Genomic DNA, 70,828 nt, shown 5'->3' with positions numbered 1-70,828 from the left:
GGGAAACTTCAGACCGTCTCTTACAGCATCTGAAAAGCCAGATGGTTCTTTCCCATAGCAAGGAGAGCCTGGAGCCCCAGTGCTCCAGGAGCTGATGAGAGGCAGCCCTTGACATCAGCCAGACCTCTTAGGTGGCCCCTGGGAGGCCAAGCCAGCCAGACCGGTTCCATGTTCCCTCAGTTCCATGGGGCCCCACAGTGTCCCAATGGTCCCTTGCTTCCCTGAGGCCCTGAGGTGTCATAACGCCCCCTTGGTGACACCAGGCCCTGAAGGGTCCCAATGGTCTCCATGGTTCCATCAGGCCCCACAGAGCCATAATGGTCTCTGGGTTCCATGAAGCCCCGCTGTGTCACCATGGCTCCTTGGTTCCATGGGCTCCAGTGGTGCCACAAGGATCCCCTTGGTTCCATGAGGTCCCCACAGTGTCCCAGTGTTCTCCATGGGAAGGGAAGAACCCAGCCCCAGTGTTGCAGGGGCAGTCACAGGAGGCCAAGGACAGCCAGACTTGATTGGACAGGCAGATTGTGCCTGGGAGCAACCCTTGGATGTACAGAATTTTAGAGGTGGAATCCAAATTCAGACATGGACACCTGGAGGATGAGGATGGCTGTTTTCCATTGAAAAGAAAGCATGGAACACTGATTCAGCAGTGACATTTGGGGATCTGTGGGGGCTATTTGGGATCGTTTCTGCACCCTGTGACCCAACAGGAGCTTTTCTAATAAAACTTTGCCTGAAGCTCCCACTGTGCCCATGACAGGAACACCTGTGAGTGTCTGGGACATCCCGGCTCTTTGGCAGCCTGGGGACTCCTGGGATGTCACCGTGGAGCCCCCATGAGTGCCTGTAACAGATGGGTGCCTTTGCAGCCCAAGGTGCCCTGGGATGTCACCATGGAATGGCTGTGACTGCCTCTGACCACAGGGCTCTTTACCATCCCAGAAACCCCTGGGAGGTCTCCATGGAGCCCCTGTCTGTGCCTGTGACATTCCAGCTCTGGAACAGCCTGGAGATTCTTGGAAAGTCCCCATGGAACCCCTCTGAGGGCCTGTGACAAATCTGATCCTTAGCAGGCAACCATCACCAGGCCCCCTGTTGCTATGGTCAGTTTCCATGGCAACCATCACCAGCCCCCTGTTGCTGTGGTCAGTTTCCATGGCAACCATCACCAGCCCCCTGTTGCTATGGTCAATTTCCATGGAAATCATCACCAGCCCCCTGTTGCTATGCTCAGTCCCTTGGCAGCTCCATGGAGACCCCATGCCAGGGGTGGTTGCCATGGACACCAGCTCAGGCCTGCAGCCAGAGCCCGTTGCCATGGCAACCATTGGCAGCCCCATCCCCAGGCTGATGGGATCCCAGAAGCACAGAATTGGCTGAGCTGGGAGGGACCCATCAGGATCCTCCAGTCCAACTGCTGGCCCTGCACAGGACACCCCAACAATGCCAGCCTGGGCCTGGCAGCGCTGGCCAAACGCTGCTGCAGCTCAGAGAGCCCTGGAGCTGGGACCCTGCCCTGGGGAGCCTGGCCAGGGCCCCAGCAGCCTCTGGGCAAAAACCTTTTCCTGACATCCAAGCTGAGCCTGCCCCGACTCAGCTGCAGCCGCTCCCTCCACTCCTGTCCCTGGGCACCAGAGGGAAGAGGTTCCCACAGCCCCAGCCAGGGACCCACTCCCAAGGCTGCTGCCACGGCCACCAGGGCTGCCACCAGCTGGGATGCTCGCTTTCCACAGGCCGGGCTTCAGCAATGGGATTCCCCAATTTCCTGCTCCCGCTAAAACCACGCTGCCCTTGCTGCCCTCCCGCCTCCCATGGAAAGCACAAAAGGCAAAGATCCCGGGCTGGGATAAGAACAATTTATTGGGAACAGCAACGAGATAAGGAACAAACAGGATTAAAAACAATATTGTCAACAGAAAGGATAAATAAAACTATTTACAGGGAAAAATACAACATCAACAACTGTCTCTGCCTGGCCATGTATTTCATCCTGTCTGGAAAGGACACCCTTCTCCTCAGGGGGAGAGAGAGAGAGTCCCTTTCCTGCCCCTGGCAATGAACTGAGGTAGGAGTGAATGGAATGACAGGGCCATGGCCAGACCCTCACGTTCTTCCATCCCACATCATGTCATTGGCAGGGGCAGGAAAAGGGACAGGAGTCTTCCCAGCATGGATCACAGGGAACATGGATCCCCAGGGCTCTTCCCAATGTGGCTTCTCCCATGAGGGATGAAGCTGGAGTGGTGCATGAAGCTGTTCCTGCAATCGAGGCATTTGCAGGGCTTCCCTTACTGGTGGCTCCGTTGGTGTTTTGTCAAATGAGAGCTGCTTGTGAAGCTCTTCCCACTCTGGGGACACTCGTAGGGCCTCTCCCCAGTGTGGATGCGCCGGTGGGTGATGAGGGTGGAGTTGTGCTTGAAGCCCTTCCCACAGTCTGGGCAGTGGAAGGGCCTCTCCTCTGAGTGAATCTGCTGGTGTTGGAGGAGCTGGAAGCTGGTGGAAGCTGGTGGGAAACCTCTTCTGACACTGGGGACACTCGTAGGGCCTCTCCCCAGCGTGGATGCGCTAGGGCCTGATGAGGTGGGATTTCCGCTTGAAGCCCTTCCCACAGTCAGGGCAGAGGAAGGGCCTCTTCTCTGAGTGAATTCGCTCATGCAGGTGGAGACTGGAGCTGGTCTGAAACCTCTTCTGACACTGGGGACACTCGTAGGGCCTCTCCCCAGTGTGGATGCGTTCGTGCCTGATGAGGGCAGAGCTGCAGCTGAAGCCCTTCCCACACTCCCCACACTTGTAGGGCCATTCCCCAGTGTGGATCATCTGGTGGCGGATCAGGTGGTTACTCTTCCTGAAGCTCTTCCCACACTCCAAGCACTTGTGGGGCTTCTCCCCTTTGTGAAGCTGCCCATGGACCAGCAGCTATGAGCTCTGGCTTAAGCTCTGTCCACCTTCCTGGCTCAGGGTGGGTCTTTCCTCCTCACAGCCCCCTGGGCTGGCTCTGGAGACCCTCCTCCTGTGGGATCTCTGGGGATTTTCCTCCACGTTGGAATTCTGCACCATGGAGCCACTCAAAATGGCCTCTTCCACATGGTTCTGCTGTGGGGATTTGTCCTCCCTGGTCTCCATCCTCAGCTCCTTCTCTGGGGGAGGAAGGACAAGGAGAGGATGGGATTTGCCTCTGAACCAGAGGGAAGGGGAAGGAGATCCCCCCAGTGCATCCCCGGCAGGACGGGGTTGGCAGCAGGGTTGTCCTGCAGCTGGGGGCTGTGCTGGGCTGGGAGATGGAGCAGGAGAGAGGGGGAAAGGGGCTCTGACTTCCTCCTCACCTGCCTGGGTATCCCAGGGCTCCTTCCTGTTTCTCACAGCCTCCTCCTCTTTTGAGTCAGGGTTTGGGAATGGGAAATCCTGTTTTGGGAACCAAAGAAAGGGTGCACACATTGTCTTTTTACAGGATTTAGAGGAAACCTGGGGGAGAGTCTAAGCCAGAATTACAATTTGTGGAGAGCTAGGGATCTGTGTGCGGAAGATCTCGGGCTGTACGGGTAGATAAGAAGGCCCCCCTCACCCTGCAGTCTGACCATTGCTCCTTACCCGGCCACACCCGGCCGGACGTGAGCAGAGGGAAGTGACACAGACTGCCCAAGCCATAAATACCCCTGAGACCCCTCAATAAACGCCATTTGCTGTCCACCACATTGGTGTATGTAGCATTGGACCGAGTGACCCTGGGCCTTGGGTCACCGTGCCGGACCTCCCGAACCAGGTCGCCACGCCGTAATGGCAACATCTGGTGCTGAAACCTGGGAAAGTTGCAGCGCCCGGAGTTCGGGATTTTGCCTGGACAGGGGACCGGCGGCTGCACAGCAGGCCTAGTGCAGCGGGGGGGACGCCCCCGGACCAGCGTGGACCATGGAAGTCATAGCAAAGGTCGTAACTCAGATGCCTGCTCAATGGGGGATTGATTGTAAGCTAAAAGATTTATGTCTTGCTATACCGAGACTTATTAAGCTGGGGGCGATAGACAGCCCGGGGGATATTCTCCATTCAGAGATATGGGATACTTGTACAAAGGTTTTAGCTGAGGAAACTACGTCCTCAGGCTCAGGGAAAGCTCTAAAGTCATGGGGCAGAGTCGTGCAGGCTCTGCAGAAAGCTAGAGAAGAGCAGGAGACCTGGAAAGCCGCGCAGGCTTGGTTATTAGCCACGCCACAGTTGGGGGTGGGCGCGGCAACGCAGACCGTGGAGGGCTTCGATCAGATTGGCACCGCGGAACCGCGAACGCTGGATTCCCCCGAGCAGACCGCTTCACCATCAGAGGTGGGGGAACCCGCGCGGGCGTTTTGGCGGGGGTTAACGGAGGAAGCGCGGGAGGTGGCGAAATTGCCGGACCCCGAAGGAGTGGATAAAAGCGCACTCCCTCCATATGCGTTTGAAAATGGCACTGAACCGCGTGTTCAGGGCGGAAAGGGAAACATGGGGGGCGGAAATGCAGTCAGCCTGCTTAACAACGCATGCGTGGGCGAGCGGGGGGACGGGGCGGCCCCCGCGGAGGAGCGTAAGGCCAATCAGAGCGCTCAGTTCACTTTAGGTCCTTATAGGGCAAGGACCTCCCCCAGTAGGAGGCGGGGGGACCCCAGGGGGAGGGAACGGCCCAACCCCCGCAAGAAGGGGCGGGGTCGGAGCCCGAGAAAAAGGCAGAGCAGCCCGGAAACGTCCGGGCAGTCGACTTCCGGCTCAGACTCAGACTCGAGCTCCGAGCTCGAGAGGGGATCGGGGAGTTCCGACTCGGATTCGGGTTTTAACAGAAGGAGAGCAGCGGCATACAAGGTCACTAGCCACAGCGCTCCTGCATGGGTGAAGGGGATATCGGAGAAAGATCGAACTCTGCTTACAGACTGGCGGAAAATAAAAATAGCGTGTGCTGAATGGACTCCGTCGGCGAAACTGGTGCTCCCCGTTCGGGTGGGGGGAGCCGGCGGGAATCAAAGGACCTATTTCCCGGTAAACCTGAAAGATGTGCAGGCAATTATTAAAGCAATTGCAGATAGGGGAATTAATTCTGCCATGGTTTCCACACTCATTGACAGCGTTTTTGGAGGGGATGACATGTTACCTTTTGATATTAAGCAGACTTGCAGAATGATTTTTGATGGGGCAGGGATGATCGTTTTTAAGCAGGAATGGGAGGATAACTGTATTAAGCAGCTGGCCCTGCTAACAGGGGCAGACCATCCACTGCACGGCTCCAGCATACAGAGGCTAATGGGCACAGACCCTACAATGATCACCCCTCAGGCACAGGCTGAGGGCTTGCGGGCACATGAGGTTATGACAACAACCCGTGCTGCCTGAGAAGCCATCCGTGTTGCTTCCAAAGTAATAGCCAAACCGTCGCCTTGGTCCACAATAAAGCAGAGTGAGAGTGAAAGCTTCACTCAGTTTGTGGATCGTTTACAGGCTGCCTTGGACTCCTCAACATTACCCTCAGAGGCAAAGGGTCCTGTGCTGGCAGAGTGCCTACGCCAGCAATGCAACTCAGCCACCAAGGACATTTTAAGATCACTGCCGCAAGGGTCTAATCTAGCTGCCATGATCAGACACGTTGCAAAGGAAGAACACCTAGCTCCCATTCAAGCAGCAGTTCACACTGCAATAACAAGTGTCATGGCATGCTTTAAGTGTGGCCAAGCTGGGCACGTGGCAACAAACTGCCCCCAGTCAGGGCGCCCACCAGCAGCTGCTCCACCACACCAGGGGAGACCTAGGGGACCATGCTGGGCATGTGGAAAGAAAGGGCATTTAGCTAAGGAATGCAGATCCAGGCATCAGGGAAACGGGAGAGGGAGGGGGCAGCCGGGCCGTATCCAGCCTCCTCCCACCTGGAACATGCAGCGGCCCAGCTACAGCAACCCCCAATGGGGCACACGGCTTTCATACCCACCACCTCCACCCTCTCAGGGAATGAGCAACTTTGTCGCCCAGCCAATGGCTCAACCGAACCCATCTGCACCTCAGGAATACCAAGAACCGCTCCCTGGGGCCGAGGCCCCTGGGTGGCTTTGGCCATGAAAGCATGGGAACGGGACCCATGGGTGGCCTTCGCCGTGAAGGTGGGGAAACACCCACTGATCGTGTGGGCAGTGTGTCGTCTCCACAACCGCTCCGACGACTTGGCCATCTGCCTTCCCTTTTGGGTGGACACAGGGTCAGATGTCATCGTCATCCCAGACATACATTGGCCTCGACCATGGAAGCTAGAAGTAGCCCCCATGGTGGGCAGAGTTGGAGGGCTGTCCCGAGCCCACAAGAGCACCCAACCAGTGGCAATAACCCTCTGCACCGAGAGAGGACCGGGAAGAACTATCACCCTCACTGCATATGTGATGTCGGACTGCCCACCCTTGCTAGGGAGGGATGCCCTAGCCCTGCTGGATGTTAGGGTGACAAATTTATTCTAAGGGCCACTGTCGCGTACCCGCCATTGCCCATCAAGCTGACTTGGAAATCAGCCGCCCCAGTGTGGGTCGAACAGTGGCCCTTGTCAACACCTCAAATGACTGCCCTCATTGAGTTAGTTAGCCGTGAATTACACAAGAATCATATAGAACCCTCCACAAGTCCATGGAACACTCCGATCTTCGTAATACCTAAGCGGTCTGGTGAAGGCTTTCGACTCCTGCACGACTTGCGAGAAGTGAACAAGAGAATCCAGCCTATGGGCCCTGTGCAAACTTCGCTGCCCATGAACTCTGTGATACCGAAAGGACAACCCTGTGCAGTGCTCGACATCAAAGACTGCTTCTTTTCTATTCCCCTGCACGAAGACGACAAGGAGCATTTTGCCTTCTCCATCGTCTTCCCAAACAGCCAGCGGCCCAACCTACGCTTCCAATAGAAGATGCTTCCACAAGGAATGCTCAACTCCCTGACTATCTGCCAGATCACCGTGGACTGAGCGCTAGCACCAGTCCGGCAGAGCAATCCGACTGTAACCATCGTGCAGTACACGGACGACATCCTGATCGCCGCACCATCCACGAGACAAGTGGACCAGCTGGTGTCTACCATCTCCGAGACCTTAAGGACAAATGGCTTTGAGGTAGCAAGTGCAAAAATAAAAAAGGGACCGTGCATGACCTTCCTAGGAGTGGGAATCACAAGCTCCTACATAACTCCTCCCCAGATGAAAATCCGCCGAGACATCAAGACGCTCCACGACATGCAACAGCTGGTAGGGTCCTTACAGTGGCTCCACAACATCATCCTGATTCCTCCCAAGGTCATGGACCCTCTGAATGACCTCTTGAAAGGGAAGAACCCATGGGAGCAAAAAACCCTGACACCGGAAGCGGTAAGCTCGCTCAACTTCATCGAATGTCAGATGTCAGAGAGCATGCTCACCAGATGGGACTCAAGTGCTCCAGTCGATCTGTATGTCCACTTTACAAAAAAGGGGGGAGTGGGAGCCTTAGCCCAAGGACCCCCCGACAAGGCCCAACCAATACTATGGGTGGTCTTGGGGAAACCGTCACATGCCTTTTCCCCGGGAGTCGAGTGCCTCTGCAGCCTCATCATGAAAGGCAGGAAACTCGCCCTAAGACATCTGGGCATCGAACCTTCCAGGATAAGCTTGCCTCTCCGCAAACAGCTCTCTGCGCAGTCAACAACAATATCGGAATATCTAGCCATGGCCCTTACAGGCTTTGGAGGAGAGATTCGCTACGTGGAAAAACCCCCTTGGACTTGGCTGCTCACGGTCATCGATATCGACCTCCCACCAAAAGTACTTGACCGACCGCGGGCGGGACCAACCATCTTCACGGACGCATCATCACAGACCTCCACCGCGGCGGCAGTATGGCAGTCAGGAGAACAGTGGCAATGTGTCAAGGCAACAGACCCCACGCTTTCGGTCCAACAGCTGGAAGCAGCAGCTGTAGTGCTAGCGTGCGGACTGTTCCCAGAAGAACACCTTAACATTGTGACTGATTCCATATTTGTGGCCAAGCTCTGCCTAGCCATGTCCGGACCAGGTGTGTCAGTGTCCACAGTGGCAACGATGCTGGAGGAAGCACTCTATTCACGGAAAGGCACCATATCAGTCATCCACGTCAACAGCCACGACCCGGTCAAAGGATTCTACCAAATAGGCAACGACAAGGCTGACGCCGCCGCAAAGGGCGTATGGACACTGAAAGAAGCTCGTCAGTTGCATGAATCCCTTCACATCGGAGCTAAAGCGCTTGCGAAAAGGTGCGGGATTTCTACTGTGGACGCAAAGCACGTCGTCGCTACGTGCCCCCACTGCCAGAAGTCGCCACTGTGGTCGAGTGGCGTCAACCCCAGAGGCCTCAAAGCCTCAGAAATATGGCAAACAGACTTTACACAATGCCAGCTGTTGAAACCCCGAGCGTGGCTCGCGGTTACCGTAGATACGTACAGCGGCATGATTGTGGCCACACAGCATCTCAAGACCGATTCCAAAGCGACCATCCAACATTGGCTAACAGCCATGGCATGGCTTGGAGTTCCAAAACAGATCAAAACAGATAACGGCCCAAACTTCATCTCAAAGGTAGTCCAAGCATTCGCCTCAAAATGGAACATCGCCTTGGTGCATGGCATCCCATACAACAGCACCAGGCAAGCCATCGTCGAAAGAGCAAACCAGACTCTGAAAACTAAGCTGGAAGTGCTAGCAAAGGCAGAAGGCTTCACCAATGCCATTCCCCCGGGTGACCAGGCGCGCATGCTGGCAACTGCGCTGCTAGCGTTAAATCAATTCCCTAGGGGGGACGAAACAAACAGTCCTGCTCAGAGACACTGGGCCACTCGGGCGCTAGAGGAAGGCCCACGGGTGGAGATCAAAAATGAACCAGGGGAGTGGGAACAGGGTTGGAGATTAGTGCTCACGGGGCGAGGGTACGCAGCTGTCAAAAAGGACGGCAAAATTAGGTGGTGTCCACTTAGGTCAATCAAGTCCGACCTTCACAGTGGGCAGGACGGGGCTGATGAGAATTGTGAGTTTCTATTTACAGGACATGCTTATGGGTCGTCCCTGGGATGCGTACATTCTCCTTCCAGAGGAAAGTGACAGTCCACCAAGCCGCCGGACAGCGCCCGAGAGACCCACACGGGCGAGACCCAAGCAACAACGGTGTTTCGGTGTGATTATGCTGTTGCGGCTTGTCGCCAGAGGGCAAGCCAGCCCAGACTACTACCCTCATCAGCCCTTCAGATGGGTCATGCAACATCTTACTGGTGACAAGATGATCAGAGACATCACCACGCCGAACGCCCCGTCCTTCGTGCTTCGCATCACCGACCTGTTTCCGGGACAACCAAAAGTAGACCCCTATTCTTCACACGCCACACACATGTACCTATCCTACTGGTGCCCAGCCTCAAACCCAGGAAAAAGTTATTGCAATCGCCCAGGGTGGGGATACTGTGGGCACTGGGGCTGTGAAACAATAGTTACAGACGCCAGGCCGTCAGGACCTGGGTGGGACCCACAAGAGCCCGACAGATTCCTACAGTTCACCTGGGCACCCGCAGGCTGCAAAACACCCGTCTTCCTTCAGGGAAGTTTCTATCGAAACCACCATAAAGTCCCCGAATCCCGGAAATACACTCACTATAACATGACAGTTTTGCAGCTTAATCACCCTAGCTGGGCCGTGGGCAAAGCATGGACTATAGTCCTTCAAGGGTCAGAAAAGTGGGTGAATGTGCGAATTACCAGACTCCAACTGTCAGCACCCAGAGCAATTGGGCCCAACAAAGTGATCGAAAGCACACAGAAAGGGAGAAACATGACCTACCCCAAAGCCTTGCCCACAAGGGTCACCGACGTCCCAACTGGCAATGAGGAAGCCTTCCAGATAGGCCGCTCAGCCAGGTCGGACCCGGACCCAATCCTTCGCATGTTAGAAGCTACCTTTTTATCCCTGAATGAATCTAACCCTAACCTAACCGACTCCTGCTGGCTTTGTTACGATGTTAAACCCCCCTTTTCTGAAGGAGTTGCTTTAGATACCCCCTTCAGCTATTCCACAGCCGATGCCCCTCGCCAGTGCAGAAGGGACACACCCCGCAAAGGAATTACCCTGAGTCAAGTCACAGGTCAGGGCAGATGCTTTGGCAATGCAACCCTAGCTAAGCGGAAAGGCGACGTCTGCACCGAAGTAGTTGAGCCTGACAGGAAGAATAATAAGTGGGTAGTCCCATCCGCATCTGGGATGTGGGTTTGCCAGAGAGCTGGAGTGAGTCCCTGCGTGTTTCTTGCCAAATTCGATAACTCTAACGACTTTTGTGTTCAAGTTCTGATCGTCCCTAGGGTCCTGTACCACTCAGACGAAGAGGTGTACCACCTTTTTGAAGAAAACAGCCAGCTCCACAAGAGAGAAATACTAACAGGTATAACTATCGCAATGCTGCTCGGCCTAGGGGCGGCTGGAACAGCAACAGGTGTCTCAGCCCTAGCAACTCAACACCAAGGACTGTCCCAGCTGCAGATGACCATCGATGAGGACCTGCAGAGGATCGAGAAATCCATTTCCTTTCTAGAAAAGTCAGTCTCCTCGCTCTCAGAAGTGGTCCTGCAGAACAGGCGAGGACTGGACCTCTTGTTCATGCAGCAAGGAGGCCTGTGTGCCGCCTTGAAAGAGGAATGTTGTTTCTACGCTGACCACACAGGAGTCGTTAGAGACTCCATGGCAGAACTCCGAAACAGACTGGCTCAGAGACAGAAAGACAGGGAAGCCCAACAGGGCTGGTTCAAGTCGTGGTTCAATTGATCTCCATGGCTCACCACCCTGATTTCTACCCTAATAGGCCCAGTCACTTTAATCTTACTAACCCTAATCTTCAGGCCTTGCATACTAAACAAACTGGTGCAATTCGTTAAAAGGCGTTTGGAAACGGCTAACATTTTGTTTCTCGAGTGCCGACAATTACTTTAAGGCGCGCCACTTACTAACACACTTACGATTTTACGTTAATTCTACTAACCCATGAAATTTTGTAACCTTTACATTTTATAAGATTTTTACTAATCATGAGGGGGGGGAAATGTGGAGAGCTAGGGATCTGCGTGTGGAAGATCTCGGGCTGTACGGGTAGATAAGAAAGCCCCCCTCACCCTGCAGTCTGACCATTGCTCCATACCCGGCCACACCCGGCCGGACGTGAGCAGAGGGAAGTGACACAGACTGCCCAAGCCATAAATACCCCTGAGACCCCTCAATAAACGCCATTTGCTGTCCACCACATTGGTGTATGTAGCATTGGACCGAGTGACCCTGGGCCTTGGGTCACCGTGCTGGACCTCCCGAACTAGGTCGCCACGCCGTAACGGCAACACATCATCCCATTGTGGGATGCTCCGCCCAGGGGAAGGATCCAAGCATTCCTGCCTGGATGTAAACTGAGGCTTGCAACACCAGGAGCAGGTTGCCTACTGGATTCCCAGAGGACAAGAGCTCCAGAACCACCACTGGACCTTCAGAGGAAGACCAGACCCTTCTACAGGATCACTGCTTGGACAGAATTACGTTCAACACTCCAACAGGACTGCAGCCACCATTTAATGGGACTGCTGCCACCACCCTGAGCAACAGGGCGTCAGGTTATATCCTGACTCTGTCAGTTTAAGGCAGCGATTCTGTATCATTGCCTTGATCTAAATTTTCTTATTAAATTGTAATTCTGACTTAGACTCTCCCCCAGGTTTGCCTTCAAACCAGAAAAGACAACAATGTGCGCACCCTTTGTTTTCTTCCCAGACCAGGATTTTCCATTCCCAAGTCTTGATTGGATGGAGGAGGAGGCTGCAAGGGAGAGGAAGGAGCCCTGGGATACCCAGGCAGGTGAGGAGGAAGTCAGTGCCCCTTTCCCCCTCTCTCCTGCTCCATCTCCCAGCCCAGCACAGCCCCCAGCTGCAGGACAACCCTGCTGCCAACCCCATCCTGCCAGGGATGCACTGGGGGCATCTCCTTCCCCTTCCCTCTGGCACGGAGGCAAATCCCATCCTCTCCTTGTCCTTCCTCCCCCAGGGAAGAAGCTGAGGATGGAGACCAGGGAGGACAAATCCCCACAGCAGAGCCACGTGGAAGAGGCCATTTTAAATGGCTCCACAGTGCAGAATTCCAGCGTAAAGGAAAAGCCCCAGAGATCCCAAAGAAGGAGGGGCTCAAAACCCAGCCCAGTGTGCTCTGAGGAGGAAAGACCCACCCTGAGCCAGGAAGGTGGACAGAGCTTCAGCCAGAGCTCAGAGCTGGTGGTCCATGGGCAGCTTCACAATGGGGAGAAGCCCCACAAGTGCTTGGAGTGTGGGGAGAGCTTCAGGCAGAGCAGCACCCTGATCAGCCACCAGATGATCCACACTGGGGAATGGCCCTACGAGTGTGGGGAGTGTGGGAAGGGCTTCAGCTGCAGCTCTGCCCTCATCATCCACCAATGTATCCACACTGGGGAGAGGCCCTACGAGTGTCCCCAGTGTCAGAAGAGGTTTCACACCAGCTTCCAGCTCCTCCAACACCAGTGGACTCACTCAGAGGAGAGGGCCTTCCTCTGCCCAGACTGTGGGAAGGGCTTCAAGCACAACTCCACCCTCATCACCCACCGGTGCATCCACAGTGGGGAGAGGCCCTACGAGTGTCCCCAGTGTGGGAAGAGCTTCACCAGCAGCTCTCACTTGAGAAAACACCAATGGAGCCACCAGTAAGGGAAGGCCTTTTATTAAATATTAGACCCCGAGGTTTCCAGGTGTGGGGGGGCCTGGCTTCTTCTGGCCCTCGCTGCTGGACCAAAGGCTGCAGCTGTGGTGTTTTCACCCCAGAGATACCTTTGGCCAGCTGGGTGCTGCAACTGGGCACTCAGAACAAATCCAGGCAAACCAGGAACTCAGTTTACCTTTGGTGGAAAAGGTTCAAGCAGCAGTGAAGAGAAAAGGAGCAGGTTCTGTCATAGAGTCTTTAATCCAGAGTTTTGTTGCAGCATGCTAGGCCTCTGAATGTGGTAACAGCTCCAGACAGACACCCCGGCCGCATGGTCTCGTGTCCTTTTAAGCCCCGGGGACAGGGGGAGTGGACGGACAGGTGAGGGCCAAACAGGTGGGAGGAGGGGGAGGCTCCCAGGATACAGACACTTGGACAGGCCAATGAGCCCAGACCTGAGGAGCGTCTGCCAACCACACGATGCCCTGCTGGATTGTTAAGATTGATGGACAGCTCTTAGGCACGAGGGCAAAAGGGGGAGGGGGAAAGGTTGGCGCACCTGAGGGGTTTGGGATAGGTGAGGGAGGAAACCACTGCAACAGCCTGCAAATGCCTCAATTGCAGGAACAGCTTCATGCACCATTCCAGTTTCATCCCCCATGGGAGAACCTACACTGGGAAGAGCCCTGGGGATCCATGTTCCCCATGACCCATGCTGGGAAGACACCTGTACCTTCTCCTGCCCCTGCCAATGACCTGATGTGGGATGGAAGAACGTGAGGGTCTGGCCATGGCCCTGTCATCACATTCACTCCCACCTCAGAACATTGCCAGGGGCAGGAAAGGGACTCTCTCTCTCTCTCTCTCTCCCCGAGGAGAAGGGTGTCCTTTCCAGGCAGAGGAAATTGTGGCCAGGCAGACCCAGTGAGTTGTGTTGTAGTTTTCCCTGAAAACAGTTTTATTTATCCCTTCTGTTATCAATATAGTTTGTGCTCCTGTTTGTTTCCTTATCTCGTTGCTGTTCCCAATAAATTGTTCTTATCCCAGCCCGGGATCTTTGCCTTTTGTGCTTTCCATGGGAGGCGGGAGGGCAGCGAGGGCAGCGCGGTTTTAGCGGGAGCAGCAAATTGGGGAATCCCATTGCTGAAGCCCGGCCCGTGGAAAGCGAGCATCCCAGCTGGTGGCAGCCCTGGTGGCCATGGCAGCAGCCTTGGGAGCGGGTCCCTGGCTGGGGCTGTGGGAACCTCTTCCCTCTGGTGCCCAGGGACAGGAGTGGAGGGAGCGGCTGCAGCTGAGTCGGGGCAGGCTCAGCTTGGATGTCAGGAAAAGGTTTTTGCCCAGAGGCTGCTGGGGCCCTGGCCAGGCTCCCCAGGGCAGGGTCCCAGCTCCAGGGCTCTCTGAGCTGCAGCAGCGTTTGGCCAGCGCTGCCAGGCCCAGGCTGGCATTGTTGAGGTGTCCTGTGCAGGGCCAGCAGTTGGACTGGAGGATCCTGATGGGTCCCTCCCAGCTCAGCCAATTCTGTCCTTCTGGGATCCCAACAGCCTGGGGATGGGGCTGCCAATGGTTGCCATGGCAACGGGCTCTGGCTGCAGGCCTGAGCTGGTGTCCATGGCAACCACCCCTGGCATGGGGTCTCCATGGAGCTGGCAAGGGACTGAGCATAGCAACAGGGGGCTGGTGATGGTCCATGGAAACTGACCATAGCAACAGGGGGCTGGGGATGCTTGCCTGCTAAGGATCAGATTTGTCACAGGCCCTCAGAGGGGTTTCATGGGGACATTCCAAGAGTCTCCAGGCTGTTCCAGAGCTGGAATGTCACAGGCAGAGACAGGGGCTCCATGGAGACCTCCCAGGGCTTTCTGGGATGGTAAAGAGCCCTGTGGTCAGAGGCAGTCACAGCCATTCCATGGTGACATCCCAGGGCACCTTGGGCTGCAAAGGCACCCATCTGTCACAGGCACTCACGGGGGCTCCACGGTGACATCCCAGGAGTCCCCAGGCTGCCAAAGAGCCGAGATGGCCCAGACACTCACAGGGGTTCCTGTCATGGGCACACTGGGAGCTTCAAGCAAACTTTATTAGAGAAGATCCTGTTGGGTCACAAGGTTCAGAAAGGATCCCCAATAGCCCCCACAGATCCCCAAATGTCACCACTGAATCAGAGATAACACAGACTCAGATGAGAAGACTAAGGGCTAAAAGCCAACTGTTTTTTCAATCCTCTTCTTTTATATCTTGGTTTTCTACAGGTGGACATCATTGGTCATTTAATCAACATATTTCACATGATTGGCCAATTAAGACAACACCCTTCAGTAATGAACCTTATGGAAAAAAGTCAACCTATTTCAAATGTTTTTGGGGCACCAGTTATTGATGTTTGTTTTATGTTGGGCCTTTCTGGGGGCTCCCTGGATGGGGGAAACCCTCCTGTAGCAGTTCTGTGCCAGGTAAAAGGAGATGCATGGGACTTTTTCAGTCTTCAGCTTCCTGGTTTTTTTATCTTATCTAAAGTTTTGCATTGCTATCCACACCAGGCTCAGCATGCTGGAAAAGCACCGCAAAATGGCCCCAAAATGTACAGTTTCAAGGTGTTTTAAAGTTTTCTCATCCAATTAACTCTTAAAACCTACAGTATTTCAACTTATGGACCAATAACTCATCCCTTGACTGTCCACATAACTTCGGCACTGTGCTTTCCTTGACCAATCACCCTGTGTCACCAACACTGCAGAAAATGGAGCAGATGAAGGAGAAGAAGACAGGGACTACTCCCCAGTTCTTCCATCTTGCTTCCTATCGACATCATACTAAAAATCCCCAAACCTAAATTTCTCACCCAAGTGACATAGTATACTACTCTCTATTATCTATTTCACACTTTGGTAAATTCTAATCGGTCTCAAAGTCCTGGAAGTCCGCTCCATTGGCAAAGGTTAAAGGCAGAGTTTCTCTGGGGGTAAGAACCCCTCAGAGCAGACAGAGAAATATTCCCTGTGCCCTGGATTCCCACACATTTAAGCTAGAATCATTTAACCCTTAACATGTGAAGTTACCCAAAAATGTTCCAGGTAAGTAGGACTAGGAGGAGAAGAAATAGAGAACAACAGAAAGACAGAAGATCCACAGAAAGACACGCACATGGGTACAACTGCTCAGGTTTCAGCATCACCAACAGAGAAGACCCAGGAGAAGGCAGAATCCAGACCCTGGGCTGGCCTCGTGCTCTGGCTTTTAACCCCCTGGGCCTTCATGGCCCTGCCCCTGGGGTGGGACTGCCAGTTGCTTGTCCAATCAGAGACAGTATAGATGCAATCTGGTGGTGTGTGATTGATTGACAGCTCAGCCAATCAGAGCTGGGTTAGCACCACCCCTGCTGTGTGATTGACAACTCTGGGGGCGGGGCTCTGTCCCACCACAAACCAAGGCCTGACCCGGCCCTGGCCCCACCTGGAACAGGTCTGCCTGGCTTGGCCTCCTGGGGGCTGTCTGACAGGTCCCACTGAATTTGACATGTCAAGGCCACTTCCCATCTGACCATGAAGCACTGGGGCTCTGTGCTTTTATTCCTATGGGAAAGAACTGTCTTTCTTGTCTAGGCACCCATGGCCAAAATTGGGATTCTGCATCTAAAATTCTCTATATCCAAGGGTCACTCCCAGAAAAAATCTGCCCATACAGTCAAGTCTGGCTAGACTTGGCCTCTGGTGACTGCCTCTCACCTGCCCCTGCACCACTGGGGCTCATTTGTTTCCTTCCTATGGAGACCATTGTGACACTGCGGGGCATTGTGGAACCAATGGGCCATGGTGACACTGCAGGCCCTTGTGGAACCTTTTACACTGTAGGAACTTGTGGAACCAAGGGGAACATTGTGACCCTGCAGGGTACCCTGGATCCAAGGGGCCACTGTGACACTGTGGGGCCTCATGGAACCAAGAACATCTTTCTGTTCTCGTGGAACCAAGAACATGTGGCTCTGTTGGGCCGCATGGTCCCAAGGGGCCACTGTGAACCAGCAGGGCTCTGTGGAACCAAGAGGCCATTGCTGCATTTCAGGGCCTCGTGGAGCCAAAGGGCCGTTGTGATCCTGCAGGGCACCATGGATGCATGGAGAGCATTGTGGCATTGCAAGGCCCCATGGAGTCATGGAGACCATTGTGATCCTGCAGGGCCTCATGGAAGGAAGGGGCCATTGTGACACCATGTGGAACCAAGGGAATCATTGTTGCACTACTCGGCCCCAATGGAACCAAGGGGCCATGGTGATACAGAGGGGCTTCATGGAACCAACAGAACATTAGGACACTGTGGGGCCTTGTGGAACCATGGAGACCATTAGGATCCTTAAGGACCTGTGTAATCAAGGGGCCATTATGACACCTGAGGGCATCATGGGAGCAAGGAGCCATTGTGACACTGCAGGGCCCTGTGGAACCAAGGGAACATGAAACAGGTGTGGCTGCCTTGGCCACCCAGGAGTCACCTGACAGGTCTGGCTGACCTTGGAATGTGGAAGGCCACTCCCATCTGCCCCTGAAACACTGGGGCTCTGGGCTTTCCTTTGTATGGAAAAGAACTGTCCATTTTTTCCAGGTATCCATGGCCAAAATTTGGATTCCACCTCCAAATTTCTGTGTATCCAAGGATTGCTGCCAGACAAAAGCTGCCAGGACAGACAAGTCTGGCTGGTCTTTAACTCCTGAGTGCCAGAACTCACCTGTTTTCCAAACACTGGAAAGGGCTCTCTGCTTTTCCTTTCATGAAAAAAATCATCCTTCTCCAGGCACAAATGTTTTAAATTAGGATTCCACATTCATAATTTCAAATATCCAAGGGTTGCTCCAAGCAAACCTGCCAGGACAGACAGGTCACGCTTGCCTTGGCCTCTGGTGGCTGCCGTTCATCAGCTCCTGAAACATGGGGGCTCCATGGTTTCCTTTCTATGGAGACCAATGTGACACTTGGGAGCCTTGTGAAATGAAGGGGCCATTGTGACACTGCAGAGTACCATGGATCCAAGGGACCATTGTGACACTGTGGGGCCTCGTGGAACCAAGGACATCACTGTGGCTCTGTTGGGCCACATGGTCCCAAGGGGCCAGAGCAAAGCAGCGGTGTGGGAGTTAGCCCAGCTGTAACTCAGAGTCAGCCAGATTTTACCCTGGAAGAACTGGGCATGAGTTTCAAGCCCTGGGAATCATTAGTTTAACTTAGGGTGAGTTTGAGGGTTCCCCCATAAGTCTTCAGTGTTGTTATACTAAGTTGTCCAAGTTCTCCTCCCCTATTGGTTACTTGTCTCCCCTATAGGGTTATTGTTCTAGAGTGTTCTATCCTCAAGTGTATATTTTGTTGCTTCACCTTTATCTCAGGTCTTTGAATCCCACCCCTCGTACTGTGCTCGACTTCTCCATGTTTATTGTTTTTCACCCTGTTACTAAAGTCCTTTTTGGGCAACTCCATTGATCCTGCTTGTAGGAGCATCGGAGGTTAGGATGGTTGGGACGGACAGAGTCGAGAGATCTCTGCAGCCAGGTCTTGGAACTTGTGGTTTATTGCAAAGGATGTGGGTGCAGGGGCCTTGTTTGGAGCTGCCAGCCACAGCTCGGAGCAGGCTCGAGAGAGGAGCTCGAAAGAGGCGCCCAAAATGGATGCCGGAAAGAGGAGGGGAGTTCCCGTTACAATACAATAAATCTTCTTCTGTGCTGCATATTCTAATTTTCACTAACCAATCTAGTACAAGACACAAATCTTATAGCATTTACATACAGCCTATAAGGATCATTACATTACCATACTGTGTTACATTTCAAACCCTAAAAACTGCCCTTTGCACCCCTTCTGCCGAGCTAGTAGGGTCTGCTCGGACCCTTGGACCTGTCTGCAAGCAGGGGGTGTTGTTTCATCAAAAGAAGATTACCTTCAGCCAGCCATACCATTGTTTTCCAGTTGTTCAGTAACTAAGGCTTGGTATCTCAAAGCTTGCTTTCATTTCAATCTCCCTTATAGTTTCCATATTCTCAAAATCTTTTGCCAGGCAATCATATTCATAAGGCTTTCCTGTTTCATCTTCCCCAGCATCTGCTCCTTTTCATTTTCCCCACCCTTGCCCTGAAGTTGGGGAACCAGAAAGGTTTGTCACAGCCACCCTCATTGTGACCTTTGGCGCCCGAACAGGGGCCCTGACATTCAGTCACGTCAGCTGGGGTTAGCTGATGGATAGGCCAGCGCTCCCCGGGATTTTGGATTGTGCTGGGCTGGCAGATTCATCATTGCTTCGAGGGACCTCGGCCAGGATCCACAGGGACAACGACAGTTTCACCTGTGTAGGATTGCAGGTGGGTTTGGGGAAATGCAAGAAATTTAATGCCCATTTTGCCACTGTGTTTTTACAATATGCATCCACATCCCATAATTGATTTGCGGTGTTCCAGTGGCTGCTCCACTTAAGGCAGAGAAAGAGAAAAATGGCAGCCAGATGTCCAAAGAAGAAAGGTGTGTATATGGATGCTTTAAGTTAATTCTCACTGATCATGACCAAATATCTTCAAAGAACAAATCAAAATCAATTGTGAAGTGGATCATTAAAAATTTTCCAGCTGCCCCTAAGCCTGACCGTCCTCCCTTCATCTTGGCTCCTCCAATTCCTGCTACCACAACCTTCTCTCCTGCCCTGAATGAACCTCCAGACTCCACCCCCACAACTGTGGGACACACCCCCACTGTCAATCATTCCACCTCCACCCTGGGCCATGCCTCCAGTTAAGGAAGGAGACTGGCAAATAACCTCGAAACTCCTCATTGCCCCCGTATGAAAGAAGGGGACAGAATACCAGGTGTCAGCCATTGGTTTACGGGGAAATCAGGGATCTGTGTAGGGCAGCTAAAGACCATAGGAAGGACTTACCTTGTTTTAATGGCCTAATGAGGGGCATGTTTACAGCACATCTTAACTCTCTATGATTTAAAATATATTATGACCATGTTGTTGTCACCTACAGAATACACCCCGTGAAAAGGGGAATGGAAGTTTTTACTATATCAATTAATAGCAGACTATGCTAATAATGAGGCAAGGGTGGAATTGACAATCAACCATCTAGCTGGAGAAGGACAGCACAACCTACCAGATGATCAAGCAGAAGGTATCCCCAGAGAAGTATTAGATGATATCAAAGAGATGGCTTTGAAAGCTTTAATCCAGGTGTTGGATGGTAGCATCCCAAATTTGGACTACCTTGGGTGGCTGCAGCTAAAGCTTTAGGACAATCAGACCATCCTGGGTGCCTGTTAAGTAAGCAAACCAATGCTGCCTCCCTCACATTGAGTGGCTGCTCTCAGACACAGAGACCCTCAGACACGCCACCTTGCAGAACAGCGATAGAGTTTTGACTCTGGGCACATGGGCATGGCTGTGTAGACTCTGAGGGCATGTGCTGCATGAACCTCTCCAGCCACAGCGAGTCAATCCACAAGAGCATTCAGGTACTGAAGGAAGGCTTCAAGAATCTTCAAGTGGAAAACAAAGACTGGTTCAATAAACTCTTCCAATCCAAGGGATAAAGGGATGGATTATGTCTGGCTAGAACAGGACTATTAATTGTCTTAGTGGTTGTTGTTGTATTGTTAATTGTCCCGTGTTTGTTTGGATGCTTTTAGAAAGTCTTACAAAATTCTTTCAGTTCCATCTTTGTTGTAAAACAGAGAGGGGGAAGATACCCAACACAGGCTCCTCATGGACTCCTTGGAGGAGAGAATTGGAGGCCAGGATGGCACAAAAACCTCTCAGAGACTCAGTGTGGGAAGGAAAATCCTTAGAAGTACCTAAAAGTATTCTTAAATCCATAAAGTACCTGAAAAACTCAGAGTATGTCAAGGCATTAATGAGCCCCACTGAGTGTCAGTACAAAGCTCTCCAGGGACTCATTAAAGCAGAAAATTGGGGCCATGATTGCACAAACCTCTCACAGAGTCTGTATCAAAAGGGAAACACCAAGTACCTTCAAATACCTGAAGTACCCTGAAGTATTAACGAGCCCCACTGAGTGTTGTTACTTACAAAGCCTCTCCAGGGACTAATTACAGCAGATAATTGGAGGCCATGATTGCACAGACCTCTCAGAGACTGCAAGGCCAAAGCCAAAGCCAAAGTCCTTTGAAAAACCTGCAGTCCCTGCAGGGAGCATGAAGGAGCCCCCAGGGCCATTGCTGAGCAAGGCTCCCCAGGGACTCCTCCCAGCAGATCCTTGAGGCCACTGGGATGTGGGCTAGGGGGGGATGCTGAGGGCAGCACAAGGGGCTGACAGTGCCCAGCCTGGCTGGGGCTGTGCCAGGAGGCCCCAGGGCCTCAGGACAAGGTGTCTCCTCCCAGCCCTTGGTGGCACAGACCCTGCTGTGCCCCAGGGCACCAAGACTTGGCTTCTCTGTGTCCCCACCTGTCATCACTGCCTGCAGTTCTCTGCTCTGCCTGGGGCCTGGGGACACTTGCTCAGTCGTGTCCCTCACTGGGACCCATTAAAAGTCCAAGAAAGTTTGGAGTTGGATTCTGCCTTGGAGTTCTGCAGAGGTTTCTTCAGCTCCCTCTCAGGGACTGATGTTCAGGGCCTGAGCACAAAGCCCCAGAGGCTGATTAAAGTCCTTGTGCTGTGTCTGTGCTGCTGAGCTGGGCTGGGCTCCTGGCACAGAGGCAGCTCCTGGTCACCAAGAAGAGCTTCAAAAGCACATTTCTGTGGATGAGCAGCTCTTCTGCCAGCCCAGCAGGGCTGGGGCACTGCCTGCAGCCAGCCCGGGCACAGCACAGAGGCACAGAGAGCTTCAATCAGTCAGGGCTGGGAAGGGGCTGAGAAGTGCCTGGGGCACAATCACTGCCAGCCCTTGGCACAGGAACCGCTGGCTGCAGGACAGTGCAGCTGCAGCTCCTGGAGCCATCTCCTCAAGCTGGAACATCCCAATGCCTGCAGAGCCTGTGACTAGAACTCTGGGTATTTCTGGTGCAGGGGAGGGGAAATTCTCATGAAGCTCTGACATGCTGAGGGGTTTTGGTCAGTCATAGAATATTTCCAAAACAATGAATTTTACAAAAATGAGGAAATTTCGAAAGACTAGGTAGGTATTCATTTTCCTAATATTGGAGAATTGCAGGGACGGGGGAAAATATTAAAGGTTGCTTATGAATTATTATTATAATTAGTTTTGACAATGCCTGAGACATCTGAACTGTTACTTTTAGTGATCAATGGGTTCACAGGAGATCCCTAATGTGCTTTCAGCCACTCTGCCCATGGACAGCAGCAGCATCACCTTTGCTGGAGCCATCAGGCTCAGTCTGAGCTGTCCTTTCTCCAAGCTGCAAACAGAACCTGCCCCCAGCCAGTGCCCTGCAAACAGGCAGGGTTCTGTAGGGCCAAGAAGAGGGCACAGAGATTTGGGGTCTGTGGGTGCTGGCAGGGAGAGATCAGGCACAGGGAAACACCTGCAGGAGGGAAATCTGCAGGAAGCAGAGAGAAGATCAGGCAATGAGAGAAAACAAAGCCCGGCAATGCTGTGGCAGGGAGAGTTTAGAGATGCCCACAGGAGCCCCTGCAGTGCAGCCCCTCCCTCTGAACAAGCCCCCTCCCTCCTGTGCCCCAGCCAAGCCTCTGCCCTCAGGGCCGGGGTTCCAAGGCGTGCAGCCCCTCCTGTGCAGGCAGAGCTGCAGCAGAGCCGTGGGGCAGCTCTGCAGCCCCGGGCCCAGTTCCCTCTGCAGAGCACAGGGCTGGGAGCAGCTGCCCGGCCCTGGGGGCTCTGGCAGGGGGCACAGCTGGCTCAGGGTGACGCTGTCCCCAGGGCCCGGCTCTGGGCAATGCTGTCAGTGCAGCCAGGGAAGGAGCTGCATCTCCCTTCATCCAGTGCCATCAGAAGGACACTTGGAAGTCTCCCTGAGATTTCAGTCCAAGCTGGGAGCTTCAATCCAGGGTGCAAACCTGTCCTGTAATATCTCTGTGTTATCTGAAAGATCGAGGGTGAGCCATAGAAGTTCTAGGATGGAAAAATGCTGCTGGGTTGGTGAAATGAGCTCTGTGTGTCTTTGGGTACAAATATGGGGCTGAGACCATGAGAAAGGAATGGACATTTGGTGGACTGTGGGGGATCCATCTGCTCTCAGCAGTGTCAGGATGTTTTTAAAGGAAACATGGGAGGGTGATCATCCTCTGTCTGAGAATGATGAAAGCCCAGAGAATCCTGGAACAGGACTGGGAGACAGACCTCCTCCCCTCACTCTCCACTCACCACCTTGCCTCAGAGAACTCACTCTGTTCTCCCTGAGGGCAGCAGAAATGCTGAGAGTTACTGACATCTGAATATAGTCAGCAAGAGAGGGGGAAGAGGAGCTGTAAAATCTCTAGAAGATTTAAACAGATTTTACCATTCCTGCTCTCTGGCAGTGGGGGTGCACATGCTCACAGGGCCGTCTGTATTAACACGGTTTCAAAGTGGAACACGAGGACAGGTCCCTGTCCTCCTCCCACATCGGCACAGCAGGGCTGAATTATAAAAACCCTGTGTGTAGCTTCCCTGAACCTGATGTCCCACTCAGCCAGCATCAGCCAGGGATCCCCCCTTGGAGATGAATGAAAATCTGCTGGAAATTCAAAAGGATGTCAGAGGGTTATACAAGAAGGGTCTATGGGAAAAGGCTTTGTTTTTGCTGGAAAAAATTCCTCCTAAACTGTCACTGTCCTTTCTCCATGAACAGGTGCCCATGTGCAGCCCCAGCAAATGTCCAACAGCAGCTCCATCAGGCACTTCCTCCTGCTGGCATTGGCAGACACGCGGCAGCTGCAGCTCCTGCACTTCTGCCTCTTGCTGGGCATCTCCCTGGCTGCCCTCCTGGGCAACGGCCTCATCATCAGCGCCGTAGCCTGCGGCCACCACCTGCACACGCCCATGTTCTTCTTGCTGCTCAACCTGGCCCTCGCTGACCTGGGCTCCATCTGCACCACTGTCCCCAAAGCCATGCACAATTCCCTCTGGGACACCAGCAACATCTCCTACACTGGATGTGCTGTTCAGCTCTTTTTCTTTACGTTCTTCATCTCAGCAGAGCTTTCCCTCCTGACCATCATGTGCTACGACCGCTACGTGTCCATCTGCAAACCCCTGCACTACGGGACCCTCCTGGGCAGCAGAGCTTGTGCCCACATGGCAGCAGCTGCCTGGGCCAGTGCCTTTCTCAATGCTCTCGTGCACACAGCCAATACATTTTCTCTGCCCCTGTGCCATGGCAATGCCCTGGGCCAGTTCTTCTGTGAAATCCCACAGATCCTCAAGCTCTCCTGCTCACATTCCTACCTCAGGGAACTTGGGCTTCTTGCTGTTAGTGCCTTTTTAGCACTTGGTTGTTTCATGTTCATTGTTTTCTCCTATGTTCAGATCTTCAGGGCTGTGCTGAGGATCCCCTCTGAGCAGGGACGGCACAAAGCCTTTTCCACCTGCCTCCCTCACCTGGTTGTGGTCTCTCTGTTCATCAGCACTGCAGTATTTACCTACCTGAAGCCCCCCTCCATCTCCTCCTCATCCCTGGATCTGGCCCTGTCAGTTCTGTACTCGGTGGTGACTCCAGCCCTGAACCCCCTCATCTACAGCCTGAGGAACCAGGAGCTCAAGGCTGCAGTGTGGAGACTGATGACTAGATGGTTTCAGGAACATTAAACTGCTCGCCAATTTCTGACAATCACTTGTAATAAAAGTCATCTTTCATACTTCTGCTTGGTTTCATTTCGGAGGTTTTCTTTGTTTTACTTTTTCAATATCCACTGAAAGAAATGTCATTGCTTCTGACATTTCTCATTTTGTTTCTCTCCACCTTCCCTGTAGCCACAGACTGTGTCAATGCACTCTCAGTGGCTTTTAAGGAACGAAAGGATCTCCCAGCAGAGTTTTCTGCAGAGATGCCCTTTTGTTGCCTTCTCTGGAGCTGCAGCAGCAATGTCTGTGTGCAGAGCTGGGGCAGATCAGTGCTGGCCCAGCAGCTGTGCCCAGCAGCAGCAGCAGCAGCACTTGGTGTTGCCAGTGCTGCTGCCGTGGCCCTGCCCCGCTGCCCTGGTGGCCCTGGTGTTGCTGCAGGGCCTGAGTGCTCCTGGGGCCGGGCACAGCCCTGGGGGTGGCAGTGCCGGGGCTGCAGCAGGGACAGGCCATGGGCACTGCTGGGGCAGCGCTGGTGCCTCAGGCCAGGCCCTGGGGGCTCCAGGCTCCTTGCCCAGGCTCTCTCAAGAACACGGCCAGGCCAATGCTCAGCACAGAAACCCCCGTCAGCAGCCCCAGGCTGGCCGTGGGCAAGCTGGGGGCAAACAGCATGGCTGGGGCTCTGCAAGGGCCCTGGGGCAGACGGGAAGGAGCAGCAGAGCAGGGGCTGATCCATCCCCAGTGCACTGCACAGCCCAGGGCAGCGTCCCAGAGCGTCCTCATGCAGCCGCCAACAACATCCCCCCTCTGCAGCCCTGGCCTCTCCCCCAGCTCACACAGGTGCCCCATCCTTGTAGGCAAAGACACGGCAGCACTGCCTCAGCAGCCCCTGTTTGCATTGCACACAGCAGGGGCAGCACCCCCATGCTGTTGCTGTGGGGACATGAAGCTGAGGGAGCACAAATGCCATCAGCCCCTGGGGCCAGCAAGGCCTGGGGGACACCAGGGAAACCACTCCGCTTTGTCCTGGCCTCTGCACTCATCCAGAAAGTTTGTTCCCATCAGCTGGGAGTTTCCTGTGCCACTGCAGACGCTGTTCTCAGAGCCAGGGCTGCCTGGCAGCCACTCCCAAACTGCCCTGACTATTTCCTTGGCTTCACCTTTGCTTTCTTTATTCTTCCTGGCACAAATTTCTCCCTAATGCCCACCCGAAGGGGTCTAGAACTGGGCACAGCACTCGAGGTTCTGCCCAACCAGTGCCCAGCACAGGGGAAGAATCCCTGCCCTGCTCCTGCTGGCCACACCATTTCTGATCCAGGACAGGAGCCATTGGCCTTCTTGGCCACCTGGGCACACTGCTGCCTCATGTCCAGCCTGCTGTCCATCAGTCCCTGCAGGTCCCTTTCTGCCTGGCTGCTCTCCAGACACTCTGTCCCCAGCCTGTAGTTCTGCAGGGGTTGTTGTGGCCAAAGTGCAGGACCCGGCACTGGGACTTGTTCAACCTCACCTTGTTGGATTTGGGCCCTGGATCCAGCCTGTCCAGGGCCCTGTGCAGAGCCCTCCTACCCTCCCACAGATCAACACTCATATTCATCTTGGTGTCATCTGCAAAGATGTCCTTGGTTCTTTGGGACCCCTCAGTGTCACAATTGCCTCTTGGTTACACCCGGCCCTGCACTGTCACACTGGTTTCCTTGGTTCCATGAGACCATGCAGAGCAACAATGGTCTCCTTGGTTTCATGGGGCCACAAAATGTGACAATGGACTCCTTGGTTCTGTGTGGTTTCACAGTGTCACAATGTTCTCGTTGGTGCTGCAGTTCCACCATGGCCCCTTGGTTCCATGGGGCCCCAGGGTGTCACAATGGCCCCATGGTCTCATGAGGGCCCACACTGTCACCATGGGCTCTGTGGTTCCACAAGTCCCCTCAGTGTCTCAATGGACTCCTTGTTTCCACAAGGCCACACAGTGTCACAATGTTCTTCCAGATCCCTTGAGGCCCCATCGTGTCACAGTGGCCCCTTGGTTACACAGGATCCTGCAGTGTCACAATGTCCCCTTGGTGCCATGAGGCCCCGCAGTGTCAGAACAGCCCCTTGGTTCCACTGGGCCCTGCAGTCTCCCAAAGGTCTCCTTGGTTTTGCAGTGTCAAAATGGTGCAACCCCTTGGTTACACGAGGCCCTGCAGTGTCACAATGGCCTCTGTGGTTCCACGAGGGCCCAGAGTGTCACGGGGCACTCCCTGGTTCCATTTGGCCCCAGAGCACCACCATGAAGCCCTGGTTCTGTGGGGCTGCACGGTGTCACCATGGTCCTCTTAGTTCCAGGAGGCCCTGCAGTGTCACAATGGCCCCAGAGTGTCCCAAACATCAGAGAATGACAGAATCAAATAGGCTGGAAAAGACCTTTGGGATCATCAAGTCCAACCAATGCCCCAATACTGCCTTGTCACCCAGACCATGCCACTAAGTGCCACTGGAGATGGACAGTGACTCTGCCACCTCCCCCCTGGCCAGCCCATTCCAGTTCCCACTCACCCTTTCTGTGAAGAACTCCTTCCTATTGTCCAGCCTGAACCTCCCCTGGTGCAGCTTAAGGCTGTGTCTTCTTGTCCTGCCCTCCAGCAGATCCACACTCACACCCAGCTTGGTGCCATCTGCAATTTGTGAATGCTGGACTCGATCCCCTCACCCAGACCATCAGTGAAGATATTAAACAGGGCTGGGCCCAGCACAGATCCCTGGGGACAGCACCAGTGCCTGGACACCAGCTGGGTGCAGCACCATCCCCACCACTCTCTGGGCCCAGCCTCCAGCCAGCTCTTAAATCTCCCAGCGAGGGGGGAACCTGCCCAAGCCATGGGCTGCAGCTTTTCCAGGGAATGCTGTCAGAGACAGAGTCAAAGGCTCTGCTGGAGTCCAGGCACACAACATCCACAGCCTTTCCCACATCCACAGGTGGGTCACCTGGGCATAAAAGGAGACCAGGTTGGTCAGGCAGGACCTGCCACCCCTAAATCCACGCTGGCTGGCTCTGATCCCTGGGCCATCCTGTGGGTGCCCTGTGATGGCACTCAAGGTGATCTGTTCCATAACCTTGCCGGGCACCCAGGTCAGGCTGACAGGCCTGGAGTTCCCCAGCTCCTCCTGCCAGCCCTTCCTGGGGATGGGCTCATGCTGGCACCTCCAGTGCTCTGGGCCCTCCCTGCTGAACCAGGACTGATGGTAAATGATGGAGAGCAGCTTGGGGAGCTCATCCACAGCTCCCTCATCCCCCTAGGATGGATCCCATCCAATCCCATACACCTGTGGGCATCTGAGTGTCTCAGCAGGTCACCAACTGCTTCCTCCTGGATTCCAGGGGGCTGTTCTGCTCCCTGTGCCCATCTACCAGCTCAGGAGAACACTTGTTCTTAGGACAGCCTGTCCTAATATAGAAAATTGAGACAAAAAAGGTGTTAAGTAGCTCAGCCTTTTCCTTATCTTTAGTTACTGTATTCTCCACTTTATCCAATAAAGAGTAGAGGTTCTCCTTATCCCATGTTTTGCTATTAATTTGTTTATAGACACATTTTCTATTATTTTTCACACAAGTGGACAGGTTAAGCTCTAATTGAGCTTTCACCTCGTTCCTTTCTTTCTGCAAAACCTAATAACTTTCTTAAACACTTCTGAGTTTCCTGACCTTGTGTCCAGAGGTGATGCTCACTCTTCCTTCCCTTGACTTCTCACAAAAGCTCCATGGGCAGCCAGGCCAGTCACTTTCATCACCAGCTCACCTTTTGTCACACTGGGACAGGCTGCTCTTCCCCCTTAAGATTACCTTCTTGAAATGTGTGTCCTTCCTGGACCCCTTTGATTTAAAGGGCTGTTTCTTTTTAAAAAAAGTCAGTACCTGATTTTATATTCCCCAAATCAGAATCCTAAACAGACCAAAGTCTGCCCCTTCCTAATTCCAGTGTAGAAGCTTTGTTGCTGCCCCTCCTTCTTTCACAGAACATTGAAAACTTGATTATTTCATGGTCACTTTGCTCCAGGCAGCCTCTGAGCCCCACATCTGCCCCCAGCCCTTCTCTGTTTGTGAACAGCAGCAGACAGAGCTTTCCTTGGCAGTGGGAGCGTTACCAACAATCTGGTAAACCAGAAAACTCCTTAACCCCAGTGTAGCATTAAGAAGCAGCATTCTTTATTCAGCTGGATGCACAGGGGATAGCTCCTCCCAAAGCCGTGCAGGCTGACTGTAGGAAAGTTTCTGTTTATTTTCTGTGTTTTGCACACATTTTCATTGATTGTCCTGGACTAAACATACATATGATAATCATTTCCCCAAAATCATTAACATATTTCCCCTCCCCTTTACCCATGTGTTCTTCTGTCCTGGGGGTCTCTCTGGTGGTCCCTGGTGGTCGTGGAGCCCAATGTTCCAGTGGGCCTGGCTGAGCTGGCAGGACCCTGAGGCTGCTGAACTTCCAGTTCCCCTTCTCACACAATGGGCCTTGTGTGGTTTCCATAGGCCTGGGGATGTGGAGAACAAGCTCCAGGTGTCAGCTCACCTGGTGTAGGGAATTGATCATCTGGTAACATGAGGTCACAGAGTAGGGTATAATATCACAGAATGGGATATATGAGGTCATTGAGCAGCTATGGCATCATAGACTGCCTCTGTGACATCACAGAGCCAGCTGTGATATCACAGGGCAGAGGTCTGACATCACAGAGGAGACTATGACATCACAGACTTGGCTGTGACATCAGAGACCAGCTGTGTGACATTAGAGAAGGGGCTGTAAGCTCACAGAGTAGGCTGTGACATCCCAGAGGGGCTGTGTGACATCCCAGCAGGGCTGTGTCAGGTCACTGGGTTGGTCACTCCTGTGACTGTGGTCACAAGGGTTTTCAGGATGAAGAAGAGATGAGAATGTCGACTCCATGATCAGAAGGCTTGATTTATTATTTTATGATATACGTTACATTAGGACTATACTAAAAAGCAATAGAAAGGAAAAGGTTTCTTCAGCAGCTAGCTAAGCTGAGAATAGACAAGAATGAATAACAAAGATCTGTGTCTCAGACAGAGCAAGAGCCAGCTCTGCCATGAGTGGTCAAGAAATCCAAACACCCACAGGAGACCAATCACGGCTCTACCTGTTGCATTCCACAGCAGCAGATAACCATTGTTTACTTTGGTTACTGAAACTGCAACTTCTCACAAGGAAAAATCCTAAGAAAGGATTTTTCATGAAAGATGTCTGCGACAACTCTGCCCCAGCTCCCCCTCACAGTTTCTCCCAACAAGTCCAATGCTGTCCATGCCCAGCAGGGTCCCTGTCCCCCGGGATCCCCCTGGCCCACCTGGAGCCACAGCCTCCACCAAAGGATGTTCCACAGGATCCACCCCAGAGCCTGACATGGGGACAAGGGGCCAGGGCTGTGTGACCAGGACATCAAGAACAGGGATTATCCAGGTCACTGGGGCCTGGGTTGGGTTGCCCAGGGCAGGAAAGATGTCTGGCAGCTGCAGCAGGGTCTGGGAAGGGCCTCCAAGGTGGGGCTGGAGCCCTTGGGCTGTGAGCAGAGGCTGAGGGAGCTGGGCTTGTCCAGCCCGGAGCAGGGAAGGCTGAGGGGCTCCTCATCCCAGGCTGGCAGTGCCAGCAAGGAGGGGATGGAGAACACAGAGCCAGGCTCTTCACCGGGGGCCTGGTGGGAGACAAAAGCCAATGGGTGGAAGGGGAAAGAGGGGAGATCAGCCAGGACAGGAGGAGATGAAATGAGTCAGGCTGCTTTCAGCATTTCCTCAGCACCAAGAGCAGCCTGACCTCCCTTCTCCATCCACCACTGACAGCTTTGCAAATCAGGAATTGTTGGAGCTGTTTAGTCGCCACTCCAGGACGAGCATCCTGATACAAGAAATTAATTGTGTTTATATCTGTCACAGAACCATGTTTATCTGAAATTAATTTTAGTATGTAAATCACTTGTGGATGGTGGACTCATCAGATGCTGCTGGGACATTGCACATAGCTCAGGGAAGAGTGAGATTGTTATTAAATTGTGTCCTGTTCAACCATGGTCTCTTTGCTATGAAGAGAAACTGTCTGTGCCTCTGAGTCTCACCAGTTCTGACCCCCCAAGGACACAAACCTGATAAGTTGTGGCTCCCACTCCAGTGGCTGCACTTGGACCTCCCTCCATCCCCAGAGCAGAGCTCCCTTGTCCCAGAAAGTCCCTGGCAATGCAGGGATGAAGGAAACAGGACAGGCTGTGGGGATCAGGGGCAGGGCAGAGCCAGGGAGAAGAATGACTTTGGCATTTGCTGGAGCTGTGCCTTCCCTTGGCTTTGTTGGCTGACAAGAAATGAACATCCCTCTGTGTCTCGGGCAGCTCCTTCTGCAAGGAAAGCAGGTGGGAGTTGGAGCCAAGGAGCTGAAAGCTGCAGGTGCAGCCTGGGCTGGAGGGAGCTCAGATTTGCACAAGGCTGCTCTGAGTGCCAGGGCTTGGATGGGGGAAATGGTGGGCTGGGGGTAGGGACAGAGTCTGATTGATTGTCAGCCATGGAGGGTCTTGATTTTCATATCCATTCCAACTGCATGAGGAGGTACTTGGATTCAGTGTCAATTGGAGATTGCACATATCAATGAATTAACTGGAAAAAAAAGTTAAACAGGACCAAAAAATGTTTTCTCATTGGTCATGGGTTATACGTTAGGTCAAATACTGTTAAGTCCTGTGCTTTTAAGGTATCAGTTAGGGTTAAGGTATAAGTTAAATCCTGTTAAGTTTGAGCTCTGTTAAGCTTTTAGGCTGTATTCCTTTTATCCTTGCCCTCAGTGTCCTTGTGTCATGCAGATGCGGAATGAAAGTTGTTGATTCATTTCTGGTTTGATTGCCTGGATTTGGTTTGGTTTTGTTGTTGCTTTGTTTCTTTGGTGTGCCTGAAGTGTCCAGTCAGGAGCAGAGTGACTCTTGCCAAGGAACTTTGTGCTGCTGTTGCTTAATATTAAATCTGGTTTTTGCTGATCCCTTGCTGGGGATGTTTTCAGCGCTCTCAAGGCCTCGTTGGTACCAGGGTGAAGGAGCCCTGGCCCAGGCTCTGTGCCACCCCCAGGGCCCTGGCCCCCCGTCCCCGTGTTAGGTTCTGGGGTCGATCTCGTGGAACATTCTCTGGGGGAGGCTGCGGTGCTGGGGGCGGGGGGACCCGGGGGCACAGGGGACCCCTCTGTGCACGAGCAGGGTTGGACTGCTCTGGGGGGAACTGTGAGGGGGGCCGGGGCAGAGTGACCTCCCCAGTGACCTCACACTGCCCCTGTGATGTCACACAGCCCCTGTGATGTCACATTGCCTCCTATGATGTCACACAGTCCCGTGATGTCACAGAGCCAACTCTATGTCACCTTGTGATGTCATACAGCAGTGCTGTGATGTTGCAGAAGACTGATGTCACAAAGTCAATCTATGATGCCAGAATCTCTTCTGTGATGTCACAGCCTGCTCTATGTTGCTACACAACCACCCGGTGATGTCACAACCCACTCTCTGATGCCACAGAGCCACCCTCTATGATGGCAGAGTCTGCTCTATGGCCTCATATCCTACTCTGGGATGTCACAGACAGCTCTGTGATGTCACTACCCCCTCAGTGATGTCACAAAAACTTCAAGAACTCAGTTATATTGAAACACTGAAGTTTCTTGTACTTTGACGAGATCCTTGTCAGGGACACAACTGAGAAGGTGTCCCCAGGTTCCAGGTAGAGGAAAACAGTGCAGGCAATGATGACAGGTGGGGACAAACAAGGCAAAGGGGTCTCTGGTGCTGAGCAAACCTGGATGTGTTCCAGGAATTCAAAGGGCCAAAGCCTGAGCCCCAGCCCCTGGCCAGGCAGATCCTGTCCCTCCCTCATTCCTCAGGGCTCTTCCCGGGATGGGCAATGGCATGTGGGGATGTGCAATGCCAAGGGCAGGAGCATGGGGCAGCCCCTGCCAGGCTGCTGAGCAGGGACAAGGAGGCAATGAGGCCCCGGGCCTGCAAGGGTCACTTGTCCCCTCGTGGCCTCAGGCCCAGGGCCAGCAGCCATGGCCAAAGTGCTGCCCAGGTTGGCTCTGTCAGGGCTGTCTTGCAGCTGCTGCCCATCCCTGTGCCCTGTGCAGCCCAGGCTGTCCTACGGTGTCCCTGCCCTGCGCCTCTGTCCCTGCAGGCTGTGGGCATCCCCCGGCTGCCCCACCTGTCTGGGCCCTTCCTTTGCTGACAGCTCTGCCTCCTGCCTGCCCCTGCCTGCCCACACAAAGCCTTGGCCTTGATACCAAAATGGTTAATTCAATTTTTACTGTGCCTGTGAACTTTTAGCACAAGAACAAGGCATTAAGGGGCTGCTTTCTCACCAAGGATGGTTGGAAGACAAGAAGAAGACATTTGGCTCAAGATTGCAGTGACAGAAAATCGAAGGATTGAATCTGGGAACTTGAGGTGGGTTTTATGGTAATGGGTAAATTGTAATATGCATTTAGTGATGCTGGTAGAATTACATGTCCACATAAGGTTAGGAGTTATCCCTCACTAGACCTCAGACCCAAATAAATGATATCCTCTTAAATAAGAAATTAGTGTTAAGGAGTCTTATTCTGATATTTTGGATATTTGGTTGTTGAGGTTTAGGGCAAATTTGGAGGAGAATTTTTAAATTAGGGCTCTTCTAGTAAGCAAACTCACACAGCCCCTCCCCCCAACCGGTTCGGGAAGGATTTCTCGGAGAGGAGTGGAAAGAACTTGTTTATTTAACAAGCACAGCACCCCCCAGCACACAAAATGAACCATACCGGATGACACTACTCTGCAAAAGATGACAAATTCAGAAAGTCTCTCTGGGGGTAGTCACTGTGTTCTCAGTCTCTCTGGCGCTGGGGCTGCTGCTGCAGGCCAGAAGGTGCAGGATCTTGGTGTTTCTCAGGTCCCAGTCCGGACCAGGTTCAAAATGATCAGAAAAAGGAAAGGAGAAACCGTCCAGGAAGAAATTGGACAGTTTAGCTGAACTAGCTAAAGAGCAAAAGCCCAAAAGCAAAAAAACTGCCGTCTCTGTGTCCCGCCAGGCTGATAAGAAAACCAAAACAAAACTTTCCCTCTTCAGAGCCGGTCTTAAAGGTACAGAACATAATATCTAACATTAACAGAACACATGAATGGGGATACAAGCATCTTAACGTCACCCTAGGACATTCCACCCCTTATCTCCATATCATCAACATACTACTACACATATCATTCTCACTCTACAATCAGATCTCTCTGTGGTACACATTGTGTTGTTCTATCTCTTTGCATTATCTACTATGTGCAACTTGGTCTCTGAGCAAAGACAACTCTATGAATGGGTTTGTCTGTACTCAAGGCAGAATTGACTTACACATTCTTCTTTAACAAACTTCTAACACGTACTACTGGGACTTTATCTCCATCTGTTACATTCAGGGACTCAGACTGGGCAGGACCTGCTCGGTTGGTGGAACTTCGGGTGTTAACTAATTAGGTGGCCTTCGCTAAATGCTGCTCTCAATTTTTGAAAGATCTTTTACTCAAAGCTTTTAGCTGGGTTTTTAGTAGTCTATTGTACTTCTCTACTTTGCCTGCAGCTGGTGCATGGTAGGGGATATGGTACACTCACTCAATGCCATGTTCGCTAGCTCAGGTGTTGATAAGGCTGTTCTTGAAATGAGTTTCATTGTCTGACTCAATCTTCTCAGGGGTACTATGTCTCTACAGGATTTGATTTTCTAGGCCCAGGATGGTGTTCCGGGCAGTAGCATGAGACACAGGGTAGGTTTCTAACTATTTAGTGGTGGCTTCCACTATGGTCAGCACGTAGCGCTTGCTCTGGCGTGTCTGGGGCAGTGTGATGTAGTCAATCTGCCAGGCCTCCCCATACTTGTACTTGGACCACCGCCCGCCATACTATAGGGGCTTCACCTGCTTGGCTTGCTTGATGGCAGCACACGTCTCACAGTTATGGATAACTTGTGAAATACTGTCTATGGTTAGATCTACTTCTCGGTCTCGTGCCCACTTATAGGTGGCATCTCTGCTCTGATGGCCTGAGGCATCATGGGCTCATCGAGCAAGGAATAACTCTCTTTTGTGTTCTCAATCTAGGTCTATCTTTGACACTTCTATCTTTGCTGCTTGGTCTACTTGCTCATTGTTTTGGTGCTCTTCATTGGCTCTACTCTTGGGGACATGGGCATCTACATGGCGGACTTTCACAGGTAGCTTCTTTACTCTGGTGGCAATATCTTTCTACTCATCAGCAGCCTAAATTGGTTTTCTTCTATGCTGCCAGTTAGCTTTTTTCTACTTCTCCAGCCATCCCCACAGAGCATTGGCTACCATCCATGAATCAGTGTAGAGGTAGAGCTTTGGCCATTTCTCTCTTTCTGCAATGTCTAGGGCCAGTTGAACGGCTTTGAGTTCTGCAAGTTGACTGGATCTACTTTCTCTTTCAGTAGCTTGTGCAACCTGTCCTGTGGGGCTCCATACGGCTGCTTTCTACTTCCGGTTCATCCCTACGATGCGACAGGAACCGTCAGTGAAAAGAGCATAGCGTGTTTTTTCTGGGGGCAGTTGGTTATATGGAGGGGCTTCTTCAGCCCGTGTCACTGGTTCTTGTTCTTCATCTGTGACACTAAAATTCTCACCTTCGGGCTAATTTGTAATTACCTCCAAAATCCCAGGGCGATTCAGTTTACTTATATGGGCGCGCTGAGTGATAAGAGCAATCTACTTGCTCCAGGTGGCACTGGTGGCATGGTGAGTGGAAGGAACTTTGCCTTTGAACATCTACTTCAGCACTGGTAGTCGGGGTGCCAGGAGGAGTTGCGCTTCTGTACTAATCACTTCTGAGGCGGCTTGGACTCCTTCATAGGCTGCCAAGATTTCTTTTTCTGTGGGAGTGTAGTTGGCCTCAGAGCCTCTGTAGTTTCGACTCTAAAATCTCAGTGGTCGACTCTGAGTCTCCCCAGGCACTTTCTGCCAAAGGCTCCAGGACAAGCTATGGTTTTCGGCTGCAGAATAGAGCATGTTCTTCACATCTGGTCCCGTCTTAACTGGGCCAAGAGCTACTGCATGAGCAATCTCTTGCTTGATCTGGACAAAGGCCTGTTGCTGCTCAGGGCCCCAGTGGAAAGTGTTCTTCTTGCGGGTGACCAGGTAAAGAGGGCTCACGATCTGACTATACTCAGGAATGTGCATCTTCTAAAAGCCTATGGCACCTAGGAAAGCTTGTGTCTCTTTCTTATTGGTGGGTGGAGACATTGCTGTGATCTTGTTGATGACGTCTGTAGGAATCTGACGCCGTCCATCTTGCTACTTCACTCTCAGGAATTGAATCTCACGAGCTGGTCTTTTTACTTTGCTCTTTTTAATGGTGAAACTAGCTCCCAGGAGGATTTGGATGACTTCTTTCCCTTTCTCAAACACTTCTGCAGCTGTGTTCTCTTACACAATGATGTCATCAATATATTGCAGATGTTCTGGAGCCTCACCCCTTTCTAGTGCAGTCTGGATCAGTCTATGGCAGATGGTAGGACTGTGCTTCCACCCCTGGGGCAGTCGGTTCTAGGTATACTGCACTCCCCTCTACGTGAAAGCAAACTGAGGCTTGCATTCTGCTGCCAGAGGAATGGAGAAAAATGCATTGGCAATGTCTATAGTGGCGTACTACTTCGCTGCTTTGGACTCAAGCTCGTACTGGAGCTCTAATATGTCTGGCACGGCAGCACTCAGTGGTGGAGTCACTTCATTCAATGCGCGGTAGTCTACAGTCAATCTCTATTCTCTTTCAGATTTTCGCACAGGCCAAATGGGGCTGTTGAAGGGTGAGTGGGTCTTGCTGACCACCCCTTGGCTCTCCAGCTCTCGGATCATCTTATGGATGGGGATCACAGCATCTCGAGTGGTTCTATACTGTCGTCGATGCACTATGGAGGTGGCAATTGGCACTCGTTGCTCTTCTCCCGTCAGACATCCTACTGCAGATGGATTCTCAGACAGCCCAGCCAAGGTGTTCAATTGCTGGATGCCCTCTGTCTCTACAGCAGCTATCCCAAATGCCCACTTGAGTCCTTTTGGGTCTTTGAAATACCCACTTCGAAGGTAGTCTATGCCCAAAATACATGGGGCCTCTGGGCCAGTCACAATAGGATGTTTCTTCCACTCATTCCCAGTGAGGCTCACATCAGCTTCCACCAAAGTGAAATCCTGGGATCCCCCTGTCACACCAGCAATAGAAACAGACTCTGTCCCCACATGTCTCGATGGAATTAATGTACATTGCGCACCAGTATCAACCAAAGCTTTATACTCTTGTGGTTCCGATGTGCCAGGCCAACGAATCCACACAGACCAGAAAACACGATTTTCCCTGGCCTCTACCTGGCTAGAGGCAGGGCCCCTCTAAGCCTGGTTATCCTTCTTTCCCTGGGCATATGTCTCGGATGTTCCTTCAAGGGGATCAGACATGGCATCATCAGCATCATACCTGGTGGTTCGGCTACGGGCAACTGGAGCTGCTTTCTTCCTGGTGGCTTCCTTCAATTCACGCACCCATCGTGCCAGAACAGCAGTAGGTTTTCCATCCCACCTCCTCATGTTTTCTCCACAGTCACGCAGGTAGAACCACAGCTCTGTTTGTGGGGTGTACCTTCTCTCGCCATCTGGGAAACGTCTGCCTTGGATACCAGAACCTCTGATCTGTACTGTCGAGATTTGGAGAAGGTCTTCTTTAATCTCCTCTCTGAGCTTCTTATGATTCTCCTCTATCTTATCCTCTAAGTTCTGCAGACGTGTTTCTACCGCTGCAATTCTGGCATGTGTTGGGCCACGCACAGCATCTGCATATGCTCGGAGCTTCCTTGCCATATCCAGCACAGTCTCATCCCTCTCATCCCGCTTCATTATGGCTAGGGCAGAAGCATATTCATGTGGCCCAAGTCGCACAAGTTTCCGCCACATCACAGACGTGCATGGCACCAAGTCTGGGTTCCTAGTTGTTACATCATCTGAGAAGATAATCTCTGCCACTGCCATTTCTCTCAGGCGTTGAATCCCTTGCTCTGTGGTCTTCCACTGTGTCTGTTGCATATAAAGATCATCTGCACACAGGTATCTTTGTGCAACACTTTCCAAGACTCGTGCCCAGAGGCTCTGAGGGTTTGCCCCCCTCATCATTCCTTGGTCAATGACAGGATCCTGTGACAGGGATCCCAAATGCCTCGCTTCTGTGCCATCCAGAATTGTAGCCTCGCCTGCAGCATCCCAGAGACGGACTAACCAACTAATTATAGATTCATCAGGTCGTCGGGTGTAATCCTTCCGTAAGCCACAAAGGTCCTTCAGGGAAAAGGACTCAATATTTGCATCTGGTCTTGCACCTGCTGCTTTGACTCTTGATTTTATGTCAGGAGGCATTGAGGTTCCTTCTGCTGCATCATCATCATCATCATCATCCACTGGTCGATTGGTCTTGTCCGTGCATTTCCCACTTCTGGTACTGGTAGCAACAGCCATTGGTTTGGCTGCTGGCTTTGAGCCTGGGCTGTTGGCTGCAGCCTGAGTGACTGGGATAGCTGCTGATTTATCTCCCTGCCTCCCTGCCTCTGTCTGCTGTCCTACAGTCTCCAACAGAGTGCGATAAGCATATGCCAGGGCCCAGCTCATTGCAATGCCCTTTCTCTCCTTAGGCTCATCTGAAAGAGAAATCTCTTTCAGATATTTCCCCACCTCAGCTGGGTTCTGAATTTGTTTATGGGGAAAATCCCAGACTATAGGGTCGGAGAATTCCTTCAGGATGTGGCCCATTTCCTCCCATTTCCCACACCACTCAGGATGTTTCACACCTGGGTCTACTCCTGAGTCAGGGGTCTCATCAGCCCGTCTAGAAATCTCAGCCCTCATTCTGGAGAGACAGCAGACTGTATAGAAGAAGGTTACCAGATTGAATACAAGAAAGATGGTTTCTCTAACATTCAGGGGAAACTGAACATCCTTCACTACTGATGCAACCGATTCATAGGAGAAGAAGGAAAGCAAAGGCTGAAAAGCCTCATTCCCTACTGCTCCTCCTCTAACAAACTGGATGAATAACCATAACCAAGAACCATTCATATCTGGAGCAGACCCCAACATGTTTATAAACTTCTTGCACATCATTGCCATCAAGCCCAGCAGGATAGCTATTCTGGTCACTGCCCCTCTGCTGTAAAAACTACGTATGAGGGACAATACTAGAACTATTTCAGGATAGGAAAATAAACCTAGGGACCACAGAGGTATTAAAATCTCGAAAAACCCTAGGGACCAGAAGCACATGCAAGCCTTCACCCCAACACTCATCATGAATTCAAAAAGCATGGCTATTAACTGCTTCAAACAAACAGAGTAATGGCAACCAAAATACCCTCAAAACAGGGTTTTTCCACTCACTCTCTCGAGCCCCACATTGGGCGCCAAAATTTGTCGAGGTTTAGGGCAAATTTGGAGGAGAATTTCTAAATTAGGGCTCCTCCAGTAAGCAAACCCACACAGCCCCTCCCCCCAACCGGTTCGGGAAGGATTCCTCGGAGAGGAGTGGAAAGAACCTGTTTATTTAACAGGCAAAGCACCCCCCAGCACACAAAATGAACAATACCAGATGACACCGCTCTGAAAAAGATGACAAATTCAGAAAGTCTCTCTTGGGGGGTGGTCACTGTGTTCTCAGTCCCTCCGGCGCTGGGGCTGCTGCTGCAGGCCAGAAGGTGCAGGATCTTGGTGTTTCTCAGGTCCCAGTCCGGAGCAGGTTCGAAATGATCAGAAAAAGGAAAGGAGAAACCGTCCAGGAAGAAATTGGACAGTCTAGCTGAACTAGCTAAAAAGCCAAAAACCAAAAAAAAAAAACTGCAGTCTCTGTGTCCCGCCAGGCTGATAAGAAAACCAAAACAAAACTTTCCCTCTTCAGAGCCGGTCTTAAAGGTACAGAACATAATATCCAACATTAACAGAACACATGAATGGGGATACAAGCATCCTAACGTCACCCTAGGGGAGCACCAAAGGCAGCTGGGGAGGCCCAGAGTGGACACCAGGAGAAAGGAATTTCCCTGCCAGGGCAGGGCTGTGGTGCAGCACGTCCCCCAGCAGGAGGCTGGAGCAGCCCCAGGCTTTGTGTGGGCAGGCAGAGGCAGGCAGGAGGCAGAGCTGTCAGCAAAGGAAGGGGCCAGGCAGGTGGGGCAGCCGGGGGATGCCCACAGCCTGCAGGGACAGAGGCGCAGGTTTGCTCAGCACCAGAGACACCTTTGCCTTGCTTGTCCCCACCTGTCATCACTGCCACCAGTGTTCTGCTCTACCTGGAACCTGGGGACATTTCTTTAGTCCTGTCCCTTAGATGGATCCATTTAAAGTATGAGAAACTTCAGTGTTTCACTCTCTTTTTGAGTCTCTGAGAAGTTCTTTGAGCACACTCTGAGGGACTGAGTCTGATGCAAAGAGCACCAAAGCCCCAGAGGGTCATTACAGTCCTTGTGCTGTGCCTGTGCTGCTGAGCTGGGACGGGCTCCTGGCCCAGAGGCAGCTCCTGGCAAGGGCAGCAGAGCTGCAGAGAGACAGCTCTGGCCAGGAGCAGCTCCTGTGCACAGCCCAGCAGGGCTGGGGCACTGCCAGGGCCCCTCAGGGACACCAGCAGGGCACAGACAGAGCTCCCAGGGGCTCAGCACTGGCAGGGGCTGTGGCATGTCCCAGTGGGGGCTGTGTCACAGCAGCACCTCTATGGCTGTGTCATGGAGGAACAGAGAAGCTGTGATGTCAGCAAGGGGCTGTGTGACAGCACAGAGTGGGCTGTGTGAGGTCACAGATTGGGCTATGTCATCACAGAGTTTGTTGTGTGAGGTCACTGAGCAGCTACAGCATCACAGAGGGGATTCTGTGACATAGCAGGGCAGTCTGCGCCCATCATAGCACGGCTGTATGACATCACAGAGCTACTGTGAGGTCAGAGTGTGTGCTGTGACATTACAGAGTGGCAGTATGACATCACAAATAGGGTTTTGTGATATCATTGAGGGAGTTCTGACATTACACAGCTGTCTGTGACATCACAGAGTAGGGTATGAGGCCATAGAGTCAATCCTGCCATCATAGAGGGTGGCTCTGTGACATCAGTGAGTGCGTTGTGACATCAGTGAGTGGCTGTGTAACATCATAGAGCTGGCTGTGACATCACAGAACAAACTGTGAAAATATAGGGTGACATTTTGACATCACAGAGGCTTCTGTGACATCACAGAGCAGCTGAATCACATCATAGGGTGACATCACAGAAATGGCTTTGTGACATCACAGGGGCTGTGTGATATCACAGGGGCTGTGTGAGGTCACTGGGGAGGTCACTCTGCCCCAGCCCCCCTCACAGTTCCCCCCAGAGCAGTCCAACCCTGCTCGTGCACAGCAGGGTCCCCTGTCCCCCCGGGTCCCCCTGCCCCCAGCACCGCAGCCTCCCCCAGAGGATGTTCCATGAGATCGACCCCAGAGCCTGACACGGGGACAGGGGGCCAGGGCCCTGGGGGTGGCACAGGGGGACAGGGACCCCCCAGCAGCGTCCCCGTGTCCCCCAGGGCCAGAGCCTGGGCCAGGGCTCCTTCACCCTGGTACCAACGAGGCCTTGAGAGCACTGAAAAAATCCCCAGCAAGGGATCAGCAAAACCCAGATTTAATATTAAGGGACAGCAGCGCAAAGTTCCTTGGCAAGAGTCACTCTGCTCCTGACTGGACACTTCAGGCACACCAAGGAAACAAAGCAACAACAAAACCAAACAAAATCCAGGCTACCAAACCAGATATGAAGTGATAACTGTCCCTGTGTGTGTGTGTGAGACACAAGGACTGTGAGGGCAAGGATAAAAGGAATACAGCCCAAAAGGTTAACGGAGCTCAAAATTAACAGGACTTAACCATAACTGATAGCTTAAATGTCACAATTCAGGCAAAAAGAGCAGCTAACAGTATTTAACCTAACTTATAACCTATGACTTTGCAATTTAACAGAGGAATAACACTAAACAGTATTTAACTTAGCCTAACAACTTACATTAAAATAACAACTTAGCAAAAGAACAACTCTCAGGAGCATTTAACTTAGCTCATACATCATGACTGAACATTTCGTAGAGGCCTGACTGACTCAGCTGTCCAAGGCACTCAAACCCCTCAGAGAGCAGCATTTCTGCCACATTTCCCCAGCACAGGCACTCCTGTGTGCACACAGACACAAAGAGTCAGTGCAAGGCACCTGGGAGAAATTCCCCTCAGGGCAGGAAATGCTCCCTGTGGATCCTTTGGCATCTCCCCAGCGGGTGAAGGGCTGAGCCTGGAGGAGTGGGGGGATTGGCCCAGGCTCCGTCATTGTTGGGGATCCCCAAGTGCAGCAAACGGGAGAGTTCCCAGCAGGGAGAGGCCCCACTCAGAGGGAGTCGCTGGCCCAGGAGAGCTCCAAGGGCTCCTTTTGGAGCGCTGTTTGCAGGGCCCCAAGAGAGGGGCTTCAGTCCCAGCAATGGTTCATCCTGGCCACACTTGGCACCAACAGCTTTCTTTGGCAGTGTGAGAACAGGGCTGTTGTGCCACTGAGGGAACAAAACCAGTTCCCAGGGCTGCTCCTACAGAAAGCAGGAGATGGTTGGGCAGCAGCAGTGCCTGGAGCAGACAGTGTTTGTGATGAGCTGCAGAGGAGCTGAGCCCAGGGGCTGTTGGCCAAGACCGAGGCCCAAGGAGCATTTCTCAGCTGGCAGGGCGGCCTGAGAAGGGGAGGGGGGAATGCAGCAGCACAGGGCCCATGGAACCAAGGGAGCATTGTGACACTGTGGTGCCCCATGGAACCAAGGGGACCATTGTGACACTGCAGGACATCATAAAAGCAAGGGAACACAGAAGAGGTCTGGCTGGTCGGGCCTCCCATTGACTGCCTGACTGGTCCAAATGACCCTGGAATGTTGAGGGTCTCTTCTCATCTGCTATTGAAACACTGGAGCTCTGTGCTTTCCTTCCCATAGGAAAAGAACTCTCCTTCTCCACCAGGCAACCATGGCCAGAACTGGGATTTCACTTCCCAATTTCCTTATATCCAGCGACTGTTCCCATAGGAATATTGCCAGGACAAGTCTGTCTTGCAGTGGTTTTACAAGGGTCACCTCCCATCTGTCCCCAAAACATTGGGAAAGGCTCTGAGCTTTCCTTCCCATGGGAAAGAACTGTCCTGCTTCTCCAGGTGCCCATGGCCGACATTGGACTTCCACCTCCAAAATTTCCTACATCCAAAGATAGCTCCCAGACAAAACATGTCATTTCTGACAAGTCTGAATGGCCTTGGCCTAGTGAGGCTCTCACCCTCCTTCCAAACACTGGAGCTCTGTGCTTTCCTTCCTATGGAAAAGAACTGTCCTTCTCGGCCAGGCACCCATGGCCAGAATTGGGATTTCACCTCCAACACTGCCTGTTGTGACAGACTGGAGGAGATTTTGTGTGGGGGAGGAAGGAGCAGGTCCAGCCTTGCCCTGCCCTGGAAGCCCAGCCCTGCCCTGCCCTGGAACCCCAATCCCCCCAGAGCCTCTATCCCAGCCCAGCAGTGCCTGCCAGTCCCTGGCACAGCACAGGCAATGCTCCACAGCCACCTCTGCAGCCCCAGCCCAGCTCCTGAGGGACCCAATGAGCCCAAGTCCCACCTGGGGGAAGGGCCCAGGGAGACCAAGGGGTATTGAAGGATGACCACAAGGCAAGCACATATCTTGACCCTGCATCCTCTTGGAATTTCCATCTGAACAATGCTGGAATCCAGGAGTTGGTAGCTGTGTGTGTGCTTCTCTGCATCTTTTCTGTCTTTAGCTCTCTCTGTGTCTTCTTCTATTTCTGTCCTCTTGCAAATTTTGAGTAACTTAAAATTGAACAGGCTTAGAGTTTATAAAATTGAATGGGCCAAGGTAATGCTTTGAGAAGTGTTTTCTGCTGATTGAATGTGGCATTAAACCATTTGCCAAGTTTCTCTGATTTTCTGAAGTTGCCAGTAAAGGCTTTTTGGTTGTTTTGACCTCTTGAGGATTTCTTGTCAGTATTTCTCCAGTGCATCCAACTCAGAGTACACAAACAATTGCAATTCCTTCTAACTGTCTCCTTGAGAGAGTTGTTTGGGGGATGGAGTCAGGGCTTGTCTGTGCTGCTTGGCCCAGCCCAGGCAGGGCTTTCCCAGCCACATTCCACACTCCATTGCCCAGCTGGAGCCGCTGGTGCCTCTGAGTTGTGCTGCCCCAGCCCCAGGGACGCTCTCCTTGTTTGCCCATTCCCCCACGGTCTCTGGGCAGGGATGGCCTCACTGGGGGCTGCTGACATCCTCAGCAACTTGGAGGCTGCTGCTGAATTTCACTGCTCCAGAGGCTTGTTCAGCCTTCAGCTCTTCAGTGCAGGAATTCAGTGTCCCAGGGCTCATGAACATTCAGAACACCTGAACAAGCCAAGCCTCTGGGAATCATTTGAATTTAATTTTCAAATAATTTGTGGTTAAGTAGATCTCAGTAGTGTATTCAAAGTGAATACATGATATTTAAAAAGACAGTGAGAAAAGATTTTTTAGGTCCTGTTTAGTTTTGTTTTCCTGTTAATTCATTGATATGTGCAATCTCCAATTGACACTGAATCCAAGTACCTCCTCATACAGTTTGAATAGATATGCAAATCAAGACCCTTCATGGCTGACAATCAATCAGACTCTGTCCCTACCCCCAGCCCACCATTTCCCCCATCCAAGCCCTGGCACTCAGAGCAGCCTTGTGCAAATCTGAGCTCCCTCCAGCCCAGGCTGCACCTGCAGCTTTCAGCTCCTTGGCTCCAACTCCCACCTGCTTTCCTTGGAGAAGGAGCTGCCCGAGACACAGAGGGATGTTCATTTCTTGTCAGCCAACAAAGCCAAGGCAAGGCACAGCTCCAGCAAATGCAAAAGTCATTCTTCTCCCTGGCTCTGCCCTGCCCCTGATCTCCACAGCCTGTCCTGTTTCCTTCATCCCTCCTTTGCCAGGGACTCTCTGGGACAAGGGAGCTCTGCTCTGGGGATGGAGGGAGGTGCAAGTGCCAACACTGGAGTGGGAACCACAACTCATCAGGTTTGTGTCCTTTGGGGGTCAGGAACTGGTGAGACTCAGAAGCACAGAAAGTTTCTCTTCATGGCCAACAGACCACAGTTGAACAGGACACAATTTAATAACAATCATGCTCTTCCCTGAGCTATGCACAACATCCCAACAGCATCTGATGAGTCCACCACCCACAAGTGATTTACATACTAAAAGTAATTTCAGACAAAAGTCATTCTGTGACAGATATAAACACAATTAAGTTCTTGTATCAGGATGCTCATCCAGGAGTGGAGCAAAACAGCTTCAACAATTCCTGATTTGCAAAGCTGTCAGTGGTGGATGGAGAAGGGAGGTCAGGCTGCTTTTGGTGTTGAGGAAATGCTGAAACCAGCCTGACTCATTTCATCTCCTCCTGTCCTGGCTGATCTCCCCTCTTTCCCCTTCCACCCATTGGCTTTTGTCTCCCACCAGGCCCCCGGTGAAGAGCCTGGCTCTGTGTTCTCCATCCCCTCCTCGCTGGCACTGCCAGGCTGGGATGAGGAGCCCCTCAGCCTTCCCTGCTCCGGGCTGGACAAGCCCAGCTCCCTCAGCCTCTGCTCACAGCCCAAGGGCTCCAGCCCCACCTTGGAGGCCCTTCCCAGACCCTGCTCCAGCTGCCAGACATCTTTCCTGCCCTGGGCAACCCAACCCAGGCCACAGTGACCTGGATAATCCCCGTCCTTGATGTCCTGGTCACACAGCCCTGGCCCCTTGTCCCCATATCAGGCTCTGGGGTGGATCCTGTGGAACATCCTTTGGTGGAGGCTGTGGCTCCAGGTGGGCCGGGGGGATCCCGGGGGACAGGGACCCCGCTGGGCATGAACAGCATTGGACTTGTTGGGAGAAACTGTGAGGGGGAGCTGGGGCAGAGTGACCAACCCCGTGAACCTGACACAGCCCTGCTGGGATGGCACACAGCCCCTCTGGAATGTCACTGCCCATTCTCTAATGTCACACCGCTGGTCTCTGATGTCACAGCCTGCTCTGTGATGTCATAGTCTGCTCTATGATGCCAAACATCTGCCCTGTGATGTCACAGCTGGCTCTGTGATATCACAGAGGCAGTCTGTGATGTCATAGCTTCTCAATGACCTCACATAACCCACTCTGTGATATCATAGCCCACTCTCTGACCTCATGTTACCAGATGATCAATTGCCTACACCAGGTGAGCTGACACCTGGAGCTTGTTCTCCACAACCCCAGGCCTATGGAAACCACACAATGCCCATTGTGTGAGAAGGGGAACTGGAAGTTCAGCAGCCTCAGGGTCCTGCCAGCTCAGCCAGGCCCACTGGAACATTGGGGTCCACGACCACCAGGAACCACCAGAGAGACCCCCAGGACAGAAGAACACATGGGTAAAGGGGAGGGGGAATATGTTAATGATTTTGGGGAAATGATTATCGTATGTATGTTTAGTCCAGGACAATCAATGGATATGTGTGCAAAACGCAGAAAATAAACAGAAACTCTACTGTACTCAGCATGCTCTCCCCTGTGCAAGCAGCTGAATAAAGAATGCTGCTTCTTAATGCTTCACTGGTGTTAAAAGGATTTTTCTGTTTTACCAGATTTTTGGTAACACTCCCACTGCCAAGGAAAGCTCTGTCTGCTGCTGTTCACAGACAGAGAAGGGCTGGGGGCAGATGTGGGGCGCAGAGGCTGCCTGGGGCACAGTGACCATGAAATAATCAAGTTTTCTATGTTCTGTGAAAAAAAGAGGGGCAGCAACAAAACTTCTACACTGGAATTAGGAAGGGCAGACTTTGGCCTGTTTAGAATGCTGATTTGGGGAGTACTGAATCAGGTCCTAATTTTTTTAAGGGAAACAGCCCTTAAAAACAAAGGGGTCCAGGAAGGATGGACACACTTGAAGAAAGTAATCTTAAAGGGGAAGGAGCAGCCTGTCCCAGTGTGGCAAAAGATGAGCTGGTGATGACAATGACTGTCCTGTCTGCCCATGGAGCTTTTGTGGGAACTGGAGGAGAAAAAAAACAGCAACTCAGGAAATGTTTAACGATGACCTTACATTATGCAGAAAGAAAAGTTGGGAGGACAAAGGTCAATTAGAGCTTGACCTGGCCACTTTTGTAAAAAAAATATTGATTTTTTTAAATTAAAGCAATTATAGCAAAAGGAGGGAGAACGAGAACCTCTACTAAAGATAAAGAAAAGGCTGAGCTACTTAACACCTTGTTTGTCTCAATTTTCAATATTAGGACAGGTTGTCCTCAGGACAGGTGTTCTCCTGAGCTGGTAGATGGGCACAGGGAGCAGAACAGCCCCCTGGAATCCAGGAGGAAGCAGCTGGGGACCTGCTGAGACACTCAGATGCTCACAGGTGTATGGGATCAGATGGGATCCATCCCAGGGGGATGAGGGAGCTGTGGATGAGCTCCCCAAGCTGCTCTCCATCATTTACCATCAGTCCTGGGTCAGCAGGGAGGGCCCAGAGCACTGGAGGTGCCAGTGTGAGCCCATCCCCAGGAAGGGCTGGAAGGAGGAGCTGGGGAACTCCAGGCCTGTCAGCCTGATCTGGGTGCCCGGCAAGGTTATGGAACAGATCACCTTGAGTGCCATCACAGGGCACCCACAGGATGGCCCAGGGATCAGAGCCAGCCAGCGTGGATTTAGGGGTGGCAGGTCCTGCCTGACCAACCTGGTCTCCTTTTATGACCCACCTGTGGATGTGGGAAAGGCTGTGGATGTTGTGTGCCTGGACTCCAGCAGAGCCTTTGACTCTGTCTCTGACAGCATTCCCTGGAAAAGCTGCAGCCCACGGCTTGGGCAGGTTCCCCCCTCGCTGGGAGATTTAAGAGCTGGCTGGAGGCTGGGCCCAGAGAGTGGTGGGGATGGTGCTGCACCCAGCTGGTGTCCAGGCACTGCTGCTGTCCCCAGGGATCTGTGCTGGGCCCAGTCCTGTTTAATATCTTCACTGATGGTCTGGGTGAGGGGATCGAGTGCAGCATTCACAAATTGCAGATGGCACCAAGCTGGGTGTGAGTGTGGATCTGCTGGAGGGCAGGACAAGAAGACACAGCCTTAAGCTGCACCAGGGGAGGCTCAGGCTGGACAATAGGAAGGAGTTCTTCACAGAAAGGGTGAGTGGGAACTGGAATGGGCTGGCCCGGGGGGAGGTGGCAGAGTCACTGTCCATCTCCAGTGGCACTTAGTGGCATGGTCTGGGTGACAAGGCAGTATTAGGGCATTGGTTGGACTTGATGATCCCAAAGTTCTTTTCCAGCCTATTTGATTCTGTCATTCTGTGATGATTGGGACACTCTGGGGCCATTGTGACACTGCAGGGCCTCCTGGAACTAAGAGGACCATGGTGACACCGTGCAGCCCCCCAGAACCAGGGCTCCATGGTGGTGCTCTGGGGCCAAATGGAACCAGGGAGTGCCCCGTGACACTCTGGGCCCTCGTGGAACCACAGAGGCCATTGTGACACTGCAGGGCCTCGTGTAACCAAGGGGTTGCACCATTTTGACACTGCAAAACCAAGGAGACCTTTGGGAGACTGCAGGGCCCAGTGGAACCAAGGGGCCGTTCTGACACTGCGGGGCCTTATGGCACCAAGGGGACATTGTGACACTGCAGGATCCTGTGTAACCAAGGGGCCACTGTGACACGATGGGGCCTCAAGGGATCTGGAAGAACGTTGTGACACTGTGTGGCCTTGTGGAAACAAGGAGTCCATTGAGACACTGAGGGGACTTGTGGAACCACAGAGCCCATGGTGACAGTGTGGGCCCTCATGTGACCATGGGGCCATTGTGACACCCTGGGGCCACATGGAACCAAGGGGCCACTGTGAAACTGCAGCACCAACGAGAACATTGTGACACTGTGAAACCCCACGGAACCAAGGAGTCCATTGTCACATTTTGTGGCCCCATGAAACCAAGGAGACCATTGTTGCTCTGCATGGTCTCATGGAACCAAGGAGACCAGTGTGACAGTGCAGGGCCTGGTGTAACCAAGAGGCCATTGTGACACTGAGGGGCCCCAAAGACCAAGGACATCTTTGCAGATGACACCAAGATGAGTATGAGTGTTGATCTGTGGGAGGGTAGGAGGGCTCTGCACAGGGCCCTGGACAGGCTGGATCCAGGGCCCAAATCCAACAAGGTGAGGTTGAACAAGTCCCAGTGCCGGGTCCTGCACTTTGGCCACAACAACCCCTGCAGCGCTACAGGCTGGGGACAGAGTGTCTGGAGAGCAGCCAGGCAGAAAGGGACCTGCAGGGACTGATGGACAGCAGGCTGGACATGAGGCAGCAGTGTGCCCAGGTGGCCAAGAAGGCCAATGGCTCCTGTCCTGGATCAGGAATGGTGTGGTCAGCAGGAGCAGGGCAGGGATTCTTCCCCTGTACTCGGGGGCACTGGTTGGGCAGAAACTCGAGTGCTGTGCCCATTTCTAGACCCCTTCGGGTGGGCATTAGGGAGAAATTTGTGCCAGGAAGAATAAAGAAAGCAAAGGTGAAGCCAAGGAAAAGCTGAGGGCAGTTTGGGAGTGGCTGCCAGGCAGCCCTGGCTCTGAGCAACAGCGTCTGCAGTGGCACAGGAAACTCCCAGCTGATGGGAACAAACTTTCTGGCTGAGTGCAGAGGCCAGGACAAAGCTGAGTGGTTTCCCTGGTGTCCCCCAGGCCTTGCTGGCCCCAGGGGCTGCTGGCATTTGTGCTCCCTCAGCTTCATGTCCCCACAGCAACAGCATGGGGGTGCTGCCCCTGCTGTGTGCAATGCAAACAGGGGCTGCTGAGGCAGTGCTGCCGTGTCTGTGCCTGCAAGGATGGGGCACCTGTGTGAGCTGGGGGAGAGGCCAGGGCTGCAGAGGGGGGATGTTGTTGGCGGCTGCATGAGGACGCTCTGGGACGCTGACCTGGGCTGTGCAGCGCACTGGGGATGGATCAGGCCCTGCTCTGCTGCTCCTTCCCGTCTGGCCCAGGGCCCTTGCAGAGCCCCAGCCATGCTGTTTGCCCCCAGCCTGCCCACGGCCAGCCTGGGGCTGCTGACGGGGGTTTCTGTGCTGAGCATTGGCCTGGCCGTGTTCTGGAGAGAGCCTGGGCAAGGAGCCTGGAGCCCCCAGGGCCTGGCCTGAGGCGTCAGCGCTGCCCCAGCAGTGCCCATGGCCTGTCCCTGCTGCAGCCCCGGCACTGCCACCCCCAGGGCTGTGCCCGGCCCCGAGAGCACTCAGGCCCTGCAGCAACACCAGGGCCACCAGGGCAGCGGGGCAGGGCCACGGCAGCAGCACTGGCAACACCAAGTGCTGCTGCTGCTGCTGCTGGGCACAGCTGCTGGGCCAGCCCTGATCTGCCCCAGCTCTGCACACAGACATTGCTGCTGCAGCTCCAGAGACGGCAACAAAAGGGCATCTCTGCAGAAAACTCTGCTGGGAGATCCTTTCGTTCCTTAAAAGCCACTGAGAGTGCATTGACACAGTCTGTGGCTACAGGGAAGGTGGAGAGAAACAAAATGAGAAATGTCAGAAGCAATGACATTTCTTTCAGTGGATATTGAAAAAGTAAAATAAAGAAAAAGAACCTCCGAAATGAAACCAAGCAGAAGTATGAAAGATGACTTTTATTAGAAGTGATTGTCAGAAATTGGCCAGCAGTTTAATGTTCCTGAAAGCATCCAGTCATCAGTCTCCACACTGCAGCCTTGAGCTCCTGGTTCCTCAGGCTGTAGATGAGGGGGTTCAGGGCTGGAGTCACCACCGAGTACAGAACTGACAGGGCCAGATCCAGGGATGAGGAGGAGATGGAGGGGGGCTTCAGGTAGGTAAATACTGCAGTGCTGATGAACAGAGAGACCACAGCCAGGTGAGGGAGGCAGGTGGAAAAGGCTTTGTGCCGTCCCTGCTCAGAGGGGATCCTCAGCACAGCCCTGAAGATCTGCACATAGGAGAAAACAATGAACATGAAACAACCAAGTGCTAAAAAGGCACTAACAGCAAGAAGCCCAAGTTCCCTGAGGTAGGAATGTGAGCAGGAGAGCTTGAGGATCTGTGGGATTTCACAGAAGAACTGGCCCAGGGCATTGCCATGGCAAAGGGGCAGGGAAAATGTATTGGCTGTGTGCATGAGAGCAATGAGAAAGGCACTGGCCCAGGCAGCTGCTGCCATGTGGGCACAAGCTCTGCTGCCCAGGAGGGTCCTGTAGTGCAGGGGTTTGCAGATGGACACGTAGCGGTCGTAGCACATGATGGTCAGGACGAAATACTCTTCTGAGATGAAAAACATAAAGAAAAAGACCTGAGCAGCACATCCAGTGTAGGAGATGTCCCTGGTGTCCCAGAGGGAATTGTGCATGGCTTTGGGGACAGTGGTGCAGATGGAGCCCAGGTCAGCGAGGGCCAGGTTGAGCAGGAAGAAGAACATGGGCGTGTGCAGGTGGTGGCCGCAGGCTACGGCGCTGATGATGAGGCCATTGCCCAGGAGGGCAGCCAGGGAGATGCCCAGCAAGAGGCAGAAGTGCAGGAGCTGCAGCTGCCGCGTGTCTGCCAATGCCAGCAGCAGGAAGTGCCTGATGGAGCTGCTGTTGGACATTTGCTGGGGCTGCACATGGGCACCTGTTCATGGAGAAAGGACAGTGAAGAGTTAGAGGAGATACCTGTCAACAAAATCAAAGCCTTTTCTCATACACCTACCCTGGAACACACATAGATACACTTCTGTTTTTAAGAATTCTGGTGTTTACTTTAAAGCTTCCCCATACCTCTGCTGGTGTTCTTGAATATCAGAAACCCTCACCATTTCTACTGCCCTTAGGGAATAGAGAGAATGTTCTGAGAGGCAAAGTGATAAGTGGAGAGCTAGTGGACATCGTCTGTCATTCTGACCTGTTCAGAATATCTCTGGGCTTTAACCTTTGTCAGTTAGAGGGTGATCACCTCCCCATGTTTCCCTTTAAAATTCCCCAGGTACTGCTGAGAGCAGATGTTTCCACCACAGCCCAGATCCACATTTGTAGCCAAGGACTCACTTGGCTCATTTCACCAACCCAGCAGCATTTTCAGTGTCACAACACCTCTGCCTTTGCCCATCAATCTCATAACTCAGAGATGCTCTGGGACAGGTTTGCACCCTGGATTGAAGCTCCCAGCTTGGACTGAAATCTCAGGGAGACTTCCAAGAGTCCTTCTGATGGCATTGGATGAAGGGAGATGCAGCTCCTTCCCTGGCTGCACTGACAGCATTGCCCAGAGCCGGGCACTGGGGACAGCTTCACCCTGAGCCAGCTGTGCCCCCTGCCAGAGCCCCCAGGGCCGGGCAGCTGCTCCCAGCCCTGTGCTCTGCAGAGGGAACTGGGCCCGGGGCTGCAGAGCTGCCCCACGGCTCTGCTGCAGCTCTGCCTGCACAGGAGGGGCTGCACGCCTTGGAGCCCCGGCCCTGAGGGCAGAGGCTTGGCTGGGGCACAGGAGGGAGGGGGCTTGTTCAGAGGGAGGGGCTGCACTGCGGGGGCTCCTGTGGGCATCTCTAAACTCTCCCTGCCACAGCATTGCTGGGCTTTGTTTTCTCTCCTTCCCTGATCTTCTCTCTGCTTCCTGCAGATTTCCCTCCTGCAGGTGTTTCCCTGTGCCTGATCTCTCCCTGCCAGCACTCACAGACCCCAAATCTCTGTGCACTCTCCTTGGCCCTACAGAACCCTGCCTGTTTGCAGGGCACTGGCTGGGGGCAGGTTCTGTTTGCAGCTTGGAGAAAGGACAGCTCAGACTGAGCCTGATGGCTCCAGCAAAGGTGATGCTGCTGCTGTGCATGGGCAGAGTGGCTGAAAGCACATTAGGGATCTCCTGTGAACCTATTGATCACTAAAAGGAACAGTTCAGATGTCTGAAGCTCCTGTCAAAATCCATAATTATTAATTCAGAATTAACCTTTAATATGTATCCCCTCCTCCCTGCCATTCTCCAGTAGTAGTAAACTGAATACCTAGTCTTAGGAAATTTCCTCATTTTGAACAAAACCCTTGCCCTGGAAATATTCTATGACTGATCAGAACCCCTCAGCATGTCAGAGCTCCATGAGCATTTCACCTCCCTTGCACCAGAAATACCCAGAGTTGTACTCACAAGGTCTGCAGGCATTGGGATGTTCCAGCTGCAGGAGATGGCTCCAGGAGCTGCAGCTGCATTGTCCTGCAGCCAGAGGTTCCTGTGCCAAGGGCTGGCAGTGATTGTGCCCCAGGCACTTCTCAGCCCCTTCCCAGCCCTGACTGATTGAAGCTCTCTGTGCCTCTGTGCTGTGCCCGGGCTGGCTGCAGGCAGTGCCCCAGCCCTGCTGGGCTGGCACAAGATCTGCTCATCCAGAGAAATGTGCTTTTGAAGCTCTTCTTGGTGACCAGGAGCTGCCTCTGTGCCAGGAGCCCAGCCCAGCTCAGCAGCACAGACACAGCACAAGGACTTTAATCAGCCTCTGGGGCTTTGTGCTCAGGCCCTGAACATCAGTCCCTGAGAGGGAGCTCAGGAAACTTCTGCAGAACTCCAAGGCAGAATCCTACTCCAAACTTTCTTGGACTTTTAATGGGTCCCAGTGAGGGACACGACTGAGCAAGTGTCCCCAGGCCCCAGGCAGAGCAGAGAACTGCAGGCAGTGATGACAGGTGGGGACAAAGAGAAGCCAAGTCTTGGTGCCCTGGGGCACAGCAGGGTCTGTGCCAGCAAGGGCTGGGAGGAGACACCTTGTCCTGAGGCCCTGGGGCCTCCTGGCACAGCCCCAGCCAGGCTGGGCACTGTCAGCCCCTTGTGCTGCCATCAGCATCCCCCCCTAGCCCACATCCCAGTGGCCTCAAGGATCTGCTGCAAGGAGTCCCTGGGGAGCCTTGCTCAGCAATGGCCCTGGGGGCTCCTTCATGCTCCCTGCAGGTACTGCAGGTTTTTCAAAGGACTTTGGCTTTGGCTTTGGCCTTGGAGTCTCTGAGAGGTTTGTGCAATCATGGCCTCCAATTATCTGCTGTAATTAGTCCCTGGAGAGGCTTTGTAAGTAACAACACTCAGTGGGGCTCATTAATACTTCAGGGTACTTCAGTTATTTGAAGGTACTTGGTGTTTCCCTTTTGATACAAATTCTGTGAGTGGTTTGTGCAATCATGGCTCCAATTATCTGCTTTAATGAGTCCCTTGAGAGCTTTGTACTGACACTCAGTGGTGCTCAGTAATGCTTTGAGCTTCTCAAATTTTTTAAGGTAGTTTGGAATTTCCTTTCCATACTGAGACTCTGAGAGGTTTTTGGTCAATCCTGGCCTCCAATTGTCACCTCCAAGGAGTCCATGAGGAGCCTGTGTTGGGGATGGACCACAGTGGGACCCATTCATGCTTTGAGACACTTTGGGGTTTTCTTCTGACTTTCACTCCTGGAAAGGTTTGTGCAATCTACTCTCAGGCCCTGAGGTTCAAGGGCTCAGCTCCAAATGCACCACAGGGCTCATTGGGATGCAGCAAGTCCTGACAAACCATGGCTCTGCCTTGATTTCCGTCTGCTCTAATGCAGTTTATCAGGATTGTATCTGGAGTGATTTTTGGTTTGCTAATTTGAGATTTCTCAGCCAATGCATCTATTAGTGCAGTGGGATCCGTGTTGGGTAATTACCATTGCACTCACTGGAATACATTTACTCATTTCCTGCTGTGAGATAGGATTAGGAGAAAAGCAAAGTAGGCTCAAAATTTTAAAAGGGTACATAGAAAAGTTTATTACCAGTAAATAGAAGAAAGAGTAATAAGAATCTGAACACTTCTCCTCTCCCTACAACCTTTTCTTTCTTACTGACAATGCAAGGAGACAAAAACTGAAAGTTTCAGTCAGTTTACACCATCTAGAACAGTCTTTCTTCAGTTCACTTAGGGAGAGGAGTCTCGCTTTCATGCTATGGAGACTTCTCCATAAGAAAAAAGTTCACTCGTGGCTCTCAATTCCCACGAAGAGCAGCTGCCCAGAAAAATCTGCAATTGTGAAGTCCCTCCCATTTTTCACAGCTTTACCAACAGCTGTGTTTATGGGCCATGTCAACTTATGGGGTATGAGTTTAAAGATGAGCTGTTCAAGAGCAAAGATTCTCTTTATCTATTTCTGAAATCATCTTCATCTCTGAGAAGAGATCTTCTTCTTCTCTCCCTGAGGGCACAGGATCTCACCACTCTTCTCTCTTTCTCTGTTAAAACTTCTCATAGGATCACAGCTACTTCAACATTTGCCTACTTTAGCATGGAGGTTTTTGCTGAACAAGTAATCTCCCCATATTTTCAATTACATATAGGGAAAAAGAGAGTCTGACATATTAATTACATCCTTCCCCATAGCTTTTCAAGAGGATTTCAGTCCCAAGATCAAGGCATCTCCTCATCCCTCCCATCTGGGACTCAACTATCACTTCACTGACCTCGGGATCTTCTTGTTGCTCCTCTGTGTGCCTGCACTTTGTCCTTTTCTCTCACTGGAGGGAGGATGGAAGCACTGAAAGAGTTCATATTTCACCCGGGGCCTGCAGATGGTTCCGTGACCCCGGCCGGGCTCGGTGCTTGCGGCCGGAGCTGTTTTACGATGGAGGTTTCTGCAGCGGCTGCGCTGGGGCTGTGTCAGGATGGGCCGCGCTGGGGCAGGGCCAGGATCTCAGCAGCCAGGCCAGAGCACAGCAGCAGCACGGCCGGGGCCGATGGCTTCTCCTGCCCCTGCCCGGGGCTTGCGGCTGAAGCCCAAGGGTGGCAGAATCTTGGCTGAGCCGGCCCGGCCCGGGGCTGCTCCTGGGGCCCGGCGGATCCTGGCTGGGCCCGGGCTGGCGGCGGGGCAGGGCTCAGCAGGGCCCAGATGTTCCCAACTGCAGCCATGGCCCGGCCCGGCCTCGGCCCCGCAGCCTCCCCTGCCCTGCCCGGCAGCCGATGGGGCCTGGCGGGGTCCCTGGGACGGGGCCCGGCCCCACGGCAGGAGCCGCCCGGCCTGGCCTGGCTGAGACGGGGCCGGGTCAGCCTTGTTACCTCTGTGCCAGCCAGAAGGGAAAGAGACCCTCCCAGGCTTTCCCATCTTTAACATGTGTCTTCACAGAGGCATGTACAGTTTCCTTAGTGGTTTAACAGATTGTCAGTTCTCAAAGCTAATTACTGATTGTTTTTTTTTGTCAGACACAGATGAAACTGCTAGCAGCTTCTCTTAGGACATCACTTCCATGATGCAAAACCACCACAACAGCACAGAGCACAGAGCTCCTTTGTCCATAGGTAGTGCTTATGTGCCCAAGGCCTCAAAACCCCTCCTTGGGAGATCTCTGTGCCCTCTCCAAGATGTTTTCAAATGAAAACATTCAGCTCAGTGTCTAAGAAAATCACCAGAGGACAGGGCCAACCTGACCTGTCTGTCCTGGCTACTTTTGTCTGGGATCAGTCCTTGGATATACAGAATTGAGAGGCCAAATTCTAATTTTGGCCATGGTCTCTGGACCTGAAAGCCGGTTCCTTTCCATAGGAAGGAAGGAACAGAGCCCCAGTGTTTCAGGGGCAGATGAGAAATGGCCACCAGAGGCCAAGGCCAGCCAGAGCAAGCAGGATTTTGTTCTGAGTGATATCCTTGCATATAGGAATTGCTTTAGGGAGAGTTTCAATTTTGGCAATGGGCATCTGAAAAGGGGGGGGGTTCTTTCCCATAGCAAGAAAAGCATGGAGCCCCAGTTTTCCAGGAGCTGATGAGAGGCGGCCCTTGACATTGCAACACCAGCCAGAGCTGTCAGGTGGCCCCTGGGAGGCCAAGCCAGCCAGAGCTGTTCCATGTTCCCTCAGTTCCATGGGGCCCCACAGTGTCCCAATGGTCCCTTGCTTCCCTGAGGCCCTGAGGAGTCATAATGCCCCCTTGGTGACACCAGGCCCTGAAGGGTCCCAATGGTCTCCATGGTTCCATCAGGCCCCACAGAGCCATAATGGTCTCTGGGTTCCATGAAGCCCCACTGGGCCACCATGGCTCCTTGGTTCCATGGGCTCCAGTGGTGCCACAATGATCCCCTTGGTTCCATGAGGTTCCCACAGTGTCCCAGTGATCTCCATGGGAAGGGAAGAACCCAGCGCCATTGTTGCAGGGGCAGTCGCCAGAGGTCAAGGCCCGCCAGACTTGATGGTACTGGCAGATTGTGCCTGGGAGCAACCCTTGGATATACAGAATTTTGGAGGTGGAATCCCAATTTCAGACATGGACACCTGGAGGATAATTCTGGTTCTTTTCCATTGGAAAGAAAGCACGGAACACTGATTACACAGTGACATTTGGGGATCTATGGGGAGTATTGGGGATCGTTTCTGCACCATGTGACCCAACAGGAGCTTCTCTAATAAACTTTGCCTGAAGCTCCCACTGTGGCCATGACAGGAGCCCCTGTGAGTGTCAGGGCCATCCCGGCTCTTAGGCAGCCTGGGGACTCCTGAGATGTCACCATGGGATGGCTGTGACTGCCTCTGACCACAGGGCTCTTTACCATCCCCAGAAAGCCCTGGGAGGTCTCCATGAAGCCCCTATCCCTGCCTGTGACATTCCAGCTCTGGAACAGCCTGGAGACTCTTGGAAAGTCCCCATGGAACCCCTCTGAGGGCCTGGGACAAATCTGATCCTTAGCAGGCAACCATACCCAGGCCCCCTGTTGCTATGGTCACTTTCCATGGCAACCATCACCAGCCCCCTGTTGCTATGCTCTGTCCTTTGGCAGCTCCATGGAGACCCCATGGTGGGGTGGTTGCCATGGACACCAGCTCAGGCCTGCAGCCAGAGCCCGTTGCCATGGCAACCATTGGCAGCCCCCCATCCCCAGGCTGATGGGTGTTGCAGTGTGTTTTGTTAAGTTATTAGGTTGGTTTGTTCCAATCCCCTTCTGTCTAAAAATGGTTCTGCCCCAGTTCTCCCTTCCCAGCTTTGGAGCTGTCTGTCTTCCTGGCTCCACCTCAGCCACCAATGTATCCCCTAAACTCCACCCTGGTTTCCCTGGAAACCCTTGTATCTTTTCTTCTGACCCCTCCCCAGTACCCCGCCAATCACTCTCACTCCCCACCCTTACTGCTAGAATGTTCCAGCAGGGGAGTTTGATGGTTGGCTGAGGAACCGGGGCCCCTCCCCAGAATGTTTCCCGTTGGTGTTGCCCAAGTGTCAATCCCTTGGACCCCACTTCCCACTACACCCCCATTGGCCCAATGCCTGGCACCTCCCTACCCCTTAAAACTTGCTGTCCCCCCCTGCCCCTGTCTTCTCCTGTCGGTCCCTCCCATATTCATTAAAGCCTGGATTAAGCCACAGTTGGAGTCCGCCTTCTTCTTTCCGCTGGTTGCAGCCTTTACTAGACTCCGTCCTGCACAAGGTGTGCCTACAGCCGCAAGCTGGGCACTGCCTTAGGCGCTATCCCGAAGCCAGCTATCGGGAAAAGTGCCCCCTCGTGCTGTGAGCAGTGCTGGTAGCTAGCCAGACGCTGACAATTGAGTCGCACTGCTGCAGATGGGATCCCAGAAGCACAGAATTGGCTGAGCTGGGAGGCACCCATCAGGATCCTCCAGTCCAACTGCTGGCCCTGCACAGGACACCCCAACAATGCCAGCCTGGGCCTGGCAGCACTGGCCAAATGCTGCTGCAGCTCAGAGAGCCCTGGAGCTGGGAGCCTTCCCTGGGGAGCCTGGCCAGGGCCTCAGCAGCCTCTGGGCAAAAACCTTTTCCTGACATCCAACCTGAGCCTGCCCTGACTCAGCTGCAGCCGCTCCCTCCACTCCTGTCCCTGGGCACCAGAGGGAAGAGGTTCCCACAGCCCCAGCCAGGGACCCGCTCCCAAGGCTGCTGCCATGGCCACCAGGGCTGCCACCAGCTGGGATGCTCGGTTTCCACGGGCCGGGCTTCAGGAATGGGATTCCCCAATTTCCTGCTCCCGCTAAAACCGCGCTGCCCTCGCTGCCCTCCCGCCTCCGATGGAAAGCACAAAAGGCAAAAATCCCGGACTGGGTTAAGAACAATTTAATGGGAACAGCAACGAGATAAGGAGCAAAAGGAACAGAAAAAATATTGATAACAGAAGGGATAAATAAAACTGTTTACAGGTAAAACTACAACAAAACTCACAGGGTCTGCCTGGCTACAATATTTCTTGCCTGGAAAGGACACCCTTCTCCTCTGGGAGAGAGAGAGAGTTCCTTTCCTGTCCCTGGCAATGATCTGAGGTGGGAGTAAATGTAATGACAGGGCCATGGCCAGACCCTCATGTTTTTCAATGCCACATCAGGTCATTGGCAAGGGCAGGACAAGGTACAGGTGTCTTCCCAGCATGAATCACAGGGAACATGGATCACCAGGGCTCTTTCCAATATGGGTTCTCCCATGGGGGTTGAAATTGGAGTGGTGCATGAAGCTGTTCCTGCAATCAGGGCATTGGCAAGCCTTTCCTTACCGGTGACTCCGTTGGTGTCTGGTCAAGCTAGAGCTGCTGGTGAAGCTCTTCCCACACTGGGGACACTCATAGGGCCTCTCCGCAGTGTGGATGCACTGGTGGGTGATGAAGGTGGAGTTGTGCTTGAAGCCCATTCCGCAGTCAGGGCAGTAGAAGGGCCTCTCATCCGCGTGAATCCGCTCATGCAGGAGGAGATTTAAGCTGGTCTGAAACCTCTTCCTACACGTGGGGCACTCGTAGGGTCTCTCCCCAGTGTGGATGAGCTGGTGCCTGATGAGGTGGGACTTGCGCTTGAAGCCCTTCCCGCAATCAGGGCAGTGGAAGGGCCTCTCCTCTGAGTGAATCTGCCGGTGCCTGGCGAGATCAGGGCTAGTGTGAAAGCTTTTCTGGCACTCAGGACACTCGTAGGGCCTCTCCCCAGTGTGGATGCACTGCTGGGTCAAGAGGGTAGAGCTGCAGCTGAAGCCCTTCCCACACTCGCCACACTCGTAGGGCCATTCCCCAGTGTGGATCATCTGGTGGCTGATCAGGGTGCTGCTTGGCCTGAGGCTCTTCCCACACTCCAAGCACTTGTGGGGCTTCTCCCCATCATGAAGCTGCTCATGGGCCACCATCTCTGAGCTCTGGCTGAAGTTCTGTCCACCTTCCTGGCTCAGGGTGGGTCTTTCCTCCTCAGAGAACTCTGGGCTGGGTTTGGAGCCCTTTCTCCTGTGGGATCTATGGGACTTGTCCTCCCTGTTGGAATTCTGCACTGTGGAGCCACTCAAAATGGCCTCTTCCATGAGGTTCTGCCACAGGGATTTGCCCTCCCTGGTCTCCATCCTCAGCTTCTTCCCTGGGGGAGGAAGGCCAAGGAGAGGATGGGATTTGCCTCCATGCCAGAGGGAAGGGGAAGGAGATCCCCCCAGTGCATCCCCGGCAGGACGGGGTTGGCAGCAGGGTTGTCCTGCAGCCGGGGGCTGTGCTGGGCTGGGAGATGGAGCAGGAGAGAGGGGGAAAGGGGCACTGACTTCCTCCTCACCTGCCTGCGTGTCCCAGGGCTCCCTCCTGTTTCTCGCAGCCTCCTCCTCCATCTGGCCAAGTTTACGGAATGGAAAATCCTGTTTTGAGAAGAAAACATGGGATAAGTACATTGAATTTTGTACTTGTTTGAAGGCAAACCTGGGGGAGAGTCTAAACCAGAATTACAATTTAATAAGAAAATGAAGATCAAGGCAATGATGCAGAAACACTGCCTTAAACTGACAGAGTCAGGATATAACCTGACACCCTGCTGCTCAGGCTGGTGGCAGCAGTCCCATTAAATGGTGGCTGCAGTCCTGTGGGAGCGATGAACGTGATTCTGTCCAAGCAGTGATCCTGTAGAAGGATCTGGTCTTCCTCTGAACGTCCAGGGGTGGTTCTGGAGCTCTTGTCCTCTGGGAATCCAGTAGGCAAGCTGCTCCTGGTGTTGCAAGGCTCAGCTTATATCCAGGTAGGAATGCTTAGATCCTCCCCCTGGGCGGAGCATCCCACAATGGGATGATGGAATTTTATCAGTCCTGCAGTGACACTCAATGGCCCATTCACAGAAGATATCTCCCCTGGAGGGCGTTATCAGGGCTGAGTCATGGAAGAGATCAAGAACACTGCCCCACCTGTTTATAGCAGCTGATGAAGATGGGCATTGAAAACATGCATTTGGTTCCATCTTACATTGCAGCCTGAAACAGTGGGGGAATCCCTGCTCAGGGGGTGAACACCACCCCCCTTACCCAAACTGGCTCAGGTGTAAAACCCCCACCCCGGGAAGGCCACACACACAGGGGACAATGTCACACTTGCCCTGCCCCAGGGGAGGTCACTGTCCCTGTCACTCCCTTGCTGTCCCCCCCTTTTCTCTTTCTTTCCATCTCTCTCTCTACCTCACATTTACAGTTCAATAAAATGCACCTTGGATTTGGTCTCATTAGCACCTTAATTGGGAGAGAGGCATCTCTCTAACAATTTTCTTAATCAGATTGTGACATTATTCTGGTTTTGTGAGTTTAGGCACTGTTGTCTGACCCTAGGTGCCTTTGACAACAGCATGGTTCCCTCCTCTGAGGAGGTTGTGGTTCTTCCTGGAAAAATTCTTGGAAACTTGGACACAGTCCCTCCTTCCTCCTGTGGAGCTTATGGGAGAAATTATGAGGAAAATGGCTGTTGTTGGTGGCCATTGAAAAAGAAAATATTTTGTTGTCCTTCTTTGAAAAGTTTCTTTAAATCACAGGGGGAGAGGGAGCAAATGATATCAGAGTGACTGATAAAGTTCATTTACTCCAGGGTGAAAAACACTGGGCTGCTAAAAGTCCCACAAGAAGCTCAGCTCAAGTAGCTAAATTCCCAAATAACTCCAGCCAGGGGTGTCCGGGAGGATTTTTTTTGAGCGTTTTTGGAGCCGGCAGATCCCGGACTCGAGCCCCGGGTATCTCCGGGCTCCCTAAGAGCAGCATTTTCGGGGCCAGAGGAGCCGCAATCGCCCCTTGGGAGGGTCCCGGGGGGTCCACGTGGGGATGGCCCGGTACCAACGGGGCGGGACATTGGTTTTGGGGATCCCCGTGAGAGCCGGGGCTGTGGAACAGGGGACCCCCGGGGCGGGGAGAGGGGAAAGGGTGATACCGGAGCTGGGGCACCCCCGGCAGCCCGGAGATGAGGCGGGGACGGGACCCCCTGACCCTGACAGGGGCGCGTCCTGGGGTGACTTCATGATGCTCGTGCCCCATCGGTCCGTTTAGCCCAGAAATGAGTTCTGCACCTTTAAGGCTGGTTCTGAGAGCCAAGGGGAGGAGGAAGAAGCTGCAGTTTGTTTTCAGACACTGCACTCACTCCTCCACATTCTGGCTCCTGGATGGACAGAGGGCAGGACAGAGCTCTCCTTTGCTTTTAGTCAGTTTTTAGCTCGCTGAGGCAGAGAAGTTCCCTGGACTGTGGTTTTTCTTTTTCTTTGGAGCTGTTTAAACCTGCTCTGGACTGAACACCCAGAACACCACCGTCAGGTCCCACCTGTGGCCCACCGGGCTGAGACTGGGTCGCGGCATTTCCAATACAGGAGGGACTGATAAGAGACTGATAAGAGACTGATAAGAGACTGAGTGAGCCAAGCCCAAGCCCAAGGAGGGACTTTCGGAGTTTGTCACCTATTTTCCAGCAGCAGGAGGTTTTATTGCTTAATATTGTTCAAGTTTTGTGCTGGTGAATGCTTTGCCTGTTAAATAAAGTGGTTTTTTCCACTTTTCTCCAAGGAAATATTTTCCCGAACTGGCTGAGGGTGGGGCTGCTGAATCTGCATTCTAGAGGAAACTCCTTTTGCAGGTTTTCAACCAAATTTGCCCTAAAACAGGACAGGGTGGTGGGAAGAGGGGGGAAGCCCAAGTGGCTGGATTGAGGGGAGGCTGGAGAGGGGGACCCTGGGACTCCAAAATCCGCCTGCATCCCTTAGCAGGACCCTGGAGAGGGGGGATCCCCAGGACCCATGGGATCCCCAACAGGCCAGAGACAGGGGACCACCAGAACCCCAGAGGGATGAGACTGGAAATGGGACACTCCTGGTGGCTTTTTTTATATACACTCTTGATTTTTGGAGGTTTTTATGAACATCAGGTGACTTCTAGAGATGGACTTGTGTGGGAGGAATCCCCACCCCAAGGCATTCACATCTTGTTTCTCCCCAAATCAGTATTTTTCCCAAACCTTCCCACAGTGACATCCCCTCCTGTCCTGCTCTGGGTGAGCTCAGTCCCAAACCTGACCCTGATCCGGGTTTCAATCTCACTCCACGTTTAGACACACTCACAGTTCTGTATTTAATCTCATCCCAGTCCCAGACTCGTCTAGCCCCAGACGCAATCCCAACCCCAGCTGTAAAGCCAATCCCATGTCTAGCCTTAACCCCAATCCCAGCTCTAATCCAAATCTCAGCCCCAACTCCAAGCCCAGCCCCAATTCCAGCCCCTTCCTAAATCCTCAGCCCCAAACCAAATCCCAGGTTCAGCCCTTCTGGGGCTTTGGGGGTGTCTCTGTCCCTGTGACCCCGATGATGTTTGGGTGGGGTCCCAGCAGGGCTGAGAGGGACAGAGACCCCCCCGGCCTCCCCAGGGGTGAGAAGGTGGCAGAGCCCCCCCAGCCCCGAGCAGCCTCAGCGGTGAGAGGGACACAGAGCCCCTGGTGCCCAGCCCTGCACAGGCATTGCCTGAGGCCAGAGGGATGGAGACCCCCTGAGCATCCCCCAGGGCCAGGGGACAGAGAGCCCCGAGCATGCCCTGGGCTGAGAGGGATAGAGACTGCCCCGAGCACCCCCTGGCACAGGGGAGAGAGGGAGGGAGACCCCCCAGGCATTCCCTGGGGTGAGAATGATGGAGACCCCCTGGGGAATGGCCTGGGGTGACAGGGACAGGGACACCCCTGGGGAATGGCCTGGGGTGACAAGGACAGGGACGCCCCTGGGGAATGGCCTGGGGTGACAGGGACAGGGACACCCCTGGGGAATGGCCTGGGGTGACAGGGACAGGGACAACCCTGGGGAATGGCCTGGGGTGACAAGGACAACCCTCCCAAGCCCCTTTCAAGCATCCCCCAGGGCAAGAGGCACAGAGACCCCTTGAGCATCCCCCAAACACTGGACAAAATAAACTTGGCAGAAATCAAACTTAGCTCTGCATAAATCACTTTGATGAATATTTAATTTTCCCACAAGTCACATGTGATGAAAACACAAACAAATCCCAAACATGAATAAATCAACAATAAAAGCAATTCTGTGGCAATTGCAAGTTTCACTGGTTCCTGCACAGCTCTAGCTCAGCTGCTGGCACATTCTGATAAAAGAAAAGTGGAAATTCGGCCCAATACAGATTATGAAAAGGAAGGGAAAGCTCTGTGTAGCTGTCACAAAGGTGACAGGGATAAAGAGAAAAATGATTCTCACATTTGGCAAAGAACACAAGCCTGGGAATTTGGGAGTTATTCAGGAATTTAGGTAGTTGAGCTGGGCTTCCTATGGGACTTTCAGCAGCCTTGTGTTCCTCACCTTGGAGTGAATGAACCTTGTCAGTGTCGCTGGTAACATTTGCTCCCTTTCCTCCAGTGATTTTAACAAACTTTTCAAGGAAGGACAACAAATTATTTTCTTTACACTGGCCACCCACAAGAGACATTTTCCTCATCAGTTCTCCCAAAAAGTTTCTCAGAGGAAGCTGCGCCCAAGTTTCCAAGATTTCCTCCAGAGAGAACCACAACCTCCTCAGAGGAGGGAACCATGCTGTTGTCAAAGACACTTAGGGCCAGAGAACAGTGCCCTGAACTCACTGTGCCAAAATAATGTCACAATCAGGTTAAGAAAATGGCTAGAGAGATTCCTCTGCCCCAATTAAGGTGCTAATGAGACCAAATCCAAGGTGGATTTTATTGAACAGTAAATGTGAGGTAGGGAGAGAGTTGGAAAGAAAGAGAAAAGGGGCGACAGCCACAGAGTGACAGGGACAGAGACCTCCACTGGAGCAGGGCAAGTGTGACATTGTCCCCTGTGTGTGTGGCCTTCCCGGGGCGGGGGTTTTACACCTGAGCCAGTTTGGGTAAGGGGGGGTGGTGTTTACCCCCTGAGCAGGGATTCCCCCACTGTTTCAGGCTGCAGTGTAAGATGGAACCAAATGCATGTTTTCAATCCCCATCTTCATCAACTGCTATAAACAGGTGGGGCAGTGTTCTTGATCTCTTCCATGACTCAGCCCTGATAACGCCCTCCAGGGGAGATATCTGCTGTGAATGGGCCATTGAGTGTCACTGCAGGACTGATAAAATTCCATCATCCCATTGTGGGATGCTCCGCCCAGGGGCAGGATCCAAGCATTCCTACCTGGATATAAGCTGAGCCTTGCAACACCAGGAGCAGCTTGCCTACTGGATTCCCAGAGGACAAGAGCTCCAGAACCACCACTGGATCTCCAGAGGAAGACCAGACCCTTCTACAGGATCACTGCTTGGACAGAATCACGTTCATCACTCCCACAGGACTGCAGCCACATTTAATGGGACTGCAGCCACCACCCTGACCAGCAACAGGGTGTCAGGTTATATCCTGACTCTGTCAGTTTAAGGCAGTGTTTCTGTATCATTGCCTTGATCTTCATTTTCTTTTTAAATTGTAATTCTGGTTTAGACTCTCCCCCAGGTTTGCCTTCAAACAAGTACAAAATTCAATTTTGTGCTCATCCCTTGCTTTCCTCCCAAAACAAGATTTCACATCCCCAAACCTTTGCCAGATGGAGGAGGAGGCTGCAAGGAAGTGGAAGGAGCCCCAGGACACGCAGGCAGGTGAGGAGGAAGTCAGTGCCCCTTTCCCCCTCTCTCCTGCTCCATCTCCCAGCCCAGCACAGCCCCCGGCTGCAGGACAACCCTGCTGCCAACCCCGTCCTGTATGGGATGCACTGGGGGGATCTCCTTCCCCTTCCCTCTGGCACGGAGGCAAATCCCATCCTCTCCTTGTCTTTCCTCCCCCCAGGGAAGAAGCTGAGGATGGAGACCAGGGAGGACAAATCCCCACAGCAGAATCTCATGGAAGAGGCCATTTTGCGTGACTCCAGGGCACAGGAATTCCAATGGGGAGGACAAATCCCCACAGCAGAATCTCATGGAAGAGGCCATTTTGCGTGACTCCAGGGCACAGGAATTCCAATGGGGAGGACAAATCCCCACAGCAGAATCTCATGGAAGAGGCCATTTTGCGTGACTCCAGGGCACAGGAATTCCAATGGGGAGGAAAATCCCCAGAGATTTTACAGGAAGAGGTGCTCCAAACCCAGCCCAGGGTGCTCTGAGGAGGAAAGACCCACCCTGAGCCAGGAAGGTGGACAGAGCTTCAGCCAGAGCTCGGAGCTGGTGGCCCATGAGCAGCTTCACAATGGGGAGAAGCCCCACAAGTGCTTGGAGTGTGGGAAGAGCTTCAGGCAGAGCAGCACCCTAATCACCAGATGATCCACACTGGGGAACGGCCCTGCGAGTGTGGGGAGTGTGGGAAGGGCTTCAGCTGCAGCTCCCACCTCATCATCCACCAACGCATCCACACCGGAGAGAGGCCCTACAAGTGTCCCCAGTGTCAGAAGAGGTTTCAGACCAGCTCCAGTCTCCACCTGCATGAGAGAATTCACTCAGAGGAGAGGCCCTTCCTCTGCCCAGACTGTGGGAAGGGTTTCAAGCACAAATCCCACCTCATCAGGCACCAGTGCATCCACACAGGGGAGAGGCACTATGAGTGTCCCCAGTGTCAGAAGAGGTTTCCCACCAGCTCTGATCTCGCCAGGCACCAGTGGATTCACTCAGAGGAGAGGCCCTTCCTTTGCCCTGACTGCGGGAAGAGCTTCAAGCACAGCTCCACCCTCATCACCCACCAGCGCATCCACACTGGGGAGAGGCCCTACGAGTGTCCCCAGTGTGGGAAGGGCTTCACCCAGAGCTCTAGCTTGACCAGACACCAACGGACCCACCAGAAAATGAAGCCCTGCAAGTGCCTCGATTGCAGGAACAGCTTCATGCACCACTCCAGCTTCATACCCCATGGGATAACCCACATTGGGAAGAGCCCTGGTTATCCATGTTCCCTGTGATCCATGCTGGGAAGACACCTGTCCCTTTTCCTGCCCCTGCCAATGACCTGATGTGGGATGGAAGAACGTGAGGGTCTGGCCATGGCCCTGTCATTCCATTCACTCCTAACTCAGTTCATTGCCAGGGGCAGGAAAGGGACTCTCTCTCTCCCAGAGGAGAAGGGTGTCCTTTCCAGACAGGAGGAAATATGTGGGCAGGCAGAGACAGTTGTTGATGTCGTAGTTTTCTCTGTAAATAGTTTTACTTATCCCTTCTGTTATCAATATTGTTTCTGTTCCATTAGTTCCTTATCTCGTTGCTGTTCCCAATAAATTGTTCTTATCCCAGCCCGGGATCTTTGCCTTTTGTGCTTTCCATGGGAGGTGGGAGCGCAACGAGGGCAGCGCGGTTTTAGTGGGCGCAGGAAATTGGGGAATCCCATTCCTGAAGCTCGGCCCGTGGAAACCGAGCATCCCAGCTGGTGGCAGCCCTGGTGGCCATGGCAGCAGCCTTGGGAGTGGGTCCCTGGCTGGGGCTGTGGGAACCTCTTCCCTCTGGTGCCCAGGGACAGGAGTGGAGGGAGCGGCTGCAGCTGAGTCGGGGCAGGCTCAGCTTGGATGTCAGGAAAAGGTTTTTGCCCAGAGGCTGCTGGGGCCCTGGCCAGGCTCCCCAGGGCAGGGTCCCAGCTCCAGGGCTCTCTGAGCTGCAGCAGCGTTTGGCCAGCGCTGCCAGGCCCAGGCTGGCATTGTTGGGGTGTCCTGTGCAGGGCCAGCAGTTGGACTGGAGGATCCTGATGGGTCCCTCCCAGCTCAGCCAATTCTGTGCTTCTGGGATCCCATCAGCCTGGGGATGGGGCTGCCAATGGTTGCCATGGCAACGGGCTCTGGCTGCAGGCCTGAGCTGGTGTCCATGGCAACCACCCCTGGCATGGGGTCTCCATGGCGCTGCCAAGGGACTGAGCATGGCAACAGGGGGCGGGTGATGGTTGCCATGGAAACTGACCATAGCAACAGGGGCTGGCGATGGTTCCATGGAAACTGACCATAGCAACAGGCTTCTGGTGATGGTTTCCATGGAAACTTACCATAGCAACAGGGGGCTGGGGATGGTTGCCATGGAAACTAAGCATAGCAACAGGTGGTTGGGATGGTTGCCTGCTAAGGATCAGATTTGTCCCAGGCCCTCAGAGGGGTTTCATGGGGACTTTCCAAGAGTCTCCAGGCTGTTCCAGAGCTGGAATGTCACAGGCAGAGTCAGGGGCTCCATGGAGACCTCCCAGGGGTTTCTGGGCATGGTAAAGAGCCCTGTGGTCAGAGGCAGTCACAGCCATTCCATGGTGACATCCCAGGGCACCTTGGGCTGCATAGGCACCAATCTGTCACAGGCACTCACGGGGGCTCCACGGTGACATCCCAGGAGTCCCCAGGCTGCCAAAGAGCCGGGATGTCCCAGACACTCACAGGGGTTCCTCTCATGGCCACAGTGGGAGCTTCAGGCAGTGTTTACTAGAGAAGCTTCTGTTGGGTCACAAAATACAGAAAGGAGCCCCAAGATCCCCCACAGATTCCCAAATGTCACCTTTGAGTCAGAGATGACACAGACTCAGATCAGAAGGCTAAGGGTTAAAACCACCTGTTTTTTTATTCCTCTTCTTTTATATCTTGGTTTTCTACAGGTGGACCTCATTGGTCATTTAATCAACACATTTCACATGATTGGCCAATTAAGCCAACACCCTTCAGTAAACAACTTTATGGAAAAAAGCCAACTTATTACAAACATTGTTGGGGCACCAGTCATTGAGGTTTGTTTTATGTTGGGCCTTTCTGGGGCCTCCCTGGATGAGGGAAACTCTCCAGTAGCAGTTCTGTGCCAGGTATAAGGACACGCACAGGACTTTTTCAGACTTCAGCTTCTTGTTTATGGTTATCTTATCAAAAGTTTCTCATTGCTGTCCACACCAGGCTCAGCACGCTAGGGAAACACCTCAAAATGGCCCTTAAAATGTACATTTTCAAGATCTTTTAAAGTTTTCTCATCCAATTAATTCTTAAAACCTACATTATTTCTACTTATCGACCAATAACTCATCCCTTGACTGTCCACATAACCTCTGCACTGTGCTTTCCTTGACCAATGACCCTGTGCCACCAACACTGCTGAAAATGGAGTTAATGTAGAAGAAGACAGGGACTACACCCCAATCCCTGCATCTTGCTTCCTATCTACACCATACTAAAAATCCTAAAACCTAAATTTCTCACCCAAGGGACATAGTATAGCACTCTGTATTACCTATCTTACACTTTGGTAAATTCTAATCTGTCTCAAAGTCCTGGAAGTCCTCTCCATGGGTGAAGGTTAAAGGCAGTGTTTCTCTGGGGGTCAGGACTCCTCAGAGCAGACAGAGAAATATTCCCTGTGCCCTGGATTCCCACACATTTAATGTAAAATCCTTTAACCCTTAACATGTGAAGTAACCCAAAACTGTTCCAGGTAAGTAGGATTAGAAGGAGAAGAAATAGAGACCAACAGAAAGACAGATGATCCATAGAAAGACACACACATAGGTACCAACTGCGGGGGTTCCAGCATCACCAACAGAGGAACCCCAGCAGAAGGCAGGATCCAGGCCCTGGGCTGGCCTCGTGCTCCGGCTTTTAACCCTCTGGGCCTTCATGGCCCCGCCCCTGGGGTGGGACTGCCAGTTGCTTGTCCAATCAGAGCCAGGGTAGCACCAGCTGCTGGTGTGTGAGTGATTGATTGACAGCTGGGCCAATCAGAGCTGGGCTAGCACCACCCCCTGCTGTCTGATTGGCAGCTCTGCCAGGCCAGGGCTGGGGGCGGGGCTCTGTCCCACCACAAACCAAGGCCTGACCTGGCCCTGGCCCCACACGGGCATTCCGAACATCCCAAGGTGTCTCGGGACATGGATCTCATCCAGCCTCTGACAGCGACCACGGTGACACTACGGAACCTCATGGAGGCATGGGTCAGTTGTGACAATGGAGATCCAAGGAAACGGTGGTGAGACTGTGGAATCCAGGAATCATGGAATCAAGGAGACCATTGTGCAAATCATGGCCCCTATGGAAGCAGGGATCAATGATCAAACTGTGCTTTGATTGTGATTGATTTAAAATAGAAACAAGGAGCCATTGTTTCACAGTGGGGCTGCGTGGGGCCAATGGACCCTTGTGACTCTGTTGGGGCTCATGAAACCAAGAAGCCATTGTGACATTGCCAGACCTCATGGAATCAAGGATTACACTGTGACAGTGTTAGGACCCATGAAGTCAATGGAACATGGAACAGTCTGCCTGCTTTGGTCTCCTGGGGGCTGTGTGACAGGTCCCACTGAATTTGGCATGTCAAGGGCCACTTCCCATCTGACCGTGAAGCACTGGGGCTCTGTGCTTTTATTCCTATGGGAAAGAACTGTCTTTCTTGTCTAGGCAATCATGGCCAAAGTTGGGATTCTGTGTCTAAAATTCCTTATATCCAAGGGTTACTCCTGGACAAAATCTGCCCATACAGTCAAGTCTGGCCAGCCTTGGCCTCTGGTGACTGCCTCTCATCTGCCCCTGCCCCACTGGGGCTCACTTGTTTCCTTCCTATGGAGACCACTGTGACACTGCGGAGCATTGTGGAACCAATGGGCCATGGTGACACTGCAGGCCCTTATGGAACCTGTGACACTGTAGGAACTTGTGGAACCAAGGGGATCATAGTGACACTGTGATTACCATGGATCCAAGGGGCCATTCTGACACTGTGGAGTCTTGAGGAACCATGGAGACCATTCGGACACTTTGGGGCCTTCTGAAATTCAGGGCATCGTAGTGATCCTGCAGGGTACCATGGATCCATGGAGAGCATTGTGGCATTGCAAGGCCCCATGGAATCATGGAGACCCTTGTGACACTGTGGGGCCCCATGGAAGGAAGGGGCCATTGTGGCACCATGGGAACTTGTGGAACCAAGGGAATCATTGTTGCACTACTCGGCCCCAATGGAACCAAGGGGCCATTGGACAGAGCGAGGCTTCATGGAACCCAAAGACCATCATGACACTGTGGGGCCTTGTGGAACCATGGAGACCATTAGGATCCTTAAGGACTTGTGTAATCAAGGTGCCATTATGACACCTGAGGGCATCATGGAAGCAAGGAGCCATTGTGACACTGCAGGGCCCTGTGGAACCAAGGGAACATGAAATAGCTGTGGCTGCCTTGGCCTCCCAGGGGTCACCTGACAGATCTGGCTGACCTTGGAATGTG

At 53.0% G+C, this 70,828-nt stretch overlaps 2 protein-coding genes across 2 annotated transcripts; one reads left to right on the top strand and one right to left on the bottom strand.

Annotated features, from left to right (window-relative positions):
• The first annotated feature begins 23,474 nt into the window (after window positions 1-23,474).
• On the top strand, window positions 23,475-24,407 carry LOC118700739 (olfactory receptor 14J1-like). The gene has a single exon (XM_036405329.1). It carries the CDS (start codon window positions 23,475-23,477, stop codon window positions 24,405-24,407), a length of 933 nt encoding a protein of 310 aa, XP_036261222.1.
• A 25,766-nt stretch (window positions 24,408-50,173) lies between these two features.
• LOC118700741 (olfactory receptor 14J1-like) lies at window positions 50,174-51,106 on the bottom strand. The gene has a single exon (XM_036405331.1). It carries the CDS (start codon window positions 51,104-51,106, stop codon window positions 50,174-50,176), a length of 933 nt encoding a protein of 310 aa, XP_036261224.1.
• Window positions 51,107-70,828: the final 19,722 nt, after the last annotated feature.

Source organism: Molothrus ater, chromosome 35, assembly GCF_012460135.2.
Source record: "Molothrus ater isolate BHLD 08-10-18 breed brown headed cowbird chromosome 35, BPBGC_Mater_1.1, whole genome shotgun sequence".
Lineage (NCBI taxonomy): Eukaryota > Metazoa > Chordata > Aves > Passeriformes > Icteridae > Molothrus > Molothrus ater.
The sequence above is the reverse complement of the archived record's forward strand: the minus strand, read 5'-3'. Positions and strand labels throughout refer to the sequence as shown.

Bases quoted from the DNA above. Each gene is read 5' to 3' on its own strand.
- LOC118700739 (XM_036405329.1), top strand. From the start codon at position 23,475: ATGTCCAACAGCAGCTCCATCAGGCACTTCCTCCTGCTGGCATTGGCA.
- LOC118700741 (XM_036405331.1), bottom strand. From the start codon at position 51,106: ATGTCCAACAGCAGCTCCATCAGGCACTTCCTGCTGCTGGCATTGGCA.